The 70,594-nt window shown below is 49.6% G+C and overlaps 2 protein-coding genes, 2 pseudogenes and 4 gene segments (V, D, J or C); 6 read left to right on the forward strand and 2 right to left on the reverse strand.

The window, feature by feature from the left end:
* The window catches only part of LOC118880069 (zinc finger protein 280A-like), an 8,689-nt gene extending 7,514 nt beyond the window's left edge, over positions 1 to 1,175 (reverse strand). Inside the window, 1 exon segment of the mRNA XM_036823430.1 lies at positions 1,091 to 1,175. Coding sequence (XP_036679325.1) covers positions 1,091 to 1,175 — 85 coding nt within the window.
* A 14,516-nt stretch (positions 1,176 to 15,691) lies between these two features.
* PRAME (PRAME nuclear receptor transcriptional regulator) lies at positions 15,692 to 20,357 on the reverse strand. Its single transcript, XM_036823905.1, has 4 exons — positions 20,322 to 20,357; positions 18,724 to 19,043; positions 17,776 to 18,384; positions 15,692 to 16,268 (listed from the first exon to the last, which is right to left on the reverse strand). Exons 1-4 carry the CDS (start codon positions 20,355 to 20,357, stop codon positions 15,692 to 15,694), a joined length of 1,542 nt encoding a protein of 513 aa, XP_036679800.1.
* An 11,928-nt stretch (positions 20,358 to 32,285) lies between these two features.
* LOC118880070 lies at positions 32,286 to 32,863 on the forward strand. The segment is given in 2 exon segments: positions 32,286 to 32,367; positions 32,484 to 32,863. Coding segments are annotated over 2 exon segments (426 nt in total).
* A 5,953-nt stretch (positions 32,864 to 38,816) lies between these two features.
* Positions 38,817 to 42,002, forward strand: LOC118880071 (annotated as a pseudogene).
* Positions 42,003 to 43,678: 1,676 nt separating this feature from the next.
* LOC118880195 lies at positions 43,679 to 44,275 on the forward strand. The segment is given in 2 exon segments: positions 43,679 to 43,759; positions 43,876 to 44,275. Coding segments are annotated over 2 exon segments (402 nt in total).
* Positions 44,276 to 49,091: 4,816 nt separating this feature from the next.
* Positions 49,092 to 49,664, forward strand: LOC118880072. The segment is given in 2 exon segments: positions 49,092 to 49,169; positions 49,285 to 49,664. Coding segments are annotated over 2 exon segments (426 nt in total).
* A 1,433-nt stretch (positions 49,665 to 51,097) lies between these two features.
* Positions 51,098 to 51,631, forward strand: LOC118880073. The segment is given in 2 exon segments: positions 51,098 to 51,177; positions 51,294 to 51,631. Coding segments are annotated over 2 exon segments (384 nt in total).
* Positions 51,632 to 57,298: 5,667 nt separating this feature from the next.
* Positions 57,299 to 63,664, forward strand: LOC118880075 (annotated as a pseudogene).
* Positions 63,665 to 70,594: the final 6,930 nt, after the last annotated feature.

Here is a 70,594-nt window from a genome sequence, read left to right on the forward strand (position 1 = left end):
GAGTCTCACACCGTCCTGCTTCCTCCCACCTGGGACAGTCGGTTATCAGATTGTCAAGGTATCACAGTGCTTGTGTCCAAGTCATCCTTATTTTACTTAATAATGACCCCAAAGCACAAGCAGAGTGATGCTGGCAATTCAGATATGCCAGAGAGAATCCATAAAATGCTACCTTTAGGTAAAAAGGCAAAAGTTCTCAGTTTGATTAAAAAAAAAAGAAAAAAAATTGTACGCTGATGTTGCTAAGGTCTATGGTAAGAATGAATCTTGTATCTGTGAAATTGTGAAGAAGGAAACAAATCCATGCTCGTATTGCTGTCACATTTCAAACTGCAAAAGTTATGGCCTCGGGCTTCCCTGGTGGCGCAGTGGTTGAGAATCTGCCTGCCAATGCAGGGGACACGGGTTCGAGCCCTGGTCTGGGAAGATCCCACATGCTGGGGAGCGACTAGGCCCGTGAGCCACAATTGCTGAGCCTGCGCGTCTGGAGCCTGTGCTCTGCAACAAGAGAGGCCGTGATAGTGAAAGGCCTGCGCACCGCGATTAAGAGTGGCCCCCGCTTGCCACAACTAGAGAAAGCCCTCGCACAGAAACGAAGACCCAACACAGCCATTAAATAAATAAATAAATAAATAAAAAGTTATGGCCTCAGTGCATGGTAAGTGCTTAGCTGAGATGGAAGAAACATTAAATTAGTACAATAATATTTTTGACACAGAGACCACATTCACAAAACTTTTATAACAGTGTATTGTTATAATTGTTCTATTTTATTCTTAGTTACTGTTGTCAATCTCTTACTGTGCTTTTATAAATTAAACTGCATCGTAGGTATGTTTGCATAGGAAAAAACATTGTGTATATAGGGTTTGATACTATCCATGGTAGCAGACATCCACTGAGGGTCGTGGAACGCATCCCCCCCTCCCCATCGTGGATAAGGGGGGACTATTGTATTTATTTCAAAAGACAAAATTGGTGCCTTATTTAATCATCAGCTGAAACATTGAGATAACTATTAACACCCTTATTTTATATGTGAGGAAATAGGCTCAAACCCAGTTAAGTGACATGATAATTTTAAACTTACCTCTCCAGCCCCCAGGCCCCACTTTTGCCTTATCTCCCCAGGGCGGCCCCAATGCTCCCATTAAACTCTGCAGGAGAGCTGGCATGCACCCTTTTGCTTATAGATCTCCAATCTCACTCAGAAATGCCAACCAACATGAAATGTCTAAAAGAGCCCTAAGCTATCGCCCGGGGTGCCCCTCCCTCCCTCCACTCTGTGAGTCTGGAAGGCACCAGACCCTGTACACCGATCAAAAAAAAATTTTTTTTTGGTTGCACTGCGTGGCATGCCGGATCTTAGTTCACCGACCAGGAATGGAAACCTCGTCTCCTGCAGTGGAATTCTTAACCATTGGACCGTCAGGGAAGGCCCCGGATCAAAAAAATTTTTTTAATTCCAGAAAGATCTTAAAAGTAAAACTTGAAGTTGCCTCGTGCTGGCAACTATATATATAGCATTACACTGTACTTAGAACTATTTACACAGCATCAACATTGTATTAGGTATTATAATGAATCCAGAGATGATTTAAAGCATATGGGAGGATCTACTTAGTTTATATGCAAATACTACACCATTTTATATAAGGGACTCGGGCATCCATGGCTTTTGGTATCTTCGGGGTGGGGAGTTCTGGATCCAATCTCCCATGGATACCGAGGAAGGACGGTACTTTCTCAGGACTTCTGTTGCTCCCTCTGCCTTGGATGCTTTCTCAGGTACCCGCATCCCAGCTCCTGACCTGCTTCAGGTCCACAGTTTCTCTGCAAGGCTTCCCTGACCACACTTTCAAAAATCACAACCTCCCCCAACTCACATGCCATATTCACCTCCGAAGCTATTTTTCAACAGCGTTTATCACCTGCCTAACACACAAGTATAAAATACATCTTGCTTCTTTTCTGTCTCCACCCACTAGACTATGAGCCACATACATGAGGGCAGGGAGTTGTGTTTTGTTCACTGCTGTATTCTTTGTTTCTAGAGCAACATCTGGCATACTGTCAATGCTACATGTTTGCTACATAAATATAAAGTAACTGTTACTAATATGATCATTTACCTGTACAATAGGCCAGAACCCACTAATTCCAGGCTCCCCAAGCACTTACACTTGATCTTAGCCAAAAGGCTGAGAAGTGATTTTCCAAGCATTTAATTAAATCCAAATCCTAATCATTTAACACCATCATACAAGGGAGAAAATCAGCCTGTATGTAGTTGGGTGTGGGGAGGGGTGGTTATTGAAATAAAAGTTTTGTAATGTAGTTCTCTCCTTACAATAGATTTGCTGATAGCTTCCATGCCATTAACACGTTCATTGACACTAAGGGACATTCTAATGTTGACATTTGACCATTTCTGTTATCTTGCATTTCATCAGTAGCATTTCATAAGTTTGCTTGGCTGTATATATATATATATATTTTTTTTTTATAGTGGTATCAGAAATAATGTATCTTACAGTTGATGGCATCTTAGATTCAATGAAAAATTCTATTTCTTTTCATAAGCTGAATCCAGCCTGCTAAATTTACTTCACAAGCCACTAATGGGATGCTAGCTGCATTCTATAGGCAAATGGTTTAAACAGGGATTGGCAAATTGGCTTGCCCCCTGTTGTGTTTTTTTTTTTGCCAGCCACCAAGCTAAGTATGGTTTTTATATTTTTTAAGGTTTTTTTTTTTAACTTTTAAGAATATATTTAATTTTTTTACTTTTTTTTTAATTTGGGGGATAAAAACAAAGGAATATTTTGTGACATGTGAAAATTATATGATATTCAAATTTCAGTGTCCACAAATAAAGTTTACTGGAACACAGCCACGATCACTTGCTGTTGCTGGAGGCTGTTTTGCACTACTAGGGCAGAGTCAAGCCACTGCAAGAGACCACATGGCCCTTAATGCCTAGTTACTATCTAGCCCTTTACAGAGAAAGTTTGCAGACTCATGGCTTCAGAGAACAAAATGGAGCATACCAAACTCCGTAGCTCACCAGCTCCTGAAGTCCAGATGGTTCAGTGCACTCTGAGCCCCAACGAAGGGTGAAGCTGGAACGTCCTGGTCTCCATATCCAGGAGAGACTTCTCTCAAGTTCAGCAGCGCTACTTCCTGAGTCCTGTGTCAGTGGAACTCCTACCTGGCTCTCCTCAGTGACGCTGAATCAGAAGATTCCATGCCTTTTAAAGCCCATTATAATCCAATCCCTAGCATCCAAACAGGGCTCCAATCATGTTCCTGAACCAGTTTATCCTGATTGGATATTCAGCTAGAAACCTTTCATCCAAATTGCCAGGGAAAGGAAAGAATGTGGGTGGGGCTTCAGGGCCAGGCCCAGAAGCTGCCTTCCTGGTCCCCATGGCAGGAGTCCCCACTCCTCTCTCTGGCGTCCACAGCCTCACCACCTCATCTCTAATTTACCTGCATTTTAAGCTATTGGGGGTCAGCAGGGGCAGGGGAATGTGGTCCACACAGATATTCCAACAGAACCCAGGCTGAGGTCAGGAAGCTGAAAGGACAGAGGTCCTTTTCCAATGCCAGAAAATTCTCCATCTGCAGAGAGCAAAACCCTGCTCTCCTCCTGTCCCTGGGGGATCCAGGGGGCAGGGCTCACTCCCAAGTGGTCTGCACTTGAAGACTCAGCACCCATGGGACTCCCGGGGTCCTCATTGTAGGTTTTCAGGCTGAAGCCCAGGAGCTTTTTCTAAGCAGGGGCTCATTCTTTCTTAAACCAGTTCCAGGGGTGACAGCTCATACCCTGGTCTCCCTCCCTCTCCCCTCCTCCCTCCCTCCTCCTCCTTCACTCTCCCTTCCCTCCTCACCACCTAGATTATATCGGAAAATTTCCCTCCCACTGCCTTTACAGCCCTCTGCATACAGATTCTTGGGGATAGGGAGGGCTTCTAACAACTCCTCACTGGCAAGAATTATTTGTATTTCCACTCATTCTAATGCAACAGAGTCACTGAATTAGAACAAAAATGAAGTTCACTAATGAAAGCATACTAAAGTGCCATAACCTGATATAACATCAAAAATACCTTTCTGGGACTTCCCTGGCGGTCCAGTGGTTAAGACCTCTCGCTTCCACTTCAGGGGGTGCGTGTTTGATCCCTGGTTGGGGAACTAAGGTCCCACACATCACGCAGCGCAGCAAAACAAACAAACAAAAACCTTTCTTATCAAATCAACATGCTGTACACCTTAAATTTACACCATGTATGTTGATTATATCTCTCTGAAGCTGGAAAAATAAGTATAAATGATCTGACCATTAGAAAGAGCTCATTTTATACTTTTTAAAATGGATGGTGGTGAGTATCAAAACCCTATGCTATTTACATTCTTTTGGATATGTTTAAAAGCATGATAGTAACAGTTTTATTTCCTTTTTTTTTTGGCCATGCTACACGGCTTCCTGCAGGATCTTAGTTCCCTGACCAGGGATTGAACCCTGGCCCTTGGCAGTAAAAGCGCCACCAGTTTTATTTACTTAAAGGGCCTATTTTTATTGTATGCCAGAAGCTACATCCATTGCAGTGTTTACACTTATGATGAAAACATTTTTGATGTCAACTTAAAAATGTTTGCAAAAACTTAGGGGAAAAGAAGGAAAACTTCGACTACTTAATACGTTTATAAAGATTGCTCAAATCTCAGAATCACCTGGGACATTGTGAAACGTACAGATTCCAGGACTGGATCTCACACCTGGGAAACTCAAATTACCAGGGCAGGGGCCTGGGAATCTGAATGTTCAATGTTTGCCCCATTTGATTCTGAAGTGAAGGGTGGCCCAAGGTGTAAAATCCTCCAATACTTTGGGAAACATTGATCTCTCCTATGATTAAAACACCCACGAGTCCACTCCTTCAAGGGAGCCTGAGGATGGGTTGAGGGTCAGGAATTCATTTCTCTTTCATTTGACACACTGAGCACCTGCCTTGGGATGAGCATGTTATTGGTGACTCAACAAACCAATCAGGGACTTCCCTGGTGGTCCAGTGGTTAAGACTCCGCACTCCCAATGCAGGGGGCCCGGGTTCGATCCCTGGTCAGGCAACTAGATCCCGCATGCCGAAACTAAAAAAAAACAAAAAAGAAACATCCCGCATGCTGCAACTAAGACCCGGCACAGCCAAGTAAATGAATGAATGAATGAATGAATGAATGAATATTAAAAAAATAATAATAATAAACCAATCAGAGGCTGGAGCTTGAGCTGGGTGCCTGCCCCTCCCCCTCAGAGATTCTAGGACCCCCACCTGGGATATGTAAGCAAAGCCCAGAGATAAGGATTCAGTTCAGGCTGCATTTTGAATCACCTGGACTGTGCTTCTTAACCCTCAGTGAATCTAAGGAATCACCTACGTGGTCTTGTGAAAATGCACATTCTGGTCCAGCAGTTCTGGGTAGAGCCTAAGAGTCTGAGTTTCTCACAAGCTCCATGTGATGCCCAGGCCACTTGGCCAAGGACCAAATATTAAACAGTAAATACAAGGGAGCTATTGAAAAGTACTTATGTCCTGGTTGATTCTGCCCATCTTACTCCAAACCAACAGAATCAGTATCTTCAGAAATGGGACCAGTGAGTTTGTATTATTAGAGGTCCCAGGTCTTTCTAAGGAGCAGGTGGGGTACAAATCCCCTGCTTCAGATGATGACAGCACCTGTGCAGCATTCACCAGGTGAATCACCCCTACCTTCACCCCCTGTTTTGGGCTTCATTGTGTCCTGCAAAATTCATATGTTGAATTCCTAACCCCCAGCACTTCAGAATGTAACCGTATTTGGAGATAATACCTTTAAAGAGGTGATTAAGTTAAAACGAGGTTATTAGGGTGGCCCCTAATCCGATCTGATGGGTCTCTGTATAAAAAGAGGGAGGCGAATTCCCTGGCGGTCCAGTGGTTGGGGCTCCATGCTTTCACTGCCGAGGGCCTGGGTTCAATCCCTGGTTGGGGAACTAAGATCCCAGAAGCCGCGCAACATGGCAAAAAGGGAATTGGGACACACAAGACATCAGGGATGCTTGGACATAGAGGAACACAGGGACACAGCAAGAACACTCTCTCCATCTGCACGCCAAGGAGAGAGGCCTCAGGAGAAACCACCCTGCCAACACTTTGATCTTGGACTTCTAGCCTCCAGAACTGGGAGAAAATAATTTCCTGTTGTTTAAGCTCTCCCCGACCCCCAGTCTGTGGTATTTGTTGTGGCCGCCCTAGCACTTTTACACACTCTTTAGATCAGGAGCCCATGGAGAGGGCTCACCTCAGGTATAGGTAGGAGGTATGCAGGTGATAGCTCAGCTCCCAGGTGACTGCCGGCCATCAACAAATGCCCAACCACCCTGATTTTCCAGGAAGCAACCTGCTCCTCTTGTGGATTACTTCCTGAAGACCACTGCTGCTAGGGGCCGCACTCAATTCTCTTTCTGGCCCCAACTCTTCTACTTCTCTCTCTAGACTGTGATGGACAGAACCTTGAGGACAGAGCGAGTCCCATTCTCATACCATCCTGAATGTGAGGGGAAGTATCTGTTTTGGCCAAGAAAAGGAAGAAAAACAAACCACAGCTGTATAACAGAATACTCTGGGACGTCCCTGGCGGTCCAGTGGTTAAGACTCCGTGCTTCCACAGCAGGGGACGTGGGTTCGATCCCTGGTCCGGGAACTAAGATCCCACATGCCGCACGGAGGGGCAGAAAAAAAAAAAAAAGGAAATGACCTGTTCTAACCTTTCCTTCCATGGACAGCCCCATGGCCAAGTCCAGCCCAGGCCCAGTGCTGTGGAGACAGCTCCCTGGGACTTGTGGTCATGATAGTGGAGTGATATGTGGTCAGCCTGATTATCTACCAACAGGGCTGGGCATCTCACACCATCTTAGAACTTTGTACCCAGGAAGAGATCAGGCCCTCAGGACCACAGGCTGTGCCTCCTGACATGCAGACCAGGGCTGTGTGAAAAGTGGACTCTACTTTACGATGTGGCCCAGGAAGCACACCTGTTCCTGTTCCAGATGGCCAGCCTCTACCCCTTCCTCCGCCTCCAGGGGAGAGCTTGGCTCTACCATTGCTCTCCAAGCTTTTTCCTCTTCCACCCTCCCTGGGAGAGCTTTATCTCAAGAGATTAGGGCTTTCATAGTCAGTGGCAGAGCCTCCGGCTTCCTGCTGTTTCTGCTCTCAGCTCTCAGCTCTGAGTTAAATGTCAGGGGGTGGCAGAGAGAGACCAAAAGGCAAGGGACCGGGACACATTAAAAAATTGAATCAGTGATGACTTATACCACCTGCTTACCCAAAGCAAGGTGATGTTAATTTCCAGGGCATTCTTAGATGAAAATTTCAGTGGCCCATGCTAGCCACAAAAAGGGTCTAGTGGGAGCCCCCAACTCTAAGGGGTACCCCTAAGGAAGGGGACTTGGTCACAGAAAAGTGCTCTGATGGGCAAGGTGAATTAGTTAAAACCTTAGCTCTGCCAGGTTGGCAGAGAACCAGGATTCGGGGGAAATTCTATCTTTACCACATGGATTAAGGTAAAAACTCCAAATTACAGATGAATCATGCCAAGGAGAAAAATGTCAAGTTACATCTAACGCTGAAATCCTGAAATCAGATGTGACTCTTTTTTTTTTTTTTTTGACAATTGAGAATAGATTTTGGTCAGCCTTTGAATAAAAATCATGTACAAGTTTTTATTAATTTAAAAACAAAACAAAATAAAACCTGCGGGGATATTAGTGGCATAAAAGCACAGTTAGACAATGGATCCAGGGATAATGTATTGTCCCTTAGAAACTCCTTTTTTTTTTGGCCGAGCTCTGTGGCTTGAAGGATCTTAGTTTCCCAACCAGGGATTGAACCCCTGCCCCCCGCAGTGGAAGCGCAAAGTCCTAACCACTGGGCCACCAGGGAATTCTCAGAAACTACTTTTCAATTAAAAATCATACTTATGCAGAGTTAACAATAAAATCTAACCACACAAAAGAGCATTCACCCACTGTACAGCAAGTCTCACTCCTGCCCCAGACCACAGGTATCTCTCTCTGTTCCCAAAATAAACTGTTGTTGAGAATTTCTCAAGTGTCCTTCCTTGCATGTTTTCCTCATCCACAAGCACACACCCCTCTTCCCCTGCTTTTTTTTTTTTTAATTTTATAGCTACTTTTATTTTTATTTATTTATTTATTTTTGGCTGTGCTGGGTCTTCGGTTCGTGCGAGGGCTTTCTCTAGTTGCGGCAAGTGGGGGCCACTCTTCATCGCGGTGCGGGAACCGCTCTTCATCGCGGTGCGCGGGCCTTTCACTATCGCGGCCCCTCCCGTTGCGGGGCACAGGCTCCAGACGCGCAGGCTCAGTAGTTGTGGCTCACGGGCCCAGCCGCTCCGTGGCATGTGGGATCTTCCCAGACCAGGGCTCGAACCCGTGTCCCCTGCATTAGCAGGCAGATTCTCAACCACTGCACCACCAGGGAAGCCCTCTTCCCCTGCTTTTATGTAAATGGTGTATATTATTTGCATACTCCGCAAATTTCAGTTGTGTTTTATTAACATAATTTTACTGAGTGATTTTAACTTGGATGGGGAGAAATCGATCAGGGAGTTGGATGATTATTGTCATTTGATTTCAAATGATCAGAAGCAAACAAGAATGCATCTTCTGTGGAGGATGTGAGGGAAGGACCACAAAGGGAGGCATGACATGCTTCGTGAACACAAAGGCATGGGCGCCCCAAATTCAAAGGTCGAAGCAACTTACAGATAAATGTCAGAGAGTACTCTTTGGACATATCTGTGTTTTCTGGTTGTGTGTTTCTACTAGAAAAGATCCAAGCCTTTTCCAATGGTGGCTTAAAATGCCACTAGGTCCTATCTTTACCCTGAAAAACGACTGAGTCACTGAAAACCTCACCGGAAGCGGGAGATATTGTTGGGAATAATAATACCAATAACAGCAATTAATGTTTATTTAGCACTGACGATGAGCCAGGCCCTGTTCCTGGAGCTCTATGTCTTTTATTCCATTTAATCAAAGTTATGGGACTTCCCTGGTGGCATATTGGTTAAGAATCCACCTGCCAATGCAGGGGACACCGGTTCGATCCCTGGTCTGGGAAGATCCCACATGCCGCGCCACAACTACTGAGTCTGCGCTCTAGAGCCCACAAGCCACAAGTACTAAGCCCGCGTGCCACAGCTACTGAAGCCCGCATGCCTAGAGCCCGTGCTCCACAACAAGAGAAGCCACCACAATGAGAAGCCTGCGCACTGCATTGAAGGGTAGCTGCAACTAGAGAAATCCTGCGCGCAGCAACGAAGACCCAATGAAGCCAAAAATTAATTAATTAATTTTAAAAAAAAGTTATGAGAAGGTGTGTATATATTATTATTATATCTAATTATTACAATATGATATACTATAGTACAGATTTTTTTTTTCATGGAAAGACATTTTCTTTTAAATACTGCAGTGTGTACATGTCAATTCCAAACTCCCAATCTATCCCTCCCCCCAATCCTTCCCCCCTCCCGGTAACCATAAGCTCGTTCTCCAAGTCTGTGAGTCTCTTTCTGTTTTGTAAATAAGTGCATTTGTATCTTTTTATTTTTAGATTCTGCATATAAGCGATATCATATGATATTTGTCTTTCTCTGTCTGACTTATTTCACTTAGTATGATAATCTCCAGGTCCATCCATGTTGCTGCAAATGGCATTATTTTATTTTTTTTAATGGCCGAGTAATATTCCATTGTATATATGTACTACATCTTCTTTATCCACTTCTCTGTTGATGGACATTTAAGTTGTTTCCATGTCTTGGCTATTGTAAACAGCACTGCAATAAACATTAGGGTGCATGTATCCTTTAGAACCATGTTTTTCACTGGATATATGCCCAAGAGTGGGATTGCTGGATCATAAGGTAGCTCTATTTTTAGGTTGCTTTTTTTTTTAGCATCTTTATTGGAGTATAATTGCTTTACAGTGTTGTGTTAGTTTCTGTTGTATAACAAAGTGAATCAGCTATATGTATACATATATCCCCATATCCCCTCCCTCTTGAGCCTCCCTCCCACCCTCCCTATCCTACCCCTCTAGGTGGTCACAAAGCACCGAGCTGATCTCCCTGTGCTATGCAGCTGCTTCCCACTAGCTATCTATTTTACATTTGGTAGTGTATATATGTCAATGCTGCTTTCTCACTTAATCCCAGCTTACCCTTCTCCCTCCCCGTGTCCTAAAGTCCATTCTCTACATCTGTGTCTTTATTCCTGTCCTGCCCCTAGGTTCATCAGAACCATTTTTTTTAGATTCCATATATATGTGTTAGCATACGGTATTTGTTTTTCTCTTTCTGACTTACTTCACTCTGTATGACAGACTCTAGTTCCATCCACCTCACTACAAATAACTCAATTTCGTTTCTTTTTATGGCTGAGTAATATTCCATTGTATATATGTGCCACATCTTCTTTATCCATTCATCTGTCAGTGGACACTTAGGTTGCTTCCATGTCCTGGCTATTGTAAATAGAGCTGCAATTAACACTGTGGTACATGACTCTTTTTAAATTATGGTTTTCTCAGGGTATATGCCCAGTAGTGGGATTGCTGGGTCATATGGTAGTTCTATTTTTAGTTTTTTAAGGACCTCCATACTGTTCTCCATAGTGGCTGTATTAATTTACGTTCCCACCAACAGTGCAAGAGGGTTCCCTTTTCTCCACACCCTCTCCAGCATTTATTGTTTGTAGATTTTTTGATGATGGCCATTCTGACTGGTGTGAGGTGATACCTCATTGTAGTTTTGATTTGCATTTCTCTAACAATTAGTGATAGTGAGCATCTTTTCATGTGCCTCTTGGCCATCTGAGATGTTAAGAAACTTGCTCACAACCACAAAATAAATCACATCCCCGGCCTGGACCTTGGCAATGGGTCTATAGATCCTGAACTCTTAATCCCTCACGTGCACCTCTCTTTCAATAAAGTCTCAAGTGTCCGGGGTCTGCCAGACATGATGCCAGGTTCTGGAGCACAGAAGTAAATGGTAACTACCTCCCTGGATCGTTATGACTATTAAATAAAATAATGCATGCAAATAACTTTGTACTATTGTGAAACTCAGCCTTCAAGATGGCCCTCGATGATCCCTGCACCCTGGTCTTCACACCCTTGTATCGTGACCTCTCACAAGGAGCAGGGCACCAGCAGGATACTGTGGAGTGCTAGTGTGTGATTTCCAAGATTAGATCACAATGGATATTCTGCCTTGCTCTCTTGAATCACCCGCTCTGGTGGAAGCCAGCCAGCAGCCATGTCATGGGAACACTCCAGCAGCCCTCTGGGGAAGTCCACGTGGGGAGGCACTGAGGCCTCCAGCCAAAAGCCAAGGGAGAGAGCCATCCTGGGGGAGGATTCTCCAGCACAAGTCAAGTCTGTCAAGTCTTCAGACGAATAAGCCGATTAAGCCAGTATTTTGAGTCGACCCTCATAAGAGACTCTGAGCCAGAAACACCCGGCTAAGCCACAGTAACTGTGCAGCAGGAAACAGTTATTGTTTTAAGCCCCTACGTTTTGGGATCATTTATTTTGTAGCCACATCATTGGCCATGGGGGGTAAACTCAACCTCCAGCCCCTCTCTCCTCCCTGGAGGTCAGCACGCTGGGACTGATTGTTTCAACCCTCTAATCACAGGATTGGCCCCACTGGCAACCACCCCCCAGCCTTAGGTGCTTTCCTGAAGTCACCTCATTAACATAACAAAAGACACCTTGATCACTCTCATCACTTAGGTAATGCCAAAGGTTTTAGGAGGCAGTCAGATTTCATCTCTGTCCTGAACCGTTTTGGTCCATTTAAGGGATTGCGTGGAAGCACTTCTCTACCCGTCAACTAAAACACTGGGGGAACTGAGCTGGAAGAAAGAAGCAAGTGGAGCTGGATCTTCACCAATGAGTTAAGTGAGGAAAATATGGGTCCATCTCCTCAAAGGAAGATAAGATATTGAATAGCCTGTGGACTAGAACAAAGCCATGCAGGTGCCCACTGGGGTCATGAGTGTGGGGAGTATGTAGAGGTCAGACCCCGGGCCCCACCGGGCACTTGTGCATCTCACACAAAACCCACTCTGGCACTTTTGGGTCCACATGGCACCCACCACTGCATTTCTGCAGTTCAAAGTTTCCCACGACACAGACTCAGCGTCTCCAACTCCCCTCCAACTTCGTGTCAGCTGCAAAGTCTAGGCGATTTCTCGCAGAACCTAGTTGTATAAGCCCCCTTATTAGTACCTCATTGTTGTTTTGATTTGCATTTCTCTAATAATTAGTGATGTTGGGCATCTTTTCATGTACCTATCGGCCATCTGTATGTCTTCTTTGGAGAAATGTCTATTTAGGTCTTCTGCTCATTTTTCGATTGGGGTTTTTTTTTTTGGTTATTGAATTGTAGGAGCTGTTTGTATATTTGGGAAATTAAGCCCTTGTTGTTCGCATCATTTGCAAATATTTTCTCCCAGTCCGTAGGCTGTCTTTTCGTTTTGTTTACGGTTTCCTTTGCTGTGCAAAAGCTTTGCTGTGCAATAAGTTTGATTAGGCCCCATTTGTTTTTATTTTTATTTCTATTGCTTTGGGAGACTGACCTAAGAAAACATTGGTACGAGACTTATGTCAGAGAATGTTTTGTGTGGCCTTTTTTTTTTGTCCGCGCTGCACAGTTTGCAGGATCTTAGTTCCCAGACCAGCGATGGAATCCAGGCCAAGGCAGTGAAAGCGCCCAGTCCTAATCACTGGACTGCCAGGGAACTCCCATGTCAGGCCTTCTTTTGGTCTTGTTTCTGCCTGTGGCTGTTTCCCTGTGTTAGATTGCTCTCTGGCTCTTTTCTATTCAGCTTCACCCCTCTCACATCTTATCCCTCAGCTGCCCTAACCCCACTGCCTGTCCGACGTGCAGCTGGGGCTGCTCCTGGGTAAATGGTTACTTCCAATCATCCCACCCTATGTGCCATACTCTCCCTGCCTGCTTCCCAGCAGCTGGAGACCCCGCTCGCCCCCACCCCCGACAGGGCCTCCATCCACATGGCCCCTGGACCCCTGGGCCCCCAGCAGTCACTACCTCCCCATGCCCCATCCTTACGGATGAGCTTCCTCTCCAGCCAAACGACTTTCAGACCCTCACTGCATTGATAGCATATGCCTCTTTGAACATGTTGACAAAATCTAAATTCTGAACAAAGACTCTTGTAAGATTTCTTTCTCAAGTGTGGTCTCTGGGCCAAATAAAGTCCCAAGTGCAGGGCACCCTGCTTGAGAAGCAAGAGGCAGTGTTCACTTTTGTTTTTCTTCCTTTACTTGCATCGGGCAGCTAATAATCACCACTGTCCTATATGGGGCCATCCATGACCGGGGCAAGTGCCTTCCATAGGTTAGCCCTGTGGGTGACCTCACTGCAATGTCATGAGGCCAGTGTTATTATTTGTTTTGCGGCTGAGGAATCTGGCACTGAGATCACACGATCTCTGCCTCTGTTCTTCCTCATGGAGAATCTGCTCGTCCTGTATACTTTTCCTCATATCCCAGAGGTGCCAGTTCCCGTTCCGGAAGATATGCTCTGTAACGTAGGGATGCTTGGGGATGCTGAGACTGGGTGCGCACTGGGGAAAAGTAAGAGAGATCTTTTCCTGACCCCCTTTTTCCCAGCACACCATCACTTATACAGATTTCTGCATTCTCTCTCCTTTCAGAAATGGCAAAGCATGTCCACAAGCCGAGGGGTCCATTTCTTGTTCTTTCTTACGGGGCATAGGGTAGGGGGCTGGAAGGGATGGGGCAGAAGAAAAGAGGGTGCCTGCTAGGGGAAGAAGATAGAGAAGGGCCAGTGGCTGTGTGGCAGGATAAGGGGATTGCTGACAGCTGGCCACACCAGATAGGCGGTGGAGGATGGCTCACGGTCAGGGGACATGCAGACGAGCCCTGCCCCGGCCTTCGTGTGTGGCCTTCTCCCCAGGTCATGCGTGGGAAGCCAGGTAAGGCAGCCCAGGGCCACGGGGTGGACCCCACTGTATGATATGTCCCCTTTTTTTTTTTTTTTTTTGTAAATTTATTTAATTATTTTTGGCTGTGTTGGGTCTTCGTTGCTGCGCGCGGACTCTCTCTAGTTGCAGCGAGCGGGCGCTGCTCTTCATTGCGGTGTACGGGCTTCTCACTGCGGTGGCTTCTCGTTTCAGGGCACGGGCTCTAGGCACGCAGGCATCAGTAGTTGTAGCGTGCAGGCTCAGTAGTTGTGACGCATGGGCTTAGTTGCTCTGCGGCATGCAGGATCTTCCCGGACCAGGGCTCGAACCCGTGTCCCCTGCATTGGCAGGCAGATTCTTAACCACTGCGCCCCCAGGGAAGCCCGTGTCCCTTTCATTTGGATGGGCTGTCTTGGGGGGTCCCACGGGGTGGCCTCACCACACCCCCAAACCAAGTCTGACGTTCACCTGCTCTACCCAAGTGCTCCCAAGACCTGGCGTGGGTTTGTTCTCTCTTGGGACCCAGAATCCAGGGCATCTCACTGGCTCAGAGCTGGATTATCACCTCCTTGACAGGGAAGAAGGGGGGGTCTTCCCGGAAGAAGGGTATTCTCACCCTGGTGTGACCTACCTCCGCACAAAATGATGAACTCTTTTCAATGTGGGAAACGAATAGTAAACAAATGTTATTTGTCTATGTGAGCTTACTATTATTCTGCTAGGAGGAATTAAGATGTTTTTACAGGACACAACTAATTGAATTCAAGGGGCTGGACGCAGTGGGAAGGAGGTTATGGGCTGGTGAGTCCCAGAGGCTCCAGATGGTCTGTGGGTGGATTTTCCCCTCAGGACTCGGGGCCTGACTTTGCACATTGAAGCCCTATCCTGGCACCACCCAGGGCCAGGGATGGAGGCTGTGTATCTGCTGGATCCACTGCGGAGGGTGCTAGAGTCCAGGGCCTGCGTGGAGTCAGCAGCGAGGGTCCCTTGGAAGAATGTTCCCTCCAGTGGTGCTCATTATTGGACACTTAGTACGTTCCAGGCCCTGATGATGCACCTTGTGTGCAATGATAGACTGAACAGCCACAGAAGTGAGGAGGTAACAGATGATCCAGAAACAAGACCAAAGGGAGGGAGAAATGGTGCTGTTAACTCTTGAGGCCGAACCTCATCCAGCCTAGGGTGCCTGGGCCTCACACATGCTGACTTCTTATTTAATCACTAACAGGAGATTCCTGAGGTTTAAATGGGAGAATCACAGTCACAGATCACAGTGAACACCAGGTGATTGACACTGAGGTTCCCTTTATTTCTGACCATTTCTTTATAACCATCCACATAGGGATAACACCCCCATCTACTTCTCAAGCCTGAATCCCCCTCTAGAAATTCAGATTCACATTTCTAAATCTATAGGATGCATCTCCCCGAAGATCCCATCAACCCCCAAGTCACCATCCCCCCGGCCTGCTCTGAATCACCTTTCCTTTTCCCGCTAACAATGAACAACTGTCTGAAACTATAGCTTGTGTTTCTTCGAGATGCGCTGAGGTCTGAGCGGCAGTGCCCGCATGCCAGGACAAAGCCTGCGGCTCGTTCGCTGGTCTAGGCGGCCATGTAACAGGGGCACAGGATGGGCTCTGGGTTGTAGAAGGTCCTGTCGCCACAGTGCGGACACGGGTTGGCGCTGAACCAGAACACGCTGGGCTGCCCCAACTCCCGCAGCATCTGCTTGAGCCGGGCGTGCAGGTGCGCCAGGCGGCCCAGGTGGAGGGTGCCGCGCACGTCCTCGTAGCTCTCCAAGGGCGCGGGGTACAGCATGTGGCTCAGGTTGCTCAGCCCCGCGGTGTGGCGCAGCAGGCTCTCCAGCACAGCCATCGAGATGGGGTTGCCGCAGAAGCTGAAGGTGGTGAGCTGGGAGCAGTGGCTCAGGGCGGGCAGGAGGGCGCTGAACTGGGAGTCCATGATGCCACACTCGTCCAGGTCCAGGTCCTGGAGGGTGGCCGAGGCCTTCTCGATCAGGACCCGGAGGGGCTCAGAGCTTATGCTGGTCAGGTTGACCCCGCTAAGGCCCAGATCCTTCAGCTGGCTGACGCTCGGGCACTGCGACAGATGCATCAGGTCTGACTCCGAAATCAGGCAGTTGGTAATCGACAAGGTCTCCAGGGGGTTCTTCAGACACCTGGAGAGAGACAGAGCAGTCAGCCCCGGGAGGATGGAGGTGGTGGGCGGAGGGATGTGGGGTGGCCCAGGCCTCAAGGGAAGAGAAACCCATTTCACCAGATCCCAGTCTTCCGGAGGATGCTGCATGGTCAAAGGAGAGGTGTCAGGTCAGCCCAAGGTTGAGCGGGGTCCTTCCCCATCCCTTCTCTGCCGTGTGACGGGGTCAAGGGAAGGAATCCTCAACTGCTCCCTGTGCTCACCCGTCAAGTGGGGGACGACGTACCCCTGCCAGGTGTTGTGAGCACAGGTGAGGTAACAATGGCAGGTGCCCACCGGGGAGCCTGACACCATGTCCCAAGCGAGAGAGGGGATCAGCAAACTACAGTATTGGGAGACATGACCTAAACTGCTTTCAACTCGGGCTTCCTTCCTGCCACCTCCTGGACCCCATCATCCGTTTTTCTGTTCCCAGTGAGGGTACTGGGATCTGTGCTTAAAGGGCTAAGCCAGGCAAGGTCTGGCAACGTCCAGAGGGGTCCAGCCGGCAGGGGCTAACTCTGGTCACTGTATCAGCCACAAACCATCCCTCACTTTCCACAACTCTTTTTTTTTTTTTTTTGTCCTTGTTGAATGAACACGTTTATTCCTAATGCTTTGAGTCTGCAGTTGCCAGAAAGGAAATCAATCCAACTCTTTCACACAAATAAATCAGGCTGCATTCTCTCATCTTTCATCATTGTGTTCCAGGTAAAGCTATGATTCTATTTTAAGAATGAAAAACAAATTTCTAGAAGAAGTAATTTGTTACTGAAGAATTCCTATGTAATCAGAATCCTTAGAAGCAAATAATAATTGTAATTTGGACTCGAGATTGGAACCACTTCAATAATGATACTCATTTGATTTTTTGTTTCTCTTCTCTGGACTACTTAGGAGCAATAACTGCTTAATGTCCTGATGGACTCCACAATTCTTCACTCCTGCTCCCTCCCCGTCATCTCCAGAATCACCCATTTCCCACATCACACCTCACCTGGAGCCTAAAGCAACCCGGGACAGACAGGAAAGTGGGATAGGTGGGAGGGACAGGCTCACGTGGACCAACTGCTCAGCACAGAGCTTCCGATTTGAAACCTCACGTTGGATGGGCTTTCCCCTGGTCAATGTCCTCCTTGCTTAGTTATTTTCCATGATCTCAGCTTAGACATCACTCTCTCAGGAAGAATTCCCAAAGCCACCCTCACCTGGCCCAAAGCCACCCTCACCTGGCCCAAAGCCCCCAAGATGCAGATTCCCAGCAAAGAGCCCCCTTTGACAGGCATCTAACTGAGGCCACACCTCTGACCCTAACCTGGGAGGCTATGTGACAAGATGCCAGGGGACGGAGTGGCGGCATCGTGTGGACCTCTGAGTGGCCCGTGCACCCTGGCACCATCCATGGCAGGCAGACGGTAGACAGACACCCCACGGGTAATGAAACGAGAGGGGCCTGCCCTGGTCTGCAGAGAGACAGCACCACGCCTCACCTGAGCACCTGGTCCAGGCGGCCCTCAAGGAAGGAGATGGAGTCCAGGTAGAGCTCCTGCAGGTGCTGCAGGTTGAGAAACTGGGTGGTGAGCTGGCTGATGCAGTGCTCCTCCTTGCCGGAGGCGGCGTGCGGCATCATGTGGATGTGGGAGAGGAGCAGCCGGCGCAGGTTGACCATCTGGCCCAGGTGTGGCGCGAACCTGCGCAGGGTGGCCAGCTTCCAGGTGCAGTTCACCTCCAGGTCCTGGACAGAGTCGAGCTGCACCAGCTTCAGGATCTTCCTCATGTTCTGCATCGGCATGGCGAAGATCCTCAGCTTCTGACAGCACAGGCGGAGTGAGCCCCTCCTCTGCTTGACCTTCTTCAGGAGGTAGCTGAGGGGCGGGTCAGGGGTGCCCTCCTTGAGGTACAGGTCTATGAGCACCTCCACGGGGGCGCAGGTCTGCTTCGGCCACGCCCTTGCACCTTCCACCCGGCGCCTCTTCCTCATGGGCTGGGCCGCCTCAGGCTCCAGCAGCGAGCACACACCAGCCCTGGTGCCGGACCACACGGTCCAGAAGTCCTGGTGGGCGTTCCGGCGCAAATCCAGCACCTGCAGCTTCCACCGCCTGCGGGACAACGGGAGACATGCTGAGCCGTGCGGAGACCCACGGGGACCAGGACCGCATGGCTCAGAACCCAGGCAAGGGTGCGACACCCCAGACACCAGCTGCTCCTCGAGCTTCCGGGGCCCCTCCTGGTCCCCACTTTAAGTGCCATGAGGAGAGGGTGGGCCCACGTGCCTTTTGTCACCTCTGCACCTTAAGTAGCCCTGCACGCCCGAAAGCCTATTCCCAGAGTGGCCCAGCCACGGCCCCAAGGCCTCCCCGTGGCCCCGCACCCTCCCTGACACCAGCTGCGTCTTGCTCAGACCCCCAGGCCCCACCCGCCTGCCGGGTCGCCCTCACCTGGGGCGGACTTCCTGGGCAAGCAGGACGTCCAGGCCATCGATTGCAGCTTGGAAGGTCTCCAGCTGAGGCTTGTGTTCCTTCATCAGGGCCCCCAGCGGGAGGCAGGGGAAGGGCCAGGCCTGCACCATCGCCTTCAGGGCCTGGCTGCGCATCCCAGCAAAGGCCGCGAAGAACAGGGGCGGGAAGAGCTCAGCGGGCAGCTCCTCCAGAGCGGCGATGGCCAAGGCCTCATCCCTCAGCAGGCTCCGGCCGGCCAGTTCCAGGAGTTGCGGCGGGGCCCGGATGCCCATCCTGAAGAATCTGCTCCGTAATGCCTCCTGGAGGGACACCAGAGAGCAAGGGGTGGGTCCTTCTCGGGCCAAGGACGGGCGACCCTGCCGTCCCTCCACCCTCTAGGGGACCCAACGCAGGGCCAAAGACACCCCTCTGGCCACAAAGCCACAGCTCTGGCCCTGCTGGCGCCAGGCCCCAATGACGGGACAAGGTGACCTCTCGCCCCATCCCATATCCACCTGCTGCTGCGTTTAATCCCAGCTCCTCTGACAGGTGGGTACCTAGAAGCCTGACAGCTGACCCCACCCTCTCCGGAGACAAGCTTCTGATTATCACTCAAGGACTGAAAACAACAGGAATAAGGAGTTTAGCCCAACATGGCCTCTTCCTAAACTCCAACAAATAACCCAGATGGGAAAGATGGAGGAGCACCACACAGTGGGTACTGTTACCCCATTTAAAAATCTTTAAATCAGAAACCATAAAGCAGCATGACAGTATTTGATAGCATGTGATGTTAGAGATTAAGAAAAAAAAAAACTGATTCCAAGATGTACCTACGAGTATTATTATTACGATTTAGTTCAGAGGAACAAAGCGCTCACATTTAGAACAAAGCCTCCACTCTTTAAAATATTCCGTGGAATTTTTTTTTATTCCATGGAATTAAAAAAAAAAAAACTTTTCATTTCTAAAACGAAAACAAACCAAAAAACCCTTTAAACTAGTAAAAATCACAAAACCATAAATGATATGAACTATAATTACTGGTCACAAACCAAATACATAAAATGTCATCAAAAAATTCCAACTAATTAGATGTCTTACATCAAAAAAAGAAAAAAATACTATTTGGTTAAGAAACACTGTAACTGTCTATAAGAGTGGCATAAACCAGAGCAGAAATCACAACGTTTGGGATTAAGGCAAAACTTCATGTAGAAGCAAAAGCAAAGCCTGCTACTGCAAACGTGTACAGAAGGCGAAGAAAAATTCTCTACAGGACCTTGGCCTGCATGGCCTGTCCTGTGGAGACCCTGGCTGGGGCAGTGGTCAGGGCCCAAGGCCCCAGACGCCAGGGCGGGTGTGGTGCAAGGAGCAATGTGCTCAGGCCTCTGAGTCCCTCCTCTGGCTCCTGAGAAGCCATGATAGGCCTTCCTGGCCACACTTTTCAGATCCCAGCTGAAATTTCCATTTCCAATTGAAAGCGGAATCTTATTACTAGAAATCCATCCAGCTAACGCTGATTTGACTTTGTTACACACAACTGATAGGATCCTCTGTCCACTCATGAAAGCGAAAGATAAAAGAAGAAAACCAACCTGAAAGTATACTTGTTGGGGGAGTTCGGGCCACATCAAAATTACCCAAATGTCTGAGTTAAGACAGCTTTGTGCAGACCTAGTGGTGTCACCCCAAAAGAAAAAGAAATATAACAAAATTCCTGAGAATCACGCAGTCACTTATACGTAACCTAAAACCGCAAAATGTGTGCCCGTTCACGGGGGAACAGAGGTTAACACTGAGGGATGGTGGGTCCTCCAGATTTTGAGGGTTGAGGCTTCCCCAAAGGAGGTCACGTCAAAATTACAACTAGGAGCTGGCTGGGAAGAGGGAGGGGCTGGGCGTTTGTAATGAGACCAAGGAAATTACCCAAGACGAGGTAAAGTGTGTTTTGTTTGGAGGAATTCAGAGACTTTTGTCAGGATGGGCTTGAGAAATTGCCAGCAGGAGTGGCTACGGGGGCACCTGGTGGATCCCTTAAACCCAAGGCAAACCCAAGACTCAATCTTCCTCCCTCTGTCCCTGGAGGCAAAGGGTGTTTCCTCCCATAAGCGGGGATCTGCAAATTGGCTTGAGACGATGAAATGTAGGCATGTGGGCTGGGAGAGGCCCGAACTGTGCTGGTGGCCAAACCTGGGACACACCTTATTCAGCCTGAAAGCCACTGAGGGGGTCAGGGCTGTGGGCTCTTTGGGCTCTTGGAGGCAGGGAGGGAAATAAACGCGGGCCAAGCACACATATCGGTGTCAGCAAAGGGCTGCAACCAGAAGAGGACTTGCCCTGAGGCTCAGGCGTCCTCTTCCACATCCCAGCCCAGGCTCTGTCCAGCAGCTTCAACCCTCATCATGACCTTCAAAGGCCCCTTCCCAGTGTTTGCGGATAACTTAACATTTCCTCAATCCTAGGAAACAAGTAATGCAAAGCAGCTTCAAAAAGCCCCCCAACTCCTCCCCTAAGGCTTTCACTTACAGGGATTCTGATGGGAGAGCGCCATTAGGCCCACAAACAAAATTCAAATTTTCTCTTGCTCTGCGTTAAGCACAGCTACGCTAACACCAAACCTCTCCTCAGCGGATGTGAAGTTCTGTTCAGTATTGAAGGGTTTGGGGGCGATGCCCCTGCTGAGCTGGCTCACACGTTGGTTCTGTTGAGGTTTCAGAATACAGGCTGACGGAACCTCTCCACCCCCTGCATTGTGACGCCCCGACAATTCTATTCTGTGGGCGACGCAGCAGCATTCTCTGAAGGATGCTCTCTGGTTTGGTAATTTCCGAGACTGCTTTCTCCAAATTTCTACCGTCCCTATCAGCAGTTTGCCTAAAACAGGGTTAAGCTGGAATGTGCTCTATGGACATTCAACCCCCAGACCATCACCTTGACTGATTTGCTGCAGGAAGTCGAGATTAGTAAGTTAAGCAGAATGTTCCTGATTCTGGAGCAGCCACTGTGTGGTGCTCGCACTTTTCATCCAGCACCTCAAATAACCTTCAGAGAAAAGCTGAAATTCAGTTAGTTTCCTTTTCAGCCTGGTGAGCCGGGGACTTGGCCAGGGGTAGACACTGCCATGCTCCACGCAGGGAGTAACCAGAAGACCCGCTCGGGGGAGGGGTGTGGATGGACCTGCCCCACAGAGCGTTAAGAAGAGATGACTGACTTCACGTGGACCTCGGGGAAACAGGAAATGGCAGACGTCCAAGCCTGGGATGCTTCCATGGGAACCCAGCATCCAGGAGATCCAAGGAGGCAGGAGGGACCACTGCCTTCGAATGATGTAAAAATGGGAAGTATAAGCCAAACATTCTTCCCCAGAGAGGCAGGGGACACTCCTCTGTCCACCTCCACCTCCATGCAGAGCCTGTTTGTCCGGAGGCAGAAGGACCAGGGGCACATCTGCAGGAAGACCTGTCCTTCCTGCCCAGTGTCAGGACTGGCCCAGGACAACTCCCAAGGCCCAGGCATGAGTCAGTTTGGGGGACGTTTCTACCACATCCTGGTCACCTGTTCTCATGCTGCACAGGCCAGAGCAGCCTCTGAGCTCATGGTGGGGGTATGTCCTGTCTCCCTTCCCGTCTCCAGTCACAGAATTTCTACTGGGATCGCAAAGCATCTGCCCCCAGGGCCTTCCTGGGGTCTTTAGAATGCATCTGTGTCCCCAGGTTCCTGCTCCTGGCCTGTGCTGACGGGGCAGCCCCCTCTTTCTGCATCCCTGGCAAGTCAGCCCACCTCTCCCAGAGCCTGGGGTGTGGCCACAATGCAGGAAGGGTGGGGGACCGGACATCCTTCCACTGGCATCAACAGAAATCAAGGATTTCTCCCCAATTCTTCTGACATAACAAGTGTAGAAGAAGGTAAAGAAAAGCCCAGCTGCTTTTCTGGATTCAAAGAAGCACCAGAAATGCTGGAAGATGACCCTTCCTGGCTTCCAGAAGAAGACCCCAACCCTGCTGGTCTTCAGAGGCGCCAGGCTGACAGAGGCCCTGGGTGCCAGGCCGATGGTGGCTTCTCCTCCTTCGGCTCTCTTGACCCAGCCTCGAGCAGACAAGGTCCTACCCAGGAACTGGTATGTCTCCTTTCCCTCTGCAGTAAGATCTCTTCTTGCCCCGGAATATTTTGCCCTCTGGGTCTTTTGAAAAATCGAAGGTCTCTGTCAGCCCTCTCTGCCTCTTCCTGCACTTGGCAAGATGTGGTTCCACTTCAGATCCAATGACATCTAGACCGAAACAAGCAAGTCTCCCCACTTCTTCCTCCCCAGTGAGGACATGTCTGACGTCCAGGTCACTCTGGGTCCAGCCAGTTAATCCTGAGGGAGGTGCTTCTAGAGGCAAGTAGGGGTGCGGGAGGCTGAGGGCCCACTCCAGGCTGGTTGGGCGGGGGATGGCCCAGGACGAGGGGGGAGGAGGGAAATGGCAGCAGAGCCGGGGGCTTGGTTTCCTGGCTCTCAGAGCTGTGTCCCTTATATGCTGAAGCCATGTCTGGGACCACTAAGGGCACCTGGGGACTGTCAGTGTCCCCAGGATCTGGCTCTGTTTGCCTCGGCCTGGGGGAGGTGCCAGTGGCTGTCCCCCCCGCCAACTCCAAGGGCACAGAGAGGGAGCACTGACCCTAGACACAAAGATGAGAGAGGTTGAGAGAGAAGGGGAGGCCCCAGTCTTGGCGTTTGGCCCCGGAGAGGATGCTTCTCAGGACTTTCGCACGGTCAACCTCGTTATTGCCTGAGATGGTGGGAACTGTGCTTTTGGAAAGAGGAGGAGAGAAGAGGGGTCCGGTGTTGCATCCCTGTCATCCAACTGACCCCAAATCTCCAACACCAAGCCATAAGGTCACTGTGGCTCAGAGTGACACCAGGTGCGTTGGGCTGTCCGGCCCTTTGCACTGGACTTTTTTCCACTGGAGGAGGGTCAGTGAGCCTCAGAACTCAGGGAGCACTAGCTCCACCTTTGAGGGGGCAGCCCACCCTGTGCTGAGGGCTGGCAGGAGGCACCAGGCAGAGGGGACGTGCCCCCAGGGAGGTCTCCCGCCCAGCTGGTCCCCTCACCCCCGTACCCAGGCTCCCCCTCTATCGACAACCCTCAATTTACTCAACATTTACAGAGTGCCTGGGGCAGACCATCCACTGCTGTTCTGGGTGACGGGGAGGGACAGCCCAGTGAAAACGTCATGGTCTTCTTCTAGTTAGAAGTACATACTAGGGAGGTGATGTACAACATGGTAAGTATAACTGACACTGTTGTAGGTTACGTATGAAAGTCATTGAGAGAGTAAATCCTAAGAGTTCTCATCACAGGGGAAAAATCTGTTTTCTGTATAATTTTGTATCCATATGAGAACATGGATGTTCACTAGACTTACTGCGATCATTGCTGCATGATGGATGCAAGTCAACTCATGATGCTGCACCCTTTAAGCTTATATAGGGCTGTATGTCAATTCTATCTCAGTAAGACTGGAAGAAATAAAATGTCACGGTCTTCCACTCAGGGTGTCCCTGAGGCGCGGACCTTGCATTCGACTGAGCAGACAAACGAAAAACAAGCAAGTCGAAAAAATAATGACAGGCAGACCTGGCCTGCACGGTGGGGCAGGGCCACCAAGGCGACCACGCATGCTGAAACCGCAAAGCCAACCTTCATAATCTAAGGCACAATATGATGTTTCCTGCAGCCATTACATATTTTTTCAAAACATTAAGAACCCTCTTAACACGATCCACTGTAATGTTTAGAAAAGTAAAAATAGTAAAGCTATTTTTTTTAGTACACTGTGATTTTAAGCACTGAGAAAAAGTGTTTTGTTTCTTTGCGAAAAACTCATCAAAAATCCTCTCAACACTGCTTCCCTGCTTCTCATCACACAACTTTCAATCGGGGCTGAGTGTCCTTCCTACGCCTGGGCAACCTGTCACTCTGCCTTTTTTTAAAACTAATTAATTAATTTATTTATTTTTGGCTGCATTGGGTTTTCGTTGCTGTGCATGGGCTTTCTGTAGTTGCATCGAGCGAGGGCTACTTTTCATTGTGGTGCGCGGGCTTCTCATTGCAGTGTCACTCTGCTTTCTAAGCCCGGATCTGCTTCCAACATTTCACCCTTTGTGTTTTCAGGGCCTGACATTATCTCCAAGTTCCTTTACTGTGAAGATGTTTGCTGGCATCACTGCCTCTGGGACATCTTCATTTTTTTGTCACAACCATGCTCTTCATTGAAGCTTCTCTGGGAGATGGGGACCGGGAGCCTGAAGCTGGATTTTGACTCAGAATGATGAGTCAGTCAACAATTCCTCGTGTTTGGTAGAGCTTAAATCACCAAAGCGTTTCACTCTCCTCATCTCGGCTTCTCCCTCAAGATCTGAAACGTCGGCAGCGGCCTTAGATTGCTTTTTCCTTTCCCTGTGCAGTGGCTGAGGCTCAAAAGGGCGAGTCCCTTGCACCTGTGTCACAGAGCCAGCCACGAGAGGGTGACACAGGAACGAGGCCCCTGGCTCCTGGTCCAGGGCTCGCTAAGCCATCACCGTGCCAGCCCAGTGGGAGTGTGCCCGGGGAAGTCGCCTGTGGATGGGAACAGCCCACTCTGTTCGTGGACAGTGGACAAGGTCGGGGACGAGAGCGGAGGACAGGAGCCTCCATTCAGGGGACATCACCCACCACAGTCCAGGCACTCAGCAGGTCTGTGGGTCCTGCCAGGTCTTCCAGGAAGATGGGGGGAGGGGCGATATATCGGGGAGAAATCCAGAAAGGCCTGCACTCACTGGTACCTCGGCTCAGCAGCAGTACCCCGGGACCTCAGGCTCCAGGAAACCTCCCAGCACTGCTTGCCCTCGGCAGGAGGAAGTAAGCAGGTTTGCTGATAGGGTGTCGCCTGAAGGATCTGGGAAGCAGCTGTGCACAGAGGTCCCTCACACACGTGAGGCAGGGGCTAAGAAAGGTGTGGGGAGCCCAGCCTGGCGCCATGGCTGCAGGACAAGAGCTTGTGGGGGTCTCCGCCATGGCCTGGGCTCTGCTCATGGTCTGTCTGCACAGGTGAGAGGCACTAAGGAAGGCACCGTCTGGCAGCCCAGGGCTGACCCCCTTTTCTCCCTCCACCCTGAACATCTCTGGAGTGATGACCTTGACCTCTCCCCTTTGCACATCCTGCTCCTCTCAGGGTCCTGAGCCCAGTCTGTCCTGACACAGCCACTCAGTGTCTGTGGCTCTCGGACAGAGAGGCCACATTTCCTGCTCTGGAGGCAGCAGTGATACTGGGGGTTACAGCCCGGTGTGCTGGTATCAACGGCACCCACATGCTGCCCAACACCCCCAGTGCACGAGATCGTCCTCGCCCCTGGGGTCCCTCTCCATCCTCCAGCTCCAGGTCCGCCTTCCTGGCCTCCTTGGGCTGCAGCTGGAGGACTCGTTGTGCCCTCTGGGTGCTTTCTTTCCAGGACCGCCCCTAGGCCCAGGGGTCCCAGCCCACCACTTAGGGAGACCAAAACCTCCCTGGGCTCACCCACCCTGCCCCTGCCCAACACCACACAGGAGTCAAGTCTCTGGGGGCTGATGCCAGCCCTGCTCCTTCGCCCCAAGCACAGGTTCTGAATGTAACCGTGGCTTCGGGAATGGGACCCCAACACACTGCAGCTGCTTCTTCAAAGAAGGCAGCAGGATGAAAGCTCTCTTGGGAAAATGACTTGGAAAAATAAAGGCTGCTCATCCTCCTCCCGCTGTGAGGGCTTCAGGATGCAGATTGCATGCAGCTCCGCGATTACCAGCACTGAGGGAGCAACAGGACTTCCTGGGACATGAGGAGGTGCAGGGGACCAGTTTACCTGAAGATGTCTTCGCCGCACTGGTCCAGCTCACACTGGCCTCAGGTCCTCCGACACCCGGTCTCCCTGGTTTCCTACCGTCTCAGTCACCCGTCTCCACCCAAGTCTGAGAATAAGAACCCAAATTCTCCAAAAAACAAGGACACGGTGTGTTAACACGTGTATTTACGAAGCCACAGTGAGAACTCTGCTGGGTGAACTGAAAACCGGAGCCCCGACCCTGCCGTTTCAGTGAGAATCTCTTCGTATCTCCAAACCCGAGAAGTTTCTCTTCGGCTGAAGCAGCAGACAATCGAAGAAAAGACCTGGTGCTCGGGTCAAGGGGACCTTCTTCTAAGGGCACTGACCGCCGTCCTGCAGCCCCAGTTCTGCCCCTTTCTCTGCCCCCCACCCCCTGGCACCTCCCGAGGGGACCCCATTTCCAGCGCAAAGCGGCGGCCGATGAGCTCAGGCCATCCCCGCAGACCCGGGTTCCTTGGATTATTACGTCCCCCACGCAACGCTGTGGCCTCTTCACGGGGCACGTGGCCCGGAGAGGCCCAAGGCGGCCGCCCCACCCCGTGCGGCCTCCGCTCCAGCCCCAAGTCGTGATAGCTCGTTTTCGGGTGGAGAACAGGAGCGGGGGCCCCTTGGACTAGCTCAAGGTCACCCCGCGGGAACACGGGGGCACCAGGACGGGAACTTACGTTTCGCGCTGCAGCGGTACGCCACGGGGTCCCCCGCTTGTGCTCTGCGGACAAAGAACCGCGAACTCAGCAGCGCCCCACCCGGAAACCACGCGGCCCGACCAATCCTGGTTTCTGTTTCCTCCTGGGGCAAATCTCACGAGATCCTGGGATCGCGAGTGGGGTATCCCAGGGAGTCTAGAAGGGGTTCATTTTAATAGGCGGGGAGGGAGTGGGGAGAGGGGGAGGGGTGGCGTCTGTGGCCATGCCCACTGGACGGCCGGGGGGTGAGAGTGGGGATGGGGTGGGGGAGGGGTGGGGGAAAGGTAGGGTTGGGGGGATGGGGAGGAGATGGGGGGAATGGGTGAAGTGGGGGTAGGAGATGGGATAGAATGGAAGTGAGGTGGGGGAGGGAGGAATCGTGGAATGGGGAATGGGAATGGGGGAATGGGGTAGGATGGATAACGGGGTGAGGTGGGGATGGGGTGGGGGTAGGTGGGGGGGTGGGGAGGGGTGGGCGTGGGCTGGGATAAAGGGGCCCTTGAGATCCGGAGGGAGGGGTCGAGGCTTAGAACCCCCACCTCCAACTCCTCTCCCACCCCCACCTCTGGGCCTGTTCTTCCACAACCCCTTCCTCTCTGCGGGGCGTGGGGTGCCAGGGCTGGCTCCAGGGCCCCGTGGGCGAGGGTTCTCGCCCACTCCCACCTCCCTCTTGTAGATAAGATGTCCCTGACCTTGGCCAGTCCAGTACCCCCTACTCTCTCGACTTTACCACTTATGTGACCCCTGGGGCAGCGGAGACCCCAGCCAGGGTTTGACTAGATTGTCCTCTATCCAGATCGTGCTTCCCACCTCCCCACCCCCCCATTTGGTTTTCCAGTTTTTTTCAGAAGCCAAACAATTGCTGCATCTGGTCTCTTCACCTCCGTCTGACCTCCGCAGCCCCTCCGATGGCCTCAGCTTGTGCTGGTCCTGAGTGCAGGGTTCTCCTCTTTTCACCAACGGACACCTTCGGACAAAGGAAGGGGCGTGGAAAAGGAAAGTGTGGGCGGGACCCTCCCAAGCGGTGCCCCTCAACCCTGGGGATGTCGCATCCGGGCCACCAGGGGGCACTGGAGAGATGGAATCCAGGACGGTTTTGGCACCTCCTTCCTCCCAGCCCCTCTAGGGGAGAAAGTCGGGCTTCTGGAGAGATGGTGAGAGCCAGGCGGGTGAGGATTCTTGCCTGGAGGGGTTAAGAGCAAAGCGGAACCCCAGGCCTGTCACTCACGCTGGCCTGGGGGACCTCCTTTGGGTCCTTTGAATTCAGCTTCCTCACTCAAGCCCAGTAAGTACTTGGTCTCCTCAGACTGTGAGGCTGTGTCCTTGTCATCCAGGTGACCCTAAATCTTTAACCACAGGCCACCAGAAGGTAGTGGTGGCCAAGAATAACAGGCAGGGCAGTAGTGATGGCCATCTTTCGTGGCTCAACCCTGCCATTTCCCCAGACATCCCCCGTGCCTGTGAGCTAACAGAGCTTAAGGTGTCCAGCTATACCCATGGATGGATGGATGGATGAATGAATACATAGGTACATGCAAATGAGGGCATTGTGTTGATCCCCCTGGACCTGGGATTGTTACCTGGAACAGGGCTGGTAAAAACTCAATTTTTTCACCTTGGAACTGGAGACTCAGCCTCCCTCTCCTTCCTCTTGTCCAGGCTCATTCAACAAACATTCATCCTTGAGAGGCTGCTGATGCAACACTCAAGGAGATAGTGCTCATAAGTTTTAGGGTGGAACCAGAAAAAGACCAAAACAAGAAGACCATTGTTTTAAAGTGGCAGGTTGTAACTAATTCTCTGAGAGGGCAAAGGATGCATCTGTGGGACTTGAAATGGAAAGGGGATCCCTTTGAAAATTGCCGATCGTTATTTTCATGATTCAATGGCTGATTTAAGGCCTGATTTCAGGTTGACACACTGAAAAGATGACGTCGGAGATATTTATGATATAGACCTATTCATGTACAAGTAAACATGAAAGTAACATTCATTCATTTCATTGCTTCAAGCAATGCTCACAATGTTTACCATATTCCTGGGGGCTAGACTAGGCCTGGAGTAGAAGAAGCAGTGAAAGTTACAGGGACCTCCCCTCCCACCTCCTGGAATACATGTAATTCTTTTTCCTGAACATTGTAGATAAGCATGTCAAGATGTCCAGAAGATGATCACTAAAATGATAACGCTGGCCATGGTAAAATAATTTTCTATATTTTGGGGTGTTTTTTGCTTGTTTTTTGTGTTTTTGTTTTGTTTTGTTTTTTGGCCTCGCCGCACAGCACGTGGGATCTTAGTTCCCCACCAACCAGGGATCGAACCACACCCCCTGCAGTGGAAGCATGGAGTTCTAACCACTAGACCACCAGGGAATTCCCAACTTTTCTATATTTGGGGGTAAACTTTTCCAACATAAATGTTTTCCTTGACCAGTGATTTATTTTGGAGATATGAAGAAATTCAGTCACCCCACACAGCCTCTAGTCCCCCAGTCTGCTGCAAGATTAAGCTGACAAGGAAGGTCTTGGAGACAATCCAGGATGGCTGGTCTGCGTTCCTAAGGCCATATGTCCTGATTTGGGGGAACCACCACTTTTGAAAATCCTTTTGGGGGACTCTCCTGGCGGTACAGTGGTTAAGACTTCGCCTTCCAATGCAGGGGGTGCGGGTTTGATCCCTGGTCGGGGAGCTAAGATCCCACATGCCTCGTGGCCGAAAAACCAAAACATAAAACAGAAGCAGTATTGTAACAAATTCAATAAAGACTTTAAAAATGGTCCACATAAAAAAAAAAAAAAAAAAAAAAAAAGAAAGAAAATCCTTTTGGGGTAGCTATGAATGAGCTCAGAGGGAAAGGCAGGAGCCTTCAGGTAGAGGCCAGTATCCTTCCATCCCAGACTCAAACTCAGGCCTCCTGCAGGCAATGGCCTTGCAGATGCAGAGGGCAGGAAGCCCCTCCCCAGGTGTGTGTGTGGTGGAAGGGGGAGATCAGATGTGTGGGGAGGGGAACTCATCAGAAGGCCAGGTGCTCCGTGTCCCTCAGAACCAGCTTCAGAACAACTTCTTGGGAAGAAGACATCCTCCCCCCGCCCCTTCCTGGCTGGGCCAGGGCATCTGCCCACTTCCCTGCGTGCCAAGCCTCAGGGCTTGGAGCAAAGGAGGAACTGAGAAGCATCCAGTCCTTTGAGGGTCTGGATAGAACAAGAGCAGAGGAAGGAGGAGTTTGCCCCTTTCCTGTCTCGCTGTTGAGCTGGGACATCTCATCTCATTTTCCTCTGTCCTCAGCAACTTCGGTATCAGGTCTTAGGACTTGGTCTGAATCACACCAACAGCTTTCCTGGGTCTGCAACTTGCAGACTGTGGGACTTAGTCTTATCTTTAATAACAGACATTATTATTTTAACCAGTGTGTAAAATAAAAAAGCACAAACATGTTCAAAACACACTTAAGCAATAGTCATGAATCAAAAATGATTGCTTCCCCCAAACATCTTTCTCCTTCTCCTTAAATCCCCAAGGCCAGCCTTTAGCTTTTCCCACCATTGGCCATAGAGTCACCTCTCTTGGGCTCCTGAAATGTCTGTCACTCGGTATGAAGAGTTGCCTCACAGGCATAACCTGGTACCAAGGCTGTGGTGGGGTGGGCTAAACAGTCCTGGGGTGAGGGTCCAGGCCACCTGGTGTGGCAGGTGACACATCCCATCGTGGAGGGAGTTAATGGACAAAGAGAAATGAGGTTAGAGGGGATGGAAGGGATCGGGGGCCTGGTGCTGAGCTTGATGGGGAAGGAGGGAGGAGGGGAGGGCAACGCAAGAGGGATTTCCAGCCCCCGCTCAGCTGCCTCCCAGGGGCTTGGTTGACACCGTCTGCAGCCACCAGGGGGCAGCAAGGGCCAGGATTTGGGGAAGGTACTTGAGGCTTATACTGTCCTGTATGAAGTTTCAAGAGGGGCTCCCCACGGAACACTTCTTATGTCCAAAAGCATTTGTACCCCAACAAATCATCTTCAAAAGTGCTAATAAATGGCCCAGGGCTCAGGCTCGGGCCTCAGACTCAGAGCACTGCAGAGACAGAGGCTGGAGGGGAACGTGAGGACCCTCTAAACTGAGGGGGAAAAGAAGGAGTTGGGGGGTGTGGGAGGGATGGATTGGGAGCTTGGGACTAGCAGATGCAAACTATTATATATAAGATGGATAAACATCAAGGACCTATGGTATAGCACAGGGGACTGTATTCACTATCCTCTGATAAACGATAATGGAAAAGAATATGAAAAAATGTATATAGAGTATAACTGAATCACTTTATTGAATAGCAGAAATTCACACAGCATTGTAAATCAAGCACACGTCAATAAAAATTTTCAGTTTCTTTGTTCTTTTTCTTTCTTTTTTTTCTTTTTTTCTTTTTTCACAGCGCTATGCGGCATGCAGGATTGTAGTTCCCCGACCAGGGATCGAACCTGCACCCCTGCAGTGGAAGCGCAGAGTGTTAACCACTGGACTGCCATGGAAGTCCCTTCAATAAAATGTTTTTAAAAAAGAGGGAGTTGAAAAAAAAAAAAAAAAAGAGGGAGTTGAGGGGTTACCGGTACCCAGCTCTGCCTCTGACTCCCGGAAAGCGGGGCAGTTGGATCTTTCAGCCGCCTGGGCTCAGGGCCTCTCCATTGTCCCAAGAGCACAGAGGGGACCTTCTGGGATTCCTCCCCCAGGAAGCACGATGACTCTCACACCAGGAGAGACAGGAAATCCCGGGCTGGATTCCTTTCCCACATCACGTCATAGACTCAGTCTGTCCTCACACACCATGTGAAGGAGTTAATTCTCCAGTAATCTCTGCTGTCCAGGGATGCAGAAGAATCTAGAACAAACCATGTCAGAGGGGGTGAGCAGAGGGGGGCAGGAGGGGCAGGTGCAGGAAGCAGATTTGCATGGAGGCCCCTCCCTCCTCTGAGGGGTTAGGGGATAAGAGAGGTCTGGGGGCCCAGGCCCAGGGCTGGGGGCTCAGAAGGCAGCGTCTGGAGCGTCTCCACCATGGCCTGGGCTCTGCTCCTTGTCACCCTCCTCACTCAGGGCACAGGTGAGGCCTCCAGGGAAGGGTCCCCGGGGACATCTGGCTGATCCTTTGTGTCTTTGTCCTCAGGGTGACCTGGGCCCCACACGGAACTGACCAGAGTGTGTTTCTCCTCTTTCCAGGGTCCTGGGCCCAGTCTGGCCTGACTCAGCCTCCCTCAGTGTCTGGGAATCCAGGACAGACGATCACCATCTCCTGTGCTGGAACCAGTAGTGACATCGGGGGTTATAACTATGTCAGCTGGTACCAACAGCACCCAGGCACGGCCCCCAAAACCTTGATTTATCAGGTCAATAAACGACCCTCAGGGATCCCTGATCGCTTCTCTGGCTCCAAGTCTGGGAACACGGCCTCCCTGACCATCTCTGGGCTCCAGGCTGAGGATGAGGCTGATTATTACTGTAGCTCCGGTACAAGTAGTAGCACTTTGCACAGTGGTCCAAGTTCATGGAGAAGTGAAACCAAATCCTGCCCTGAGCTCACAGGCTCCCCGTTGCGGTGACTCTGCTGGTTGCTCATCTGCATCTGTGGTTGAAGCATCGGCAGCTGAGAGGACATCTGAGGACCCTGCAGAGGGATGAGGACAAAGGACAATGTGTGCTTTTCTTGTTTGTTCTCCTTGCTCTTTGACCTGCATCTGAGTGGGCTGAGCCAGGAGGGTTGGGGACAGACTCTGGGTTTCAGAATTGTCCCTCTCCTGGCATCGGTGAACCCTGTCCGGGGACAGCCCTGCAGGAAGACAGTCTCCCAATACAATGGGCTCTTTGCAAAGTGGCTCCAGAATAGCGGGTGGCTGAGGGGAATGTCCCTATTCCTCAGTGACGTCAAGGTCACATGTTTCCATGAAGAGCCAGTGCATTTTCCAGGTGGAATCCCAGCATATCTAACACCTGTGAGAATTCATTGAAAAAGAGGCACGAGTGTTGTGGGTTCAATATTAAATTTTTCTTGAACCTGAAAGACAGTTTTCAAATGGAAATGTGACTAAAATTTAAATTGTGTGAATTCAATAGTTTTTTTAATTTGTTTTTTTGTTTGTTTGTTTTTGTTGTGTTTTTTGTGGCCATGCCACGCAGCTTGTGGGACCTAAGTTCCATGACCAGGGATCGAACCTGCACCCCCTGCAATGGAAGCGCTAAGTCTCAACCCCTGCACTGCCAGGAATGTCCCAAATTCAATACTTTAGATGAAAACCTGTATTGGTTGGATTGCTCAGAACACATCATCCCCATAGTAACAAGTGAAGTGGAACATTTGATAGCTGTGTGTTCAGGCATCTAGGACTGGAGAGCAGCTCTTTCTTGTGGTCCTGGCTCCTGGCTCTCATGAAGTTGAAATCACGTTTCAGTGGACTGTTCTCATTGAGGCCCTCTGACTTTGGAAGTCCCCTCGTGTATGGCTCACTCTATGCTGTTCCTGTGCACACTTTTCTTATCTGAATCATCTTGCTGATAAATCTGATTTTTTTTTTTAAACCAACCAGTTAGGCCCCTTATTTTCCAAGTCTATGCTAGTCTCAATCTGTATATTCATTTGTCTTTATGACAGCATTTTATAAATGACCAGACTCATTCATCTTTCTATCTATATCATCAGAGTTCAAGTAGAGGGTAGAAAATATTGACCAACTTCACTTCTAAGTTCTAATTTCATTGGGATTATAGCTGCTAATAAGTGTGCAATGCAGGAATCAGAGTGTTTTCACTCTCCTGAAATAGCCTCTGTTATGATTTCTACCCTCCACCATTATTATGGAAACAGCCATTCCTCCTTTGCATCTGTCCTGTTATCCTATTATTCCTTTCTCCTTTTATTTCTATTAAACATGTAGCTGCATTTATAATCAGTCTTACATTTTTCAAAGTAAGACTTTTTCTTTTAACGAGAATGACCTGAATATGGCTCTCCACATGTTCAGAAGTCACATTCTACAAAGTAGACTGAGCTGTGATATCAAATATTCCCCTGAATATAGTAACCCTGAGCTTGCAGTTTAAACAATCCAGTGTGGGTACTTGTAGGCAGATGTGTGTGTTTGTGCCTGAGAATCGGAGCAAAGGTCACCTTGTGTCCACACACAGACCCCTCCCCTCTCCCGTCCTCACTGCAGGTCCTAACAGCTCCATCACAGAGCAGGATGTGGATGAGTTTTCAAAAGAGCACGATGGGGATACACACTGAATCTAGAGGGTCATTGATTCCCTTCTGTTTGATGAGAAAACTTCTGGAGAAGTTTTGACCCAATATTTTAGGTGGATTTGGAAACATATGTTTGACTAAGAAAAAAGGTACTTTCTATCATAGATGATATTTTGATTCTCGGAATCTCAATGAAATGAAAATCTCGGATCACAAAGCAACAGACTCAAGTCAAAAGCATCTCTTGCCATTTTGTGCCACATTCAATGTGAGGCCCAAACGGTATTCCAGACAGCATGTGGGGACCGAGTTCTGGACTGAAAGTGGATCTTGTTTTGTCTCCGTATCCCAGAAGTGGGAACAGGAGCCCTCACTAGGTTGGGGGAGTGTGGGCAGAGAGGGATTTCGCTCAGAATTCACAGTGAATGAGGAGTCGGCACCACAGAGGTCAAGAGATTTCCGATGGGTTACTTCTTCTGGAGCAGAGATGAAGAACCTCTGAAAGTTCAATTAAATTTTTAAAAAATCTCCTTACTCTTAGCAGTTGTAATATGTGCAATGCAGAATACGACTCATGGGAAATCCAATAAGAAATCACAGTCAAAAGTGGGTAAACAAAGAACTTTCCTGCAGGTGGATTGCATTTGGTTATTTTCCTACTGCAAACATATGGAATATTTAAAGGATAAACCAAGAAGGGAGCAGTGGACGTTAGCCTGTGTTATGGAGAAAGAAGGGCTGAACCACTTGTGCATTTTCTCCTTAACAAGGGCAAAGCACGTGCTGACTGGCAGAGGATTCCCTCCTCCTATGTGGGAGCCCCCCTCATAGAGCCCGGGTGGTGGCCTGAGGCTCTTGTGGGAGCTCTGGCAGCCCTTGAGATCCAGGAGGCAGAGGCTCCAGACCAGCTTCCGCGGTGGGGGGGCGAATGTGGCTGCATCTGGGGTCCCTGCCTTCGGATCAAGGTTCCACGGAGAGAAACCAAGAGTGGTGTAGGCAGGAGCCCACAGTGAAAGTCAGGAGAGCAGGAGATCCGAGTGTGGCCCTGATCTTTCTCTCACTGGAGCTTGTTCTGGGGGTGGTGGGGAGCCGTTGGGAGTTTCCAGTGCTCGTGACTTACTGCTTCCCTGGGTGGTCCTGGGCTGTCCAGGGAGGGGTGGTGTTTAGTGCAGACCCTGATTCCCATGATGACTTTTACCCCCTGGGTGCAGACGGCAGGAGATGGAGGGAAACCTTAGACCCTGGCTTTGCTGCTTGTTTTCTCAGATCGTCCTGTGTCAAGTGTCCCCAAGACCACAGGCAACTACTTCTGTCACTAAGAAGACCCACAAGAGTCAGTAGAGAGTTGTCCTGGTGGCTGTGATTTCCTTCAGTGAAGGGAGACCAAGCAAAATCAGCTAAGTGCAATGGTGGATGACGTAAAATCCGAGGAAACAAGGAGAAGCTTCCAGGAGACCTTTCCCAGAGATGGGTTCATCACTAGAGTCAAATGGTGACAACTTATGTGAAGAATTGTCCCCCAGGGCGGCTCATCATACCCACAAGGCTCGCCCATACAGTGCTCTACTAGCCATCCTGTGTCTGGCATCTACCAAAATACCGGACTCCAGGTGGGGTAGAGGTCAGGCGTTCAGCATAACCCGTAAGTTTACAGAAAGGTATAGACTCGGGGGGGTCATTCTTATTGGAGAATAGCTGGAAACTTCCTGAAATCTAATCACCAGACACAAACCAGGATTGAGTCTTGCAGGCAGGTCTTTCTAAGGACGTTAATCTCAGGCTGTGGGGTAACTCTGCTCTGCACAAATCCTATTTGTATTCCTGTGCCCGAGTTCAGGACTGGATCCAAGGGAAACCCACCATCTCACCATCAAGTCCAGGTTACGATCTATCCCTGCTTTGTCTCTGTGAAGAAGCACTCTAACAGAGACACACACACACAGGTTAACACAAGTTCATGTGCCCCATGCACAGTGAGGCCACAGAAACTGAAATGTCAGAGTTTGGAGCAGAGAAAGGTTTATTGCAGGGCCTCGCAAGGAGTTGAGGTGGCTCAGGCCCTGAAAAGCCTCGAACTGCCCAGAGGGTTTCACCAAAGCAGTTTCAAAGGCTAGGAGAGGGTGTGGTCTCAGGGTAAGTGATCAGCTTGTGCACAGTTTTCTGATTGGCTGATGGTGAGGCAGCAGGGTGGAGTCACAGGGCTTAACATTATCAGTCCTTAGGCTCCTGGGGGCCTGGGGCTATGTGATCATGGTCACCAAGTAGTTCTTCCACCTGGTGTGGGGGTGGGGAGTGGATTTCACATCTGCAAAACAACTCAGGAAATTTGCATCAAATACTATTATCCAGGTACTTCAGAGAAGAGCTAAAGCAGAGGATATTGGGGATGGCCTGTCCCTGGAAGGCTCCATAGGGGTCTTGTTCGGTTACACACACACACACACACACACACACACACACACACACACACACACACACACACACACACACACACCCAGCACCATCACTCCTGGGTCCCCCCGCCCCATTGTACCCGGGAAGGATGCGGGGGTCTGCTCTGTGGGGACCGGGTACTCCATCTGCATCACCCGCAGGGCCCTGTACCCAGAGGCAGGAGCATAAACCCTGGGATGCAAAGGACAATTACACCAATTGTCAGCTTTCCTCATAATCAGGAACTAGACATTTCAGATACTGAGACAGTGATAATCCTGGGAAAGACCAGTCCGCCCTGATTCTCTGTCTAGAAAACACACAAAACACACTGGGTCCAGCGTCTCTGTGGACAGTGGAGCCTGACCTCAGGGAGACACCAGCTCTGGGGTGAGGACCTCCCGCTGAGGACAGAGGAGAATCCTCACTTGCACCACGTGGCAGATAGACCTGCCTGAGGAGAGGTCCCTGTGGCTGGGCCCTGAGGTGAACTCTGACCCAGCCCCTCCTCCCAGCCCTGCACACCCTGGCATCTTCCCTCATTTCCTTTAGGGCTCCCTCCATCCTGACGGGCTCTAACTCCTTCTTACGTTATTCCTTTTTTCGAACGCTTTTGAGAATTCAGCTTCATCTCATGGGCCCATATTTCTCATCAGTGTATCTATGGGGGTGGAGTCATTTATCGTGTAGGTTCCTCTGCCCTGAAATGAGATCTCCTCAAGGTCACTCACCCTGAGACAAGGTCGTCCTGAGACAAGATTAGAGAGCCTGCAGGGGTGGGTCTGAGTCACCTGGGGAGGCAGGTGACAATTCCATCCTGATGAGGCTGCAGGACAAAGGACAGGGGTATGGAGGGGATGAGGAGGGACAGGGTGGCTGGTGCTGAGCTGGGAGGAAGAGGAGGAGGAAGAAGTGGGGGGTCCCAGGGTTCATCCTCAGAGCCCTGCAGAGGCAGGGGACAGGGGGGCAGTGGGCCCGTCCTGCTGAGGGGACAGGTTGGGGAGGGGGATGCACACCCCCAGCTCCCCTGTGGTGTCGGGAGGAGATGGGATGGATTCTCTAAGTCACCCCAGCCCCTCAGAGCCCAGCCCTCACCTTCCATCCACAAAACCCAAAGAGTGGTTAACGGGATTATTAGCCAATGACATCTTGACTCAAAGAGTGGACGACAGGGACATCCCAGGATGGCCCCATTTCCTGGGCCCTGTAATGGTCAGTGTCCTGACTAAGGACAACGTGTCACAGAGTTTTCATCTTCTCAGAAGAGCCCTGCTGTACAGGGACGCAGAGACTCTAGGGTCCAGGGCCAGTCTGGGACCTGGGGTGGGGGGCTGGGGTCAAGGACCTGCTTGTGGATTCGATGTGCAGATGCTTCAGAACAAAGAGGTGGGGGCGGGGACGGGACAAGGCTGCAGCTGGGGCTCCCACCAGCCACCCAGCAAACAGCAGGTGTTTCCCCTGGTGGGACTGTCCCTTTCCCAAACATAGAGACCTTGGAGATAGTCATCCAGCAGAGGGCGCTGCGGAATGTCCCCTGCACTGAGGTTCCCAGAGACACAATCCTGTCCCAGCAGAGACCCTGAAGATCCAGGAGCTCATTGCCTGAGGGACTTCAGCTGGTCTTTCTCTCCCTGCAAACCAGCTACAAACAATTCATGCTCCTGTATATACATGTCATCTGTGTGTCAAAACGTTTTAATCCCTGAGCTATATTCTCCCCCCAGGATGCAGAAAATCTAGTGTCCAGGGCCTGGTCAGAGAGGGTGAGGAGCATCAGGTGCAGGAAGCTGATTTGCATGGAGGCCCCTCCCTCCTCTGAGCGGGGAGGGGATAAGAGAGGTCTGGGGGCCCAGGCCCAGGGCTGGGGCTCAGAAGGCAGCGTCTGGGACGTCTCCACCATGGCCTGGGCTCTGCTCCTTGTCACCCTCCTCACTCAGGGCACAGGTGAGGCCTCCAGGGAAGGGACCCCGGGGACATCTGGCTGATCCTTTGTGTCTTTGTTCTCAAGGTGACCTGGGTCCCAGAACGGGATTTACCAGAGTGTGTTTCTCCCCTTTCCAGGCTACGGGGCCCAGTCTGCCCTGACTCAGCCTCCCTCATTGTCCGGGAATCCGGGACAGACAGTCACGATCTCCTGTTGCTGGAACCAGCAATGACATTGGGAAATATAACGCTGTTGGCTGGTACCAACTGCGCCCAGGCATGGCCCCCAAAACCCTGATTTATGAGGTGAATAAACAGCCCTCAGGGATCCCTGACCGCTTCTCTGGATCCAAGTCTGGGAACACGGTCTCCCTGACCATCCCTGGGCTCCAGGCTGAGGACGAGGCTGATTATTACTGCAGCTCAGGTACAAGTAGTAGCACTGTGCACAGTGGTCCCAGTTCATGGGGAAGCGAGACTAAAATGTCCTCTGAGCTCATTCATCCCTTCACTCCTAAACTGAGGCTTTCATTTGTTTCTGTTATTATTTTGTAGTAATTACAAACTTAAATAAAAATTTAAAGGTCTATAAGGAAGTCTTGCAGAACCCTTTCCCAGATTCACTATTTTTTAATACTTTGCAATATTTGCCTTTCTCATATCCCGTTTTCTCCCATTCTCTCTCTGCCTTTGTATGTCTATACACACACACATCCATATGCACACACAGCACACACTCAGGAACACAAAACATTTATTTTCTGAATCATTTGAATGTAATTTGTATCTATCAGTAACCAAGCCTTCATATTCTTTCTACCATAGGCTTCACAATCCATAACATACATTATTTTAAGGTGATTGATCCAGTGCTTTTTAATGTATTCACAAGTTTGAACATCCACTAACACTCAGTCTTCCAGGATATTTTCATACCCAGAAAAGGAACACCTCATCTGTCACCAGGCAATCCCCTTTCCCTGTCACTCCAGCCCTCCAAACATTAATGTACTTCCTGCCTGTTCCAGATTTTTCACACAAATGCCATGATACCCTATGTGGCCCTTTGTGTCTGGCTTCTCTCATTCTTTAAAATGTTTTCAATGTTCTTTCCCCTTGAAGCACATATGAGTACCTGATTCCTTCTTATGGCCGAATAATACTGCATCGTCAGCCTCGACCTCCTGGTTTGAACATCTGGGTGGACCCAAGCATAAGCACCAGAACTGGGCCATGACCAAGTCTCCCGATTGCCAGAAATTTCCCAGTTTTACCACTGAAACTGCCCTGTCCTGGCTGAGACCTCACTGTGGGGCAAATCAGCGTGGATGGTCACTGAGATGGTTAAATTTATGTGTCACTTTGACTCGTCACATGGGGCCCAGAAGAAGCATCATTTCTGGATGGGTCTGGGCAGGTGTTCCTGGATGAGATGAGCATTTGAATCTGGGGACTCAGTAAATACATTGCCCTTCGCAGTGTGGGTGGGCATCGCCCAATCTGTTGAGGGTCTGTGTAGAGAAAAAGGAAAAGGCAGGAGGATTTCACGTCTGTTTTCTCTTCTCACTGTACGAGCTGGGACATTTCACCTCAACTTCTTCAGCCCTCAGACTGGAATTTACATCACTGGCTCCCCTGGTTCCCAAATCTTTGGACACAAACTGAATTACATCACCAGCGTTCCCAGCTTTCAGGCTGAAGAGATCGGCTCCTGGGAGTTCCGTGCTCAATAATCAATAATAATCTCTCTCAGTATATATATATATATATTACTTACATAAAATTCTTCGTTATCTATATGTATATATTTCCTTTGTTTTGTTTCCCTAGAGAACCCTGACTAATACAGTCCTCTTACCAGGAAGCTCAATCTTCTCATAATGTTCTCATCATCACTATTTTTTCTAAGCTTTTACCTGTTACCTTCTTTCCTTACTTATAAGCATATAGGTCAGTATCATCATGCTTGAATCACCTTGGCTTGAACAGGGTCATACAGGGACCCCCAGCAGCTGGGTCACAGCACAGGGGGAAGGGGTCTCAGTTACTGGACACTGAGCCGTGTCCTGAGTCAGGGTCCCTTGTGTGTAAGGCTGATGAGACACTGCAGCTGCCCGACAGGTGTGTGTCCTGGTGGAGACGACAGAGGTGGCACAGAGGCCACTGTTCCGGGATCCTCTGTGGCACCTGCGGGGAGACTTGCTCCCTGACTGTAAGGGCACCAGTTGGATCTTTACCAAGAGTCACCTGTGCACAGGGGGTCGGGAGCCACCGTGGCCTCTATGAGTGTCTCCTGTAAAGGTGGGATACAATCTCCTGATGCGAAATTAGTTTCTGTTTTTACAACGGGGATAATTCCCAACAAAACCCCATGGTAAGTGTGGCGAGCAGAGGATGCTTCAGTAGGAGATTCTGGAGCCACCACTGTCCTGGTGTGCAGTGTGTGGAGTCTCAGGCTGTAGTGGCAGCTTCCTGTGATGCTTCAAATAATTTAACTATATATGAATATAATTTTACAATGATGCGAGAAAAGCCACTTTGGGTGGAAGTAACATGAAATGGCTTAGCTTTCTCTATGGTCAGATATCTGCTATTGTTGTTATTATTCACCGCAACGAGGGATCAGCATCGCTGGGCTGTTACCTTTATGTGTCCATTGAATTTCTGGGTCAGGTGTCATTAAACTTTTCTGGATATTTTATCTTTCTTTTCTTACACTGTTAGTATTTAATGAATCCCATATTTAATTTTTCCAAAAAGGTAAGAATCCAGTAATTGATTTTAGTGATTCTTAATAGGTATATGTTTTTACTTTATTGCTTATTACTCCTATTATGTGTTAGTAGTAATTTTCCTCCTTTAGTGGCAGTCATTCTTATTATATTTCCATCATGTCTTATTGAGTGGGCACAAACATCTCAGGAATTTTTAATTCAACTGTGACGCCCGAATCATGAGGGGCCCTGAGTTGCTGCTTGTATGAACAAACGTGCAGCAGAGGCAAGGCAGCTCCCGTGACCCCGGGGTTTGCTTCTTGCAGGAAGCACTGGACTTCTGGAGTGATCACAGGAGGCCTGTCCACAGCAGTCCCCAGAGATAAAGACCCAAACCGCTGGGTTCTGACCTGGTGTCAGATGCCTGACTGATTGACTTGTGAGAAGTTCCTGAACCAGTCCCCGCTTTATTATAATCTCAAAAAAAGACATCATTAAGTGAATGTCTACATAGTACAGCACATACCTCTGTGAAACACACACCAATGATTGTCTCAAATCCAGAGCTAACACTTCCCCGCACACTTTTCCTTTCCTGTCCCCAGAGGCCCCCCTTCACCCACCCCAAGCTTGGCCAGGGCCTCACCCCCTTAGCTCCTGGAATGTGGTCGTGTGATACGAACAGTGACACTAAAAACCTTCATCAGAGTATTTGTGTTTCATAAACTCCTAGTCCATTGCCCGAGGGGTCATGTCCATTTCCATCCAGAAAGGGCCCGTCATCCTGAGTGTAATATTTACTGCAAACTCATCTGTTTCTGGAAAAACACCCTTGGGGAAGCGTGTCTGTGATGAAGAGCTTTTACCTCAGGAAGGTGCCAGGCTCTGAGGTGAGGGCGTCTCAAAGGCACAAAGGGGAAGACAGGGAAAGTCTGTGTCCCCATGACCCCCGTCCCCGAGGATAGGACCCAGAGCTGGACCCCCAGGCCCCTCCTGACCCGGTCCCTCCTCCAGAGCCTCAGCCCCAGAATCTCCCCCTTGATTCCCTGGGTCATTCTCCATCTGGACGGAGCTCTCTCTGTGTCTCACATTATCCTTTTTTCTATATTTGAGGATTCAGGCATTTCTCAGGGGCCTGTTTCTCTCCTCCGCATCCTTAACAAGATAGGATTAACTTATATCTCAGGTTCCCTCGGTCCTGAGCCCACTTCCATCCCCCATCACTAAACCCTGTGACAAGGCCCTCCTGGGACGAGCAAGGTGACCCTGAGGGGGGCATCTGGGCCTTCTGATTTTGCAGGTGACGTACCTCATTCTGGAGGAAGTCGAGGGAAGGTGAGGCTTGTCTGCAGGGATGCGGGCCTAGCACTGAGCTGCGGAGGGGGAGATCTGGGTGTCCAGCCCCCACTCGGCTGTCTCCCTGGGCTCAGCTCTCACCACTGAGGCCACCGGGGGGCAGCAGGGCCCGGATTTGGGGGAGGTTGTCTGTGTTGTCATTCCGTCCTGTTCAAAATCTCAGCAGCTGCTCCCGAGCCAGGCCTAAGGAGGTCACGAGGGAGGGGTGTCCGATATCTACCATATCCCATAATTCCTGTAGTGGACATGCCAGGGAGCATCTCCAACCTCAAACCACCACAGAGCAGCGGAGAGAGTGATGCCTGAGCACCTTAGCCTAGGGGACTGGGGAGGGCATGAGGGACAAGGAGAGGGTCCCCGGCTCTGCCCGAGTCCCTGGAAGAGGGGTCACGGGATGTCCTCTCCTCCCCAGCAGAGATGCCCTGCTCCCCTCCTCCTTGCAAAAGGAGGGGAGTCCTAGGATCCCTCTGTATCCACCACGACCCCCCACAGGAGGAGAGGACACAGCCAGCTGGGCTCCGGGTCCTGGCCTCTGTCACCTTCTCAGTCTGTCCTGAATCAGAAAATACATGATAACCTGTTTTAATCTCTCAGGCAGCTCTGCTGTCCAGGGACGCAGACGTTCCCAGAGTCAAGGGCTAGAGCAGAGGTGGTGAGGACAGGCAGGTGCAGGGAGCAGATTTGCATGGAGGCCCCTCCCTCCTCTGCGGGGGAGGGGATAAGAGAGGTCTGTGGGCCCAGGCCCAGGGCTGGGGGCTCAGAAGGCAGCGTCTGGGGCGTCTCCACCATGGCCTGGGCTCTGCTCCTTGTCACCCTCCTCACTCAGGGCACAGGTGAGGCCTCCAGGGAAGGGACCCCACGGACATCTGACTGATCCTTTGTGTCTTTGTCCTCAGGGTGACCTGGGCCCCACATGGAACTGACCAGAGTGTGTTTCTCCTCTTTCCAGGGTCCTGGGCCGAGTCTGCCCTGACTCAGCCTCCCTCAGTGTCCGGGAATCCAGGACAGACAGTCACCATCTCCTGTGCTGGAACCAGCAGTGACATCGGGACATATAACGATGCAGGCTGGTACCAACAGCGCCCAGGCATGACCCCCAAAACCTTGATTTATGATGTCAATAAACGACCCTCAAGGATCCCTGATCGCTTCTCTGGCTCCAAGTCTGGGAACACGGCCTCCCTGACCATCTCTGGGCTCCAGGCTGAGGACGAGGCTGATGATTACTGCAGCTCATATACAAGTAGTAGCACTTTGCACAGTGGTCCAAGGTCAAGCGGAAGTGAGACCAAAACCTCCCTTTAGCTCCCTCCAGCCCCTTCACTCTTAAATACAGGCTTTCATTTGTTGCTTGTTTGTTATTATTTTATTTGCCAATAATTACAAACTTAAATGAATTTGAAGATTTCATAAAGAACTGCTTCATACATTTTTCCCAGATCCATCATTTTTAACTATTGTCATCTTCGCTTTTCATTATGTCAGCTTATCTCTCATTTTCTCTCTCTGCCTATATATATGTGTGTGTGTGTGTGTGTGTGTGTGTGTATATGTATGTACTTGGATGTGTATACATATATAAACATCCATAAATATACATACTCAACACACCCACACACGTAAACAAAACATTCATTTTCTGAACCACTGGGAATAGGTTTCATCCATCAGCATCTAAGGCTTAATACATTTCTTTTAGACAGAGTTCACATGAAATCACAGTCATCATTTAAGGTGTAGAATCAGGGTTTTTAATGTATTGACAAGTTAGTCCATGATCACTCCAGAGTCCAGATGCTTCCTGCCCCTCAAGACACACCTCATCCACCTGCAGTCCCTCCCTGTCTCCCTCGGACCTTTGTGCCAGAATCCCCCCACATATCCTAATGTTTCAAGGCTCATTCCTGTGGAAGCATATTCACTACTTCCCCCTTCTTACAGCCGAATAATACTGCATTATAAGGATGTACTTCATCTGATGGATCAAGTAATCAATTCACAGATCCACATTCATTTTTTCTCTCTCCTGTCACAACCCACTACAGAGTGATCCTTTCGGGGTCTAGGGAATGAAAATTCTAGGTTCACCTCACTTCACGAGATGAAATAAAAACACGACATTCCCCTCAGGGACGTCTTCAGGAGGCAGTCAAGGCTTCATCTTCTCTCCTTCTCAGAGTCTCCCAAGGATCCCTGGTGGGGGCATCTCCCCTTCACTCTATGTGTTGTTTGCATGTGTCCTGGACGAGCTGGATGGGCAGGGAGGGGGCAGGGTCTCAGCTGCATCAAACAGCCTGAGAGGGTCTTTGTTCCGATACTGGCTCTGTCTTTTTCTTCCCACTTTCTTTGTTCAAAGATTCCAGGTGAGTGTTTCTACCACATCCAAGGCTTCAAGAGTAGGTTTTCACCTTATACTTGCAGTTTCTCATGAAAATTTCCTCCATGTATGAATCCTGGTCTATGTAGCTAAGGAGAGGAAAAGTAGTCATGTCTCTTTCAGTGTATTTTGCACAATTCCTTTTATTTTGAAATGCAGCATTCCTGAAGAAGACTGTGTGAAATGCACACTCACAATTTAAGGAGGAATAATAAACAGAAACCACATAACCCCAGATGAAATCTACCCCGCAAACACATCTGTCTACCCCACTCCCCGATTAGCTGGTTTGCTGACTTCAGGGTTAATCATTCCATGGCCTTTCTTTACATTCCTGCCCCAGTCTTCCTAGGTATGCATCCCCCAAACAACATAGTTTGAAACAGTGGGTACAAGCGTCCAACCCGCTGAGTGAGGAAAGGGTAGTGTGTCTACAGGTGAGGCCCCAAGAGACATGGACCCTGACAGAGGCTCAGCTTGGTCCTGGGCGGAGCTTCCCTGGATTTCCTGGAGCCTGTCCTGAAGATGGCAGACAGGGTCCCAGAGGAAAGACAAGGAACCCTAGAGTCAGTCATCTGGCCTTGTGGGATGTGGGTGGGTCCTGCATCTCTAAGGGGAATATTGTCAGGGGATCAGCTGTCCCACATTTCCTGCTATTCAGCGGGACGTGGACTCCAGGAGTTGTCTGAGATCACTTCACTGGGAGGAAGCGAGAGAGATTGTTCCTGGCTGATCAGGACCCTAGAAAATGGATCATGTCAAGACAAGCCTAGTCCAGACATAAAGTACAAATCAGAATCCGGGCGACACGCATCCAACTTTACAGGATGGTGTCAGGTATGTCAGCACCTGGATGATGTCAGCTTCCTTGTAGGTGAATATTTCTGCCAGTTGCCCATTAGAGAAAGGCCTCCATGGGAGATGGCCATTCCAGAGAGGTGGGCAGAGGCTACAAAATTCTGGAGGCACACAGGCTTCTCCTCCTGATCCCCGCAGAGTCAGCTCTGCCATGCCCCCTTATTCAGGACATGTGGTTTACCCTTTCCCTAGAACAAATCTGTGCACAGGGGTTAGTGGGCAGTGGTCTACCAGCTTCATGACTAAGAGGAGAGAGAATCTGGGGATCTACCTGCTTCTGTAAGGACTCACACTCATTACAATTGTTAAGTTATCTCAGCTCATCATAGCCATACTCACCACTGATCACGACCTAAGGAATGACAGGTCTACTTAGCACCACTGCAGACCTGGGACTGGCCTTTCTCAGGAAAAAGTCAGGAAACACTTGTCGACATGCCTCTTGGCTTCCATATTTGTGCTTTTCTGGACTCTTCCTGAACTCTGATATATGACTCTGACTATCAGTATTGTTTGACTTGGGTTTAAAAGAAACAATCATAGTTGTGCATTCATTCCACGTCACCCATAATAACCAGAGTGAAGAACTCTGGGACAGGCGTTTGTGTTGTGAGGCTGGGGAGAGGGAGAGAGAGGGAGAAACATTGTGGTAGAATCCGCAGGGAACTGGTTTTTTTTTTTTTTTTTTTTTTTGACCGCACTGCGCGGCATGTGGGTGCTTAGTTTCCCGACCAGGGATTGAATAAACCCGTGCCCCCTGCATTGGAAGCACAACGTCTGAACCACTGGCCCACCTGGTAAGTCCCAGAACTATTTCTTTAGCTGACATTTTCCTAACGTATCAATAGTCAATCCACCTGAAGAGGGGTCTCAAAAACTATCCACACAAGAAAATTTCGTTACAATGAAACTAGATGTGATTGCCTTCACATTTCAAGACGCTGGGGTTTGTTGAGTTTCCGGGTATGAGGGTTTCTCTGTGCCTCTCTGTCTCTTCTCCTTTGGGAACCCCAATTATTTGTGTATTAGGTCAACTGAAGTCCCACAACTTGTGGATACTTTTTCATTCTTTTAAATTCATTTTCCCCCTCTGTGTTAGATATGGAACTGTTTCCATTGCAATGACTTTGAGTCAGAAATCTTTCATTATCCAATGCTCTGTCTGTCATTAATACCGTCTGCTGTTGTGTTCCCTGTAGTAGGTTCACTGTCTGTTTTATTCCACCTTCTATTGCTTGGCTGAGACTTTCTTTTTTAAAAAAATTTTTAGTGGAATATAGTAGATTTACACTCTTGTGTTAGTTACTGTTATACAGCAAAGTGAATCAGTTATACATATATCACTCTTTTTAAGATTTTTCTCCCATATATTGGCTGAGACTTTCTATCTCTCTATTGACTTCAGGAGGTTCTGTCCTTATTTCTTGCATTATTTTTAACAAACTGGTTGAACACCTTTGTGACATAAATCCAGCAGATATGTGAGACACGCTCTGTTAACTTTCCCTTCCATACAGTTGAGATGTTCTGGTTTTCCTTATGCCCAGTGATTTCAGTGTATCCTTGTGTGGCCAGTATTATGTGGTGAAACTACAGGTCGTGTCTAAATCCTATGTTGGCATTTTGGTTTAATCAGATTCTCTGCCCAGTTGAGTCCAGGTGGTTAATTCCATCCAGCTTTTTGTGAACTGTGCTTTCCATGTCAGTTCATTTACACAGACTTGGACCTGCTCTTGGGACACGTCCTGCAATGAGCTGCACAGTGGCCCGCCTGGGAACTGGGTTGTTTTCTGTCCCTCAGGTTCCTGGGGCTTGGTTGGCACCATTTGCAGCCACCAGGGGGCAGCAAGGGTCAGGATTTGGGGAAGGTACCTGTGGCTTATACTGTCCTGTATGAAGTTTCAAGAGGGGCTCCCCATGGAACACTTCTTATGTCCCAATGCATTTGTACACCAACAAATCATCTTCAAAAGTGCTAATAAATGGCCCAGGGCTCAGTCTCGGGCCTCAGACTCAGAGCACTGCAGAGACAGAGGCTGGAGGGGAACATGAGGACCCTCTCAACTGAGGGGGAAAAGAGGGAGCTCTGTCTGGGGGAGGAATGGATTGGGAGCTTGGGATCAGGAGATACAAACTACTATACATAGCATGGATAGACAACAAGCTTCCACGGTATAGCACAGGGAACTGTATTCAATATCCTGTGATAAACCATAATGGAAAAGAATACAAAAAAGAGTGTATATATAAATGTATACCTGTCACTTTGCTGTACAGCAGAAATTCACACAACATTGTAATTCAACTATACTTCAATAAAATTTTTGTTTGTATTTTCTTTTTTTCCTTTTTCTTTCTTTTTTTATTTTTTGGCCATGCTGCGCTGCATGCAGAATCTCAGTCCCCCGACCAGGGATCAAACCCACACCCCCTGCAGTGGAAGCGCAGAGCCTTAACCACTGGACCGCCAGGGAATTCCCTTCAATAAAATTTTTTTCAAAAAGGAGTTGAGGGGATTCTGGTGCCCAGCTCTGCCTCTGACTCCCGGAAAGCGGGGCAGATGGATCCTTCAGCCGCCTGGGCTCAGGGCCTCTCCTTTGTCCCAAGAGCACAGAGGGGACCTTCTGGGATTCCTCCCCCAGGAAGCACGATGACTCTCACACCAGGAGAGACAGGAAATCCCGGGCTGGATTCCTTTCCCACATCATGTCATGGACTCGGTCTGTCCTCACACACCATGTGAAGCAGTTGATTCTCCAGTAATCTCTGCTGTCCAGGGATGCAGAAGAATCTGGAACAAACCGTGTCAGAGGGGCTGAGCAGAGGTGGGGAGGAGGGGCAGGTGCAGGAAGCAGATTTGCATGGAGGCCCCTCCCTCCTCTGGAGGGGAGGGGATAAGAGAGGTCTGGGGGAGCAGGCCCAGGGCTGGGGCTCAGAAGGCAGCGTCTGGGACGTCTCCACCATGGCCTGGGCTCTGCTCCTTGTCACCCTCCTCACTCAGGGCACAGGTGAGGCCTCCAGGGAAGGGACCCCGGGGACATCTGGCTGATCCTTTGTGTCTTTGTCCTCAGGGTGACCTGGGCCCCCACGGAACTGACCAGAGTGTGTTTCTCCTCTTTGCAGGGTCCTGGGCCCAGTCTGGCCTGACTCAGCCTCCCTCAGTGTCCGGGAATCCGGGACAGACAGTCACCATCACCTGTGCTGGAACCAGTAGTGACATCGGGAAATATAATTATGTCAGCTGGTACCAACAGCACCCAGGCACGGCCCCCAAAACCTTGATTTATGATGTCAATAAACGACCCTCAGGGATCCCTGATCGCTTCTCTGGGTCCAAGTCTGGGAACACGGCCTCCCTGACCATCTCTGGGCTCCAGGCTGAGGACGAGGCCGATTATTACTGTGGCTCAGCTGGAAGTGGTTACACTGTGCACAGTGGTCCAAGTTCATGGAGAAGTGAGACCAAAACCTGCCCTGAGCTCACAGACTCCCTGTTGCTGTGACTCTGCTGGTTGCTCATCTGCATCTGTGGTAGAAGCATTGGCAGCTGAGAGGAGATCTGAGGACCCTTAAGAGGGAAGAAGACAAATGACACTGTGTGGTTTTCATGTTTGTTGTCCCTCCTCTTTGACCTGCATCTGAGTGGGCTGAGCCAGGGAAGGTTGGGGACAGACTCTGGGTCTCAGAGTTGTCCCTTTCCTGGCATCGGTGAACCCTGTCCGGGGACAGCCCTGCAGGAAGACAGTCTCCCTAAACAATTCAGTCCAGAGTCTCTATGTTGCTGTTCTTTTTTGAATATGTACTTTGAATTAGTATTATTATTGTTGTTATTAGTAGTATCATTATGATTATGATGATTATTACTTTGGCCACACCACGAGGCTTGTGTGATGCTACTTCCCTGACCAGGGATTGAACCCGGGCCGCAGCAGTGAAAGCGGGGAGTCCTAATGACTGGACCAACAGGGAATTCCCCGGAAGGTCACTTTTCTCGTGGCCTGAGGACGTGGGGAGGTGGAGGAAACAAGCAGGAAAACCCCGTCTATTGACCAGAGCAGTAACACACAGATGAAACGGGGTGAAATCTTTGATGATCAACTTCATAACAAATGGCACAGCCATGAGCCTAGAGAGGCCCCTTTATCACATCTGCACTCTCCTCTTGTCAACCTCTTCTTAGTCAGGACACTGGCCAGTGGGCTCATGGCCTTCAGTTGTCATGTGAGAATCAGAAGCTGAGAAAGGACAGTTGTCTGCTCAGAGGGCAAAGGGGAGAGTGGGGAGGGCAGACTCGGGTTCAGGACTTGGCTCCTGCCTGGTGCCCCCGCCCCCCCATGGGTGGCCTCACACGAGTGCCCTTGGTGCTCAGTGGGGCTAGAATGGGCGGGGGGGCTAGTGGTCAAGGACCTGCTCGTGGATTCGATGTGCAGATGCTTCAGAACAAAGAGGTGGGGGCGGAGATGGGACAAGGCTGCAGCTCGGGGTCCCACCAGCCACCCAGCAAACAGCAGGTGTTTCCCCTGGTGGGCGTGACCCTTTCCCAAAGTTAGAGAACTTGGAGATGGGCGTCCAACAGAGGGTGCTGTGGAGTGTCCCCTGCCCTGAGGTTCCCAGAGACACAGTCCTGTCCCAGCAGAGACACTGAAGGTCCAGGAGCTCATTGCCTGAGGGACTTCAGCTGGTCTTTCTCTCCCTGAAGCCAGCTACAAACAATTCATGCTCCTGCATATACATGTCATCCTTGTGTCAAAAGATTTTAATCCCTGAGCTATATTCTCCCCCCAAGATGCAGAAAATCTAGTGTCCAGGGCCAGGTCAAAGGGGCTGAGGAGAGAATGAGGAGGGGCAGGTGCAGGAAGCTGATTTGCATGGAGGCCCCTCCCTCCTCTGAGGGGGGAGGGGATAAGAGAGGTCTGGGGGAGCAGGCCCAGGGCTGGGGCTCAGAAGGCAGCGTCTGGAGCATCTCCACCATGGCCTGGGCTCTGCTCCTTGTCACCCTCCTCACTCAGGGCACAGGTGAGGCCTCCAGGGAAGGGTCCCCGGCGACACCTGGTTGATTCTTTGTGTCTTTGTCCTCAGGGTGACCTGGGCCCCACATGGAACTGACCAGAGTGTGTTTCTCCTCTTTGCAGGGTCCTGGGCCCAGTCTGGCCTGACTCAGCCTCCCTCAGTGTCCGGGAATCCGGGACAGACAGTCACCATCACCTGTGCTGGAACCAGCAGTGACATTGGGCGTTATAATCAGGTTGGCTGGTACCAACAGCACCCGGGCATGGCCCCCAAAACCTTGATTTATGAAGTCAATAAACAGCACTCAGGGATCCCTGATCGCTTCTCTGGCTCCAAGTGTGGGAACACGGCCTCCCTGACCATCTCTGGGCTCCAGGCTGAGGACGAGGCCGATTATTACTGTAGCTCAGGTACAAGTAGTAGCACTGTGCAAGGTGGTCCAAGTTCATGGAGAAGTTGAGACCAAAACCTGCCGTGAGCTCATAGACTCCCTGTTGCTGTGACTCTGCTGGTTGCTCATCTGCCTCTGTGGTTGAAGCATCGGCAGCTGAGAGGAGATCTGAGGACCCTGCACAGGGATGCAGACAAATGACAACGTGTGGTTTTCATGTTTGTTGTCCCTCCTCGTTGACCTGCATCTGAGTGGGCTGAGCCAGAGAGGGCTGTTCTCAGGGCTGTCTCTCTCCTGGCATCATGAACCCTGTCCAGGGACAGCCCTGCAGGAGGATGTTCTCCTCAATACGATGGGCTCTTTGCAAAGTTTCTCCAGAATGGAAGGTGGGCTGGAGGTCATGTCCCCCATTCCTCAGGGACGTCAAGGTCACATGTTTCCATGAGGAGCCAGTGTAGTTTCCAGGTGGAATCCCAGCACACCTAACACCTGTGAGAATTCATTGAAAAAACAGGCTCGTGTGTCCACAGTTCAATATTACTTTCTTTTGAAACTGAAAGACAGATTTCAAATGCAATGATTTTAAATTTTAAATTATGTGAAGTCAGAAGTTTTTGTTTCTTGTTTTTCTGTTCTTTTCTTTTTTTCTTTTTTTTTTTTATCCATGCCATGTGGCATGTGATATATTAGTTCCCCGACCAGGGATCACACCCACGTCTCCTGCAATGAAAGCGCTAAGTCCTAACCACTGGAGCACCAGGAATCTCCCAAATTCAATATTTTAGATGAAAAACAAAGTGCATGGGTTAGATTGCTCAAGACACATCATCACCCCAGTACGAAGAAGAGGAACATTTGATAGCTTTGTTTTCAGGCGTCCAGGACTGGAAAGCAGCTCGTTTTCTGTGGTTCTGGCTCCTGGCTCTCATGAAGTTGGAGTCACGTGTCAGTGGGCTGTTTTCATTAAGGTCCTCTGACTTTGGAAGACGCCCCGTATATGGCTCACTGCATGCCAGCCCTGTGCCCTCTTTTCTTGTCCAAATCATCTTTCTGCTAAATCTGAATTTAAAAAAATTGTTTTAAAGATTTTTAAAATGTGGACCCTCTTTAATGTCTTTATTGAATATGTTACAATATTGCTTTTGTTTTATGTTTTGGTTTTTGGCCGTAAGGCAAATGGGATCTTAGCTCCCCGACTAGGGATCGAACCCGCACCCCCTGCATTGGAAGGCAAAGTCTCAACCACCGGCTCAACAGGGAAGTCCCTAAATCTATTTTTTTTTAACCCAGTGAATTATGCCCCCTATTTTCCAAGTCTATGCTAGTCTCCATCTGAATAATCATTTGTCTTTATCACAGCAATTTACACATGACCAGAATCTTTGGTCTTTCTGTGTATATGGTCAAAGCTCAAATAGAGTGTAAAAAATATTTACCAATTTTATTTCTAAGTTCTAATTTCACTGGGATTATAGCTGCTCCCAAGTGTGCAGGGCAGGAATCAGAGTCTTTTCACTCTCCTGAAATAGCCTCTGTTATAATTTACCCTCTCTCATTATTATGGAAACAGCCGTTCTTCCTTTCCATCCATCCTGTTATCCTGTTACCCCTCTCTTTTTATTCTACTGAATATATAGCTGCATTGATAATCGGTCTTACTTTTCTCTAAGAAAAGTTTTTTTAGTTTTAATGACAATGACCTGAATAAGGCTCTTCACATGTTCCCCTTCTCAGAGTCTCTGAAGGATCCAGTTTGGGGGGCATCTCCTCTTCTCTCTAAGTGTTGTTTGCATGTGTCCTGGACGAGCTGGATGGGCAGGGAGGGGGCAGGGTCTCAGCTGCATCAAACAGCCTGAGAGGGTCTTTGTTCTGATACTGGCTCTGTCTTTTTCTTCCCACTTTCTTTGTTTAAAGATTCCAGCTGAGTGTTTCTACCACATCCAAGGCTTCAAGAGTAGGTTTTTACCTTATACTTGCAGTTTCTCATGAAAATTTCCTCCAAGTCTGAGTCCTGGTCTATGTAGCTAAGGATAGGAAAAGTAGTCATGTCTCTTTCAGTGTATTTTGCACAACTCCTTTTATTATGAAATGCAGCATTCCTGAAGAAGAATGTGTGGAAATGCACACTCACAATTTAAGGAGGAATAATAAACAGAAACCACATAACCCCAGATGAAATCTACCCCGCAAACACATCTGTCTACCCCACTCCCCGATTAGCTGGTTTGCTGACTTCAGGGTTAATCATTCCATGGCCTTTCTTTACATTCCTGCCCCAGTCTTCCTAGGTATGCATCCCCCAAACAACATAGTTTGAAACAGTGGGTACAAGCTTCCAACCCGCTGAGTGAGGAAAGGGTAGTGTGTCTACAGGTGAGGCCCCAAGAGACATGGACCCTAACAGAGGCTCAGCTTGGTCCTGGGCGGAGCTTCCCTGGGTTTCCTGGAGCCCGTCCTGAAGACGGCAGACAGGGTCCCAGAGGAAAGACAAGGAACCCTAGAGTCAGGCGTCTGGCCCTGTGGGATGTGGGCGGGTCCTGGATCTCTAGGGGGAATATTGTCAGGGGATCAGCTGCCCCACATATCCTGCTACTCAGCGGGACATGGACTCCAGGAGCTGTCTGAGATCACTTCACTGGGAGGAAGCGAGAGAGATTGTTCCTGGCTGATCAGGACCCTAGAAAATGGACCATGTCAAGACAAGCCTAGTCCAGACATAAGGTACAAATCAGAACCTGGGCGACAGGCATCCAACCTTATAGGATGGTGTCAGGTATGTCAGCACCTGGATGATGTCAGCTTCCTTGTAGGTGAATATTTCTGCCGGTTGCCCATTGGAGAAAGGCCTCCATGGGAGATGGCCATTCCAGAGAGGTGGGCAGAGGCTACAAAACTCTGGAGGCACACAGGCTTCTCCTCCTGATCCCCACAGAGTCAGCTCTGCCATGCCCCCTTATTCAGGACATGTGGTTCACCCTCTCCCTAGAACAAATCTGTCAGTGGGATTAGTGGGCAGTGGTCTACCAGCCTCACGACTAAAAGGAGAGAGAATCTGGGGATCTACCTGCTTCTGTAAGGACTCACACTCATTATAATTGTTAAGTTATCTCAGCTCATCACGACCATACTCACCACCGATCACGATCTACGGAATGACAGGTCTACTTAGCACCACTGCAGACCTGGGACTGGCCTTTCTCAGGAGGAAGTCGGCTAACCCTTGTCGACATGCATCTTGGCTTCCATATTTCTGTTTTTCTGTACTCCTATGTTCTTTGGAGTCTTCCTGAACTCTGAAATATGCCTCTAACTATCAGTATTGTTTGACTTGGGTTTGAAAGAAACAATCATAGTTGTGCATTCGTTCCTCATCACCCATAATGACCAGAGTGAAGAACTCTGGGACAGGCGTTTGTGTTGTGAGGCTGGGGAGAGGGAGAGAGAGGAGGAAACATTGTGGTAGAATCCCCAGGGAACTGGTTTTTGTTTTCTTTTTTTTACCCCACCAAGTGGCATGTGGGATCTTAGTTCCCCGGCCAGGGATGGAAACCATGCCCCCTGCATTGGAAGCATGACGTCTTAACCACTGGACCACCAGGGAAGTCCCAGAACTACTTCTTTAGCTGACATTTTCCTAACATACCAATAGTCAATCAACCTGAAGAGGGGTCTCAAAAATTGTCCACACCTCAAGATTTCGTTATAATGAAACTTGATGCGGTTGCCTTCACATTTCTACACCCTGGGCCTTGTCAAGATTCTGGATGTGAGGGTTTCCCTGTGTCTCTCTGTCTCCTCTCCTTTGGGAACTCCAAATATTTGTGTATTAGGTCAATTGAAGTCCCACAATTTGTGGATAGTACTTCATTCTTTTAAATTCATATTTCCCCCTTACGTTGAACAAGGGACTGTTTCCATTGCATGACTTCAAGTCAGAAATCTTTCGTTATCCAATGCTCTGTCTGTCATTAATCCCATCTGCTGTAATTTTCTCTGTAGTAGATTCACTGTGTTTTTTTCCACCTTCCATTGTTTAGCTGAGACTTTCTTTTTTAAAAATTTTTTATTGGAATATAGTAGATTTACACTGTTGTGTTAGTTTCTGCTGTACAGCAAATTGAATCAGTTATACATATACATATATCACTCTTTTTTAGATTTTTCTCCCATATATTGGCTGAGACTTTCTATCTCTCTATTGACTTCAGGAGGTTCTGTCCTTATTTCTTGCATCATTTTTAACAAACTGGTTGAACATCTTTGTGACATAATTCCAGCAGATCTGTGAGACACGCTCTGTTAACTTTCCCTTCCATACAGTTGAGAAGTTCTGGTTTTCCATATGCCCAGTGATTTCAGTCTATCCTGGTGTGGCCAGTATTTTGTGGTGAAACTATGGGTCTTCAAATCCTATGTTGGCATTTTGGTTTAATCAGATTCTCTGCCCGGTTGAGTACAGGTGGTTGATTCCACCCAGCTTTGTGTGAACTGTGCTTTCCATGTCAGTTCATTTACACAGACTTGGACCTGCTCCTCGGACACGTCCTGCAATGAGCTGCACAGTGGCCCGCCTGGGAACTGGGTTGTTTTCTGTCCCTCAGGTTCCAGGGCCTCGGTTGGTACCATCTGCAGCCACTAGGGGGCAGCAAGGGCCAGGATTTGGGGAAGGTACCTGTGGCTTATATTGTCCTGTATGAAGTTTCAAGAGCTTCTTCCTGCGTAACCCCTCTTATGTCCCAAAGCATGTGTGCCCCAAGAAATCATCTTCAAAAGTGCTAATAAATGGCCCAGGGCTCAGGCTTGGGCCTCAGACTCAGAGCACTTCGGAGACAGAGGCTGGAGCAGAATCCGAGGATCCTCCCAACTGAGGAGGATGAGGGGGAGTTGGGGGTGGGGGAGGGATGGGTTGGGAGTTTGGGACCAGCAGATACAAACTACTATATATAGGATGGATAGACAACAAGGTCTTACGGTATAGTGCAGGGAACTGTTTTCAATATCCTGTGATAAACCATAATGGAAACGAATAAGAAACAGAATGTATATATAAGTGAATAAGTGAGTCACTTTGCTGTACAACAGAGATTCACACAACATTGTAATTCAACTATACTTCAATAGAATGTGTTTTGTTTCTTTTTTCTCTTTTTTTTAATTTTTAAAAATTCTTTAGTTGCGCCACGTGACGTGCAGCACCTTAGTCCCCCGACCGTTGATCAAACCCACACCGCCTGCAGTGGAAGCGCAGAGCCTTAACCACTGGACCTCCAGGGAATTCCCTTCAATAAATATTTTTAAAACAGAAGTAGTTGAAGGGATACTGGTACCCAGCTTTGCCTTTAACTCTCAGAAAGCGGGGCAGTTGGATCTTTCAGCCGCCTGGGCTCAGGGCCTCTCCATTGTCCCAAGAGCACAGAGGGGACCTTCTGGGATTCCTCCCCCAGGAAGCATGATGACTCTCACACCAGGAGAGACAGGAAATCCCGGGCTGGATTCCTTTCCCACATCATGTCATAGACTCTGTCTGTCCTCACACACCATGTGAAGGAGTTAATTCTCCAGTAATCTCTGCTGTCCAGGGATGCAGAAGAATCTAGAACAAACCGTGTCAGAAGGGGTGAGCAGAGGGGGTGAGGAGGGGCAGGTGCAGGAAGCAGATTTGCATGGAGGCCCCTCCCTCCTCTGAGGGGTTAGGGGATAAGAGAGGTCTGGGGGAGCAGGCCTAGGGCTGGGGGCTCAGAAGGCAGCGTCTGGGACGTCTCCACCATGGCCTGGGCTCTGCTCCTTGTCACCCTCCTCACTCAGGGCACAGGTGAGGCCTCCAGGGAAGGGACCCCGGGGACATCTGGCTGATCCTTTGTGTCTTTGTCCTCAGGGTGACCTGGGCCCCACACGGAACTGACCAGAGTGTGTTTCTCCTCTTTGCAGGGTCCTGGGCCCAGTCTGCCCTGACTCAGCCTCCCTCAGTGTCCGGGAATCCGGGACAGTCACCATCACCTGTGCTGGAACCAGCAGTGACATCGGGGGTTATAATCAGGTTGACTGGTACCAACAGCACCCGGGCATGGCCCCCAAAACCTTGATTTATGAGGTCAATAAACGACCCTCAGGGATTCCTGATCGCTTCTCTGGGTCCAAGTCTGGGAACACGGCCTCCCTGACCATCTCTGGGCTCCAGGCTGAGGACGAGGCTGATTATTACTGTAGCTCAGGTACAAGTAGTAGCACTTTGCACAGTGGTCCAAGTTCATTGGGAAGTGAGACCAAATCCTGCCCTGAGCTCACAGGCTCCCCGTTGCTGTGACTCTGCTGGTTGCTCATCTGCATCTGTGGTAGAAGCATCGGCAGCTGAGAGGTGATCTGAGGACCCTGCAGAGGGATGAGGACATAGGACATGTGTGATTGTCCTGTTTGTTGTCCCTACTCTCTGACCTGCATCTGAGTGGGCTGAACCAGGGAGGGCTGGGGACACACTCTGGGTCTCAGAATTGTCCCTGTCCTGGCATCGGTGAACCCTGTCCGTGGACAGCTCTACAGGAAGACAGTCTCCCAATACGATGGGCTCTTTGCAACGTGGCTCCAGTATGGAGGGTGGGTTGGAGGGTATGTCCTCCGTTCCTCAGTGATGTCAAGGTCACATGTTTCCATGAAGAGCCAATGCAGCTTCCAGGTGGAATCCCAGCATATCTAACACCTGTGAGAATTCATTGAAAAACAGGCGTGAGTGTCATGGCTTCAATATTAAATTTTTCTTGAACCTGAAAGACAGTTTTCAAATGGAAACATTACTAAAATTTTAATTATGTGAATTCAATAGTTAAAAAAAATTTTTTTTTTATGTTTTGTTTTGGTTTTTGTTGTGTTTTCTGTGGCCATGCCACGCACCTTGTGGGATCTATGTTCCCTGACCAGGGATCGAAACTTCACCCCCTGCAATGTAAGTGCTAAGTCTCAACCCCTGGACCGCCAGGGATATCCCAAATTCAATAGTTTAGATGAAACAGTACATTGGTTGGATTCCTCAGGACACATCATCCCCACAGTAACAAGTGAAGTGGAACATTTGATAACTGTGTGTTCAGGCATCCAGGACTGGAGAGCAGCTCTTTCTTGTGGTCCTGGCTCCTGGCTCTCATGAAGTTGGAGTCACGTGTCAATCGGGCTGTTTTCACATGTCAATCGGTCCTCTGACTTCGGAAGACCCGTCGTATATGGCTCACTCTATGCCGGTTCTGGGCACGCTTTTCTTGTCTAATTCATCTTCCTGATAAACCTGATTTTTTTTTAACCCCACCAGTTAGGCCCCTTATTTTCCAAGTCTATGTTAGTCTCAATCTGTGTATTCATTTGTCTTTATGACAGCATTTTACAAATGACCAGAATCATTCATCTTTCTATCTATATTATCAGAGCTCAAGTAGAGTGTAGAAAATATTGACCAACTTTATTTCTAAGTTCTACTTTCATTGGGATTATAGCTGCTAATAAGTGTGCAATGCAGGAATCAGAGTGTTTTTACTCTCCTGAAATAGCCTCTGTTATGATTTCTACCCTCCACCATTATTATGGAAACAGCCGTTGCTCCTTCGCATCTGTCCTGTTATCCTGTTATTTCTTTCTTCTTTTTTTCTATTAAACATATAGCTGCATTTATAATCAGTCTTACATTTTTCAAAGTAAGACTTTTTCTTTTAAAGAGAATGACCTGAATATGGCTCTCCACATGTTCAGAAGTCACATTCTACAAAGTAGACTGAGCTGTGGTATCAAATATTCCCCTGAATATAGTAACCCTGAGCTTGCAGTTTAAACAATCCAGTGTGGGTACTTGTAGGCAGATATGTGTGTTTGTGCCTGAGAATCGGAGCAAAGGTCACCTTGTGTCCACACACAGACCCCTCCCCTCTCCCGTCCTCACTGCAGGTCCTAACAGCTCCATCACAGAGCAGGATGTGGATGAGTTTTCAAAAGAGCACGATGGGATACACACTGAATCTAGAGGGTCATTGATTCCCTTCTGTTTGATGAGAAAACTTCTGGAGAAGTTTTGACCCAATATTTTAGGTGGATTTGGAAACATATGTTTGACTAAGAAAAAAGGTACTTTCTATCATAGATGATATTTTGATTCTCGGAATCTCAATGAAATGAAAATCTCGGGACACAAAGCAACAGACTCAAGTCAAGAGCATCTCTTGCCATTTTGTGCCCCGTCCAATGTGATGCCCAAACATTATTCCAGACAGCATGTGGGACCCTGCTCTGGACTGAAGGTGTGTCTTGTTTTGTATCCATATCCCGGAAGTGGGAACAGGAGCCCTTGCTCAGGTTTGGGGGCGGGGTGGACAGAGAGGAAATTTCCTAAGGGTTCACAGTGAATGAAGGGTCAAGGGATATCCGATGGGTTACGTTTTCTGGAGCAGAGATGAAGAATCTCTGAAAATTCAATTAAATTTTTAAAAAATCTCCTTACTCTTTGCTGTTGTAATATGTGCAAGGCAGAATACGACTCATGGGAAATCTACTAAGGATTCACCATCAAAAGTGGGTAAACAATAGCTTTCCTGCAGGTGGTTTGCTTTGGTTATTTTCCCACTGCAAACGTATGGCATATTTAAAGGATAAACCAAGAAGGAAGCAGTGGGCATTAGCCTGTGTTATGAAGAAAGAAGATCTGGACTATTTGTGCATTTTCTCCTTAATGAGGACAAAACATGTGCTGACTGGCAGAGGACTCCCTCCTGCTATGTGGGATCCCTCCTCATGGAGGCTGGGTGGCAGCCTGAGGTCTTGTGGGAGCTCTGGCAGCTCTTAAGATCCACGAGGCAGAGGCTCCAGACGAGCTTCTGGGTGGGGGGGAGCGAGTATGGCTGCAACTGGGGTCCCTGCCTTCGGATCAAGGAGCCACAGAGAGAAACCAGCAGGGGTGTAGACAGGAGCTTACACTGAAAGTCTGGAGAGCAGGAGTTCCAAGTGTGGACCTGATAATTCTCTCACTGGAGCTTGTTCCAAGGGTGGTGGGGAGGTGTGGGAAGTTTCCAGTGCTCATGACTTACTGCTTCTCTGGGTGGTCCTGGGCTGTCCAGGGAGGGGTGAAGTTTAGTGCAGACCCTGATTCCCATGATGACTTTTACCCCCCGCGTGCAGACGGCAGGAGATGGAGGGAAACCCTAGACCCTGGGTTTGCTGCTTGTTTTCTCAGATCATCCTGTGTCGAGTGTCCCCAAGACCACAGGCAACGACTTTTGTCATTAAGAAGACCCACAAAAAAAAAAAAAAAAAAAGAAGACCCACAAGACTCAGTAGAGAGGTGTCCTGGTGGCTGTGATTTCCTTCAGTGAAGGGAGACCAAGCAAAATCAGCAAAGGGCTTGGTGGATGAGATGAAATCTGAGGAAACGAGGATAAACTTCCAGGAGACCTTTCCCAGGGTCGGGCTTCATCACCAGAGTTAAATGGTGACAACCTGTGTGAAGAATTGTGCCCCAGGGAGCCTCATCAGACCCACAAGACTCTTACTGGAGGCTGGTCTCCTAGGCATCCTGTGCCTGGCATCTACTGAAATTCCAGATTCCCGCTGGGGAGTAGGTCAGGGATTCAGAGTAAACCATAAGGTTGCGGGAAAGTGGAGACTCAGGGGGCCATTCTTCTTGGGGAATAGCCTAAACCTTCCTGAAATCTAATCACAAGACACAAACCAAGGGCGAGTCTTGTGGGCAGGTCTATCTAAGGACATTAGTCTCAGGCTGTGGGGTAACTCTGATGTGCACAAATCCTATGTGTATTCCCGCGCCTGAGTTCAGGCCCTGGATCCAAAGGAAACCCAACATCTCCCATCAGGTCCAGGTTATGTTCTATCGCAGGATGTGCTCTGTCTCTGCGAAGAAACACACACACAGCCCCACGCAAACACAGACAGACAGACAGACAGACACACACACACAAACACACACACCCAGCACCATCACTCCTGGGTCCCCTCCACAGTACCCAGGAAAGAAGCAGGAATCTGTTCTGTGGGGACCTGGAGCTCCTTCTGCATCACCCCCGGGGCCCTGTGCCCAGAGGCAGGAGCATAAACCCTGGGATGCAAAGGACAATTACACCAATTGTCAACTTTCCTCGTAATCAGGAACTACACATTTCAGATACTGAAAGTGACAATCTTGGGAAAGACCAGGCAGCCCTGATCCTCTGTCTAGAAGACACAATGGGCCTAGCATCTGGACACAGGTGCCTGACCTCAGGGAGGCGCCAGCTCTGGGGTGAGGACCTCCCGCTGAGCACAGGGGACAGAGGAGAATCCTCACTTGCACCACGTGGCAGACAGACCTGCCTGAGGAGAGGTCCCTGCGGCTGGGCCCTGAGGCCGACTCTGACCCAGTCCCTCCTCCCAGCCCTGCACACCCTGGCATCTTCCTTCATTTTCCATTAGGTCTCCCTCCATCCTGACGGAACTAAAATCCTTCTTACATTATTCTTTTTCAAAGCGTTTTGAGAATTCAGATTCATCTCATGGGCCCATATTTCTCATCCGTGTACCTATGGGGGTGGAGTCATTTATCGTGTGAGGTTCCCCTGCCCTGAGCTGAGATCTCCTCAAGGTCACTGTCACTGAGACAAGGTCATGCTGAGACAAGATTAGAGACCCTTCAAGGGCCCTTCTGAGTCACCTGGGGAGGAAGGTGACAATTCTGTCCTGATGGGGCTGCAGGACAAAGGATGAGCCCATGGAGGGGATGAGGAGGGACTGGGTGGCTGGTGCTGAGCTGGGAGGAGAAGGAGGAAGTGGGGGGATCAGAGCTGGGGGGTCAGCCCCACTCAGCTGCCTCCCTGGGGTTCCGTCGTCACCATCTGAGGCCACCAGGGGGCAGCGAGGGCCTGGGTTTGGGGAGGTTCTGCTGTGGTTTCCTGACCTGTATGAAGCCCCCAGCTGCGGCCTCCTTAACCCCCTAAGGGAGAGTGTGGGGTGCAGTGTCCCCAGTCTGTTCTGCTTCATAAAACCTTTACTAGGAAGGCCAACAAAGGTCCCAGGGCTCCTCCTCAGAGCCCTGCAGAGGCAAGGGACAGGGGGGTCAGGGGGCCCATCCTGCTGGGGGGACAGGTTGGGGAGGGGGATGCACACCCCCAGCTCCCCTGTGGTGTCGGGAGGAGTCGGGATGGATTCTCTAAGTCACCCCAGCCCCTCGGGCCCCTGTCCTCACCTTCCACCCGCAAAACCCAAAGAGTGATTATCGGGATTATTAGCCAACGACGTTTTGACTCAAATAGTGGATGACAGGGACATCCCAGGATGGCCCCATTTCCTGGGCCCTGTAATGGTCAGTGTCCTGACTAAGGACAACGTGTCACAGAGTTTCCATCCTCTCAGATGAGCCCTGCTGTCCATGGACACCTGCAGAGCCAGGTCAGAGGGGTGAGGAGAGAGTGAGGAGGGGCAGGTGCAGGAAGCTGATTTGCATGGAGGCCCCTCCCTCCTCTGAGGGGTTAGGGGATAAGAGAGGTCTGGGGGAGCAGGCCCAGGGCTGGGGCTCAGAAGGCAGCGACTGGCGTGTCTCCACCATGGCCTGGGCTCTGCTCCTTGTCACCCTCCTCACTCAGGGCACAGGTGAGGCCTCCAGGGAAGGGACCCCGGGGACATCTGGCTGATCCTTTGTGTCTTTGTCCTCAGGGTGACCTGGGCCCCCACGGAACTGACCAGAGTGTGTTTCTCCTCTTTCCAGGCTCCTGGGCCCAGTCTGGCCTGACTCAGCCTCCCTCAGTGTCTGGGAATCCGGGACAGACAGTCACCATCACCTGTGCTGGAACCAGCAGTGACATAGGGAAATATAATGCTGTCGGCTGGTACCAACAGCTCCCAGGCATGGCCCCCAAAACCCTGATTTATAATGTCAATAAACGGCCCTCAGGGATCCCTGATCGCTTCTCTGGGTCCAAGTCTGGGAACACGGCCTCCCTGACCATCTCTGGGCTCCAGGCTGAGGACGAGGCCGATTATTACTGTGGCTCAGCTGGAAGTGGTTACACTGTGCACAGTGGTCCAAGTTCATGGAGAAGTGAGACCAAAACCTGCCCTGAGTTCACAGACTCCCTGTTGCTGTGACTCTGCTGGTTGCTCATCTGCATCTGTGGTAGAAGCATTGGCAGCTGAGAGGAGATCTGAGGACCCTGAAGAGGGATGAAGACAAATGACACTGTGTGGTTTTCCTGTTTGTTGTCCCTCCTCTTTGACCTGCATCTGAGTGAGCTGAGCCAGGGAGGGTTGGGGACAGACTCTGGGTCTCAGAGTTGTCCCTTTCCTGGCATCGGTGAACCCTGTCCGGGGACAGCCCTGCAGGATGGTGGTCTCCCCGGTACGATGGGCTCTTTGAAAGGTGGCTCCAGAATGGAAGGTGGGCTGGAGGGCATGTCCCGTATTCCTCAGTGATGTCAAGGTCACGTGTTTCCATGAGGAGCCAGTGCAGTTTCCAGGTGGAATCCCAGCATATCTAAGACCTGTGAGAATTAATTGAAAAACTGCACAAGTGTTGTGGGTTCAATGTTATTTTTTCTTGAACAGTTTTCTAACGCAACCATTATTGAAATTAAATTATGTGAATTGAATAGTTTGTTTTTAATTTGTTTTTGTTTGTTTTTTTGTTTTCTTTTTTTTTTTGGCCATGCCACGTGGCATGTGGGATATTAGTTCCCTGACTAGGGATGGAACCTCTACCCCCTGCAATGGAAGGTCTAATTCTTAACCACTGGACAGCAAGGTATGTCCCGAATTCAATAGTTTAGATGAAAAACAAAGTACATGGGTTGGATTGCTCAGGACACATCATCCCCACAGTAACAAGTGAAGAGGAACATTTGATAGCTGTGTGTTCAGGCATCTAGGACTGGAGAGCAGCTCTTTCTTGTGGTCCTGGCTCCTGGCTCTCATGAAGTTGGAGTCACGTGTCAGTCGGGTTGATTTCATTAAGGTCCTCTAACTTTGGAAGGCCCCTGCTATATGACTAACTCCATACCGGTCCTGTGTACACTTTGCTTATCCAAATCATCTTCCTGATAAATCTGATTTATTTTATTTTATTTTATTTTTTATAAATTTATTTATTTTAAAAATTTATTTATTTTTGGCTGTGTTGGGTGTTTGTTGCTGTGTGGTGGCTTTCTCTAGTTGCGGCGAGCGGGGGCTACTCTTCGTTGCTGTGTGTGGGCTTCTCACTGCGGTAGCTTCTCTTGCTGCAGAGCACAGGCTCTAGGTGAGCGGGCTCAGTAGTTGTGGCTCTCGGGCTCTGGAGTGCAGGCTCAGTAGTTGTGGCACACGGGCTTAGCTGCTCTGCGGCATGTGGGATCTTCCCAGCCCAGGGCTCGAACCCGTGTCCCCTGCATTGGCAGGCTTATTCTTAACCACTGTCCCGCTAAGGAAGTCCCAATCTGATTTATTTTAACCCAGCCAATTAGGCTCCATATTTTCTAAGTGTATCCTGTCTCAATCTGAAGAATCTTTTATCTTTATCACAACATTTTACATTTGACCAGAATCATTGGTCTTTCTAACTATATTGTCAAAGATCAGGTATAGTGTAGAAAATATTTACCGACTTCATTTCTAAGATCTACTTTCATTGGGATTACAGCTGCTCCTAAGGTGCAGTGTGGGAATAAGAGTGTTTTTACTCTCCTGAAATAGCCTCTGTTATAATATCTACCCTCCCGCATTATTATGGGGACAGCCATTCTTCCTTTCCTTCTGTACTGTTATCCTGTTATCTCTCTCTTTTTCTCTATTAAGCATAGAGCTGCATTTATAATCAGTTTTACATTTTTCTAAGAAAGGCTTTTTTCTTTTTAATGAGAATGACCTGAATCTGGCTCTCCACTTCCTCAGAAGTCACATCCTATGCATTAGCCTGAGCTGTGATATCAAATATTCCTCTGAATATAGTAATCTTGAGCTTGCAGTTTAAACAATCCAGTCCAGGTAATTGTAGGCGGATGTGTGTGTTTGTGCATGAGAACCTGACCAAAGGTCACCTTAGGTCCACACATGGACCACTCCCGGCTTCCGTTCTTACTTCAGGTTCCAAATGCTCAGTCATGGAGCAGGACATGGGTGAGTTTTCAAGAGCACGATGGTGATACACACTAAATCAAGAGGATGTTTGATGCCCTTCTCTTTGATGAGAAAACTTCTGGACAAGTTTTGACCCAATATTTTAGGTGGATTTGGAAAGATATGTTTGACCAAGAAAATAGCTGCTTTCTGTGATAGACGATATTTTGATTCTCAGTCTCAATGTAATGAAAATCTCAGAACACAAAGCAACAGACTCAAGTCAAAAGCGTCTCTTGCCATATTGTACCACATTCGATGTGATGCCCAAACACTGTTCCAGACAGCATGCCAGTACCCAGCTCTGGAATGAAGGTGTATCTTGTTTTGTCTCCTTATCCCAGAAGTGGGAACAGGAGCCCTCACTCAGGTCGGGGGTGGGGTGGACAGAGAGGAATTTCCCTCAGAGTCCACAGTGAATGAGGGGTCTGCACCACAGGCGTCAAGGGATTTCCAATGGATTACCTTTTCTGGATCAGTGATGAAGAATCTCTGAGAATTCAATTACAATTTTTTAAAAAATCTGAATTTCTAGGCATGAATCCATCCATAATCTTTGCTGTTGTAACATGTGCAATGCAGAATAATACTCCTGGGAAATCCAGTAAGAATCACAGTCAAAAGTGGGTAAACAAAGAACTTTCCTGCAGGTGGTTTGCTTTGGTTATTTCCCCACTGCAAACATTTGGAATATTGAAGGATAAACAAAGAAGGACTAAGTGGACGTTAGCCTGTGTTATGGAGAAAGAAGGGCTGGACTATTTGGGTATTTTCTCCTTAATGAGGACAAAACACGTGCTAACTGGTAAAGGATTCCCTCCTGCTACTGGGGATCCCCCCCACCATAGAGGCCGGGTGGTGGCCTGAGGCTCTTGTGGGAGCTGTGGCAGCCCTTGAGATCCACGAAGCAGAGGCTCCAGACCATCTTCCAGGGTTGGGGGGCGAATGTGGCTGCATATAGGGCCCCTGCTTTTGGATCAAGGTTCCACAGAAAGAGTGGTATAGACAGGAGCCCACACTGAAAGTTAGGAGAGCAGGAGTTCCGAGTGTGGACCTGATCTTTCTCTCACTGGAGCTTGTGCTGGGGGTGGTGGAGAGCTGTGGTGAGTTCCAGTGCTCGTGACCTCGTGACTCCCTGGGTGGTCCTGGGGTGTCCATGGAGGGGTGGAGTTTACTACAAACCCTGAATCTCATGATGACCTTTACCCCCCGGGTGCAGAGGGTAGGAGATGGAGGGAAACCCTAGACCGGGGTTTGCTGCTTGTTTTCTCAGATCGTCCTGTGTCGAGTGTCCCCAAGACCACAGGCAGCTATTTGTGTCACAAAGAAGACCCCTAGGACTCAGTAGAGAGTCGTCCTAATGGCTGTGATTTCCTTCAGTGAATGGAGATCAAGCAAAATCAGCAAAGGGCCATGGTGGATGAGGTGAAATACGAAGAAACCAGGAGAAGTTTCTAGGAGGCCTTTCCCAGATGAGGGACGGGCTTCATCACCAGAATCAAATGGTGACAACGTGTGTGAATTGTGCCCCAGGGAGCCTCATCAGACCCACAAGACTCTTACTGGAGGCTGGTCTCCTAGGCATCCTGTGCCTGGCATCTACCGAAATTCCAGATTCCCGCTGGGGAGTAGGTCAGGGGTTCAGAGTAAACCATAAGGTTGCGGGAAAGTGGAGACTCAGGGGGTCATTCTTCTTGGGGAATAGCCTAAACCTTCCTGAAATCTAATCACAAGACACAAACCAAGGGCGAGTCTTGTGGGCAGGTCTATCTAAGGACATTAGTCTCAGGCTGTGGGGTAACTCTGATGTGTACAAATCCTATGCGTATTCCCGCGCCTGAGTTCAGGCCCTGGATCCAAGGGAAACCCAACATCTCACCATCAAGTCCAGGTTATGTTCTATCGCAGGATGTGCTCTGTCTCTACGAAGAAACACACACACAGCCCCACGCAAACACAGACAGACAGACAGACACACACACACACACACCCAGCACCATCACTCCTGGGTCCCCTCCACAGTACCCAGGAAAGAAGCAGGAATCTGTTCTGTGGGGACCTGGAGCTCCTTCTGCATCACCCCCGGGGCCCTGTGCCCAGAGGCAGGAGCATAAACCCTGGGATGCAAAGGACAATTACACCAATTGTCAACTTTCCTCGTAATCAGGAACTACACATTTCAGATACTGAAAGTGACAATCTTGGGAAAGACCAGGCAGCCCTGATCCTCTGTCTAGAAGACACAATGGGCCTAGCATCTGGACACAGGTGCCTGACCTCAGGGAGGCGCCAGCTCTGGGGTGAGGACCTCCCGCTGAGCACAGGGGACAGAGGAGAATCCTCACTTGCACCACGTGGCAGACAGACCTGCCTGAGGAGAGGTCCCTGCGGCTGGGCCCTGAGGCCGACTCTGACCCAGTCCCTCCTCCCAGCCCTGCACACCCTGGCATCTTCCTTCATTTTCCATTAGGTCTCCCTCCATCCTGACGGAACTAAAATCCTTCTTACATTATTCTTTTTCAAAGCGTTTTGAGAATTCAGATTCATCTCATGGGCCCATATTTCTCATCCGTGTACCTATGGGGGTGGAGTCATTTATCGTGTGAGGTTCCCCTGCCCTGAGCTGAGATCTCCTCAAGGTCACTGTCACTGAGACAAGGTCATGCTGAGACAAGATTAGAGACCCTTCAAGGGCCCTTCTGAGTCACCTGGGGAGGAAGGTGACAATTCTGTCCTGATGGGGCTGCAGGACAAAGGATGAGCCCATGGAGGGGATGAGGAGGGACTGGGTGGCTGGTGCTGAGCTGGGAGGAGAAGGAGGAAGTGGGGGGATCAGAGCTGGGGGGTCAGCCCCACTCAGCTGCCTCCCTGGGGTTCCGTCGTCACCATCTGAGGCCACCAGGGGGCAGCGAGGGCCTGGGTTTGGGGAGGTTCTGCTGTGGTTTCCTGACCTGTATGAAGCCCCCAGCTGCGGCCTCCTTAACCCCCTAAGGGAGAGTGTGGGGTGCAGTGTCCCCAGTCTGTTCTGCTTCATAAAACCTTTACTAGGAAGGCCAACAAAGGTCCCAGGGCTCCTCCTCAGAGCCCTGCAGAGGCAAGGGACAGGGGGGTCAGGGGGCCCATCCTGCTGGGGGGACAGGTTGGGGAGGGGGATGCACACCCCCAGCTCCCCTGTGGTGTCGGGAGGAGTCGGGATGGATTCTCTAAGTCACCCCAGCCCCTCGGGCCCCTGTCCTCACCTTCCACCCGCAAAACCCAAAGAGTGATTATCGGGATTATTAGCCAACGACGTTTTGACTCAAATAGTGGATGACAGGGACATCCCAGGATGGCCCCATTTCCTGGGCCCTGTAATGGTCAGTGTCCTGACTAAGGACAACGTGTCACAGAGTTTCCATCCTCTCAGATGAGCCCTGCTGTCCATGGACACCTGCAGAGCCAGGTCAGAGGGGTGAGGAGAGAGTGAGGAGGGGCAGGTGCAGGAAGCTGATTTGCATGGAGGCCCCTCCCTCCTCTGAGGGGTTAGGGGATAAGAGAGGTCTGGGGGAGCAGGCCCAGGGCTGGGGCTCAGAAGGCAGCGACTGGCGTGTCTCCACCATGGCCTGGGCTCTGCTCCTTGTCACCCTCCTCACTCAGGGCACAGGTGAGGCCTCCAGGGAAGGGACCCCGGGGACATCTGGCTGATCCTTTGTGTCTTTGTCCTCAGGGTGACCTGGGCCCCCACGGAACTGACCAGAGTGTGTTTCTCCTCTTTGCAGGGTCCTGGGCCCAGTCTGGCCTGACTCAGCCTCCCTCAGCGTCCGGGAATCCGGGACAGACAGTCACCATCACCTGTGCTGGAACCAGCAGTGACATCGGGAAATATAATGCTGTCGGCTGGTACCAACAGCTCCCAGGCATGGCCCCCAAAACCCTGATTTATGATGTCAATAAACGGCCCTCAGGGATCCCTGATCGCTTCTCTGGGTCCAAGTCTGGGAACACGGCCTCCCTGACCATCTCTGGGCTCCAGGCTGAGGACGAGGCTGATTATTACTGTGGCTCAGCTAGAAGTGGTAGTACTTTGCACAGTGGCCCAAGTTCATGGGGAACTGAGACCAATAGCTCCTCTGAGATCACTCAGCCCTTCACTCCTAAACTGAGGCTTTCATTTGCTTTTGTTATTAGTTTATTTACAAGCAATTATGAACTTAAACAAACATATATAGGTTACATAGAGAACTGCTGCATAACCTTTTTCCAGATTCACGAATTTTAAATACTTTGCCATAATCGCTTTTCTTATATCCTGTTTTCTCTCATTCCCTCTCTGCATTTGTATGTCTATACACACACACATCCATATGCACACACAGCACACACCCAGGCACACAAAACATTTATTTTCTGAATCATTTGAGAGTAATTTGTATCTACCAGCAACCAAGCCTTCGTATTTTTTCTTACATAGGATTCATAATCCATAACATACATCATTTTAAGGTGAATCATCCAGTGGTTTTTTTTTTTTTTTTTTTTTTAAAGCGATCTTTCTCAGTTTCTTCCCAAGAGTTACCACTTTTTTTTTTTTTTTAATTAATAGCTACTTTATTTATTTATTTATTTATTTATTTAGCTGTGTTGGGTCTTTGTTCCGTGCGAGGGCTTTCTCTAGTTGCGGCAAGCGGGGGCCACTCTTCATCACGGTGCGCGGGCCTCTCGCTATCGCGGCCCCTCCCGTTGCGGGGCACACGCTCCAGACGCGCAGGCTCAGTAGTTGTGGCTCACGGGCCCAGTTGCTCCGCGGCATGTGGGATCTTCCCAGACCAGGGCTCGAACCCGTGTCCCCTGCATTAGCAGGCAGATTCTCAACCACTGCGCCACCAGGGAAGCCCCCAGTGGTTTTTAATAGAGTCACAAGTTTGAACATCCACTAACATTCTATCTTCCAGG

The sequence above is a fragment of the Balaenoptera musculus genome, chromosome 14 (genome assembly GCF_009873245.2).
Source record: "Balaenoptera musculus isolate JJ_BM4_2016_0621 chromosome 14, mBalMus1.pri.v3, whole genome shotgun sequence".
NCBI lineage: Eukaryota > Metazoa > Chordata > Mammalia > Artiodactyla > Balaenopteridae > Balaenoptera > Balaenoptera musculus.

What these genes read in the sequence shown, in the direction of transcription:
- PRAME (XM_036823905.1), bottom strand. Translation starts at nt 20,357, where the DNA reads ATGTGGCCCGAACTCCCCCAACAAGTATACTTTCAG. An exon ending in GCCCAGGAAGTCCGCCCCAG is followed by an intron (nt 18,385 to 18,723) that starts GTGAGGGCGACC and finishes GTTGTCCCGCAG; the next exon opens with GCGGTGGAAGCTGCAGGTGC. An exon ending in CGCCTGGACCAGGTGCTCAG is followed by an intron (nt 16,269 to 17,775) that starts GTGAGGCGTGGT and finishes GTCTCTCTCCAG; the next exon opens with GTGTCTGAAGAACCCCCTGG.